Source organism: Pinus tabuliformis, chromosome 2_2, assembly GCF_031772625.1.
Source record: "Pinus tabuliformis cultivar Carrire ecotype Pingquan chromosome 2_2, CPIR1, whole genome shotgun sequence".
In the NCBI taxonomy this organism is placed as follows: Eukaryota; Viridiplantae; Streptophyta; class Pinopsida; order Pinales; family Pinaceae; genus Pinus; species Pinus tabuliformis.
In genome coordinates this window covers 740,734,685-740,806,773 of record NC_142300.1, presented here as the reverse complement: position 1 = coordinate 740,806,773, position 72,089 = coordinate 740,734,685, and the positions used below count along the sequence as shown (strand labels likewise).

Genomic DNA, 72,089 nt, shown 5'->3' with positions numbered 1-72,089 from the left:
TCTAAAATTAAAATAAATTCAGCATTATTTGACCAAATAACATAAATTGTTTCAGAGTTGACTTTTTGGACTTTCCGGTCCAAGAATATGATGGAAAAATTTAAGATGAAATCTTGATTTGTTTCATTTAAATTGATTTTTTTAACTTTATATATAGATTGAGCACCCTCAAAAATGAGAATTTAGATTATGCAAAATTTACCCATTAAATTTGTAATTTTAATAAATTTTTGGCGAATTTTAAAGAAATTAGACCGCAAAAACTTACAAAAACACTTTTAAAAAATCACACTAAAAACAACCAAAAACACTTTTAAAAAATCACACAAAAATAACTCGAATTACTTTGATAAAGTTGAACCATAACCATCATGCCTTGAATTCCTTAAAAAATGTTTTGAAATAGATAAATTTTTGTATTGCAATAATAAAGATTTTGAGTTTTTTGCTCTTTCAAAAAAAAATATTTCACATAGAAGTATTTTTGTAAGGTCGCACAATGACCATTATGCCTGAGAAATCCCCATCCATTCTCTCTTCAAAAAGGTTTTTTATTCTTATGCCAGTGGAGAGTCATAATAATAATTATTTTTTATAAATGGGAAAATCTATAATTTAGTTGTCAAATCAGGAATAAAAATATATTTTTTTGTAGGTGGGAAAATCTATAATAATTTTGTTAATAATAATTATTTTTTATAAATGGGAAAATCTATAATTTAGTTGTCAAATCAGGAATAAGAATATATTTTTTTTGTAGGTGGGAAAATCTATAATAATTTTGTTATAAAAATTGGTGGGAAAACCTATAATAACTCAGCATCACCATTATTCAAAGAAAACCACACTACAGGAAATAATCAACTCGTGATCAGTGAGGGGGTAAGCTAGTCAATGAGGGCATAGGCCAATAATAACTATTATTAACAACACATTTTGAAAAAAAACTAATAAAAAATTTATTTTATTATTAAACAAATCTTATAAAAATTTTATAATTATTAAAAATATATTACAATTTTTTAAGGACTAATTCTCATCAACTCCATTGTGGAACACGACACTGGAAAAAGTCAAAAGGAGTGTGGGAGGAAAGAGTATGCATTTGGAGTGTGGGAGGAAAGAGTGTGCATTTTTTATTCTTCAAGAAAACTGGAAACAGAAAATCATTTCATTTTAGAACGTGAGGCCTTCAAATAAAACAAGGAAAGCTATGCAGATATGCTCACAACTAGCTCTTGGGATAATCTATTTAGCCAGCGGGCTTCACAGAAAAATGGCCAAATACATCAAGCAGATGAAGAAACCATCTGTGTCATAACATATCTTTACCCTTGTGGACATTAAAATAATTTCTTAAGAAAATATGTTGTTAGCTAGCTCTTTGGATAATCTATTTAGCTAGGGGTTTTTCGAGAAGCTAGGAGCATTCATTGTGAATCTTCATAGGAAAAAGCCTAAATACATCAAGCATGAAGAAGCAATATGTCCCATAACCAAGCTTTACCCTCTTAGACATTAAAATAATTTCTTAAGCAAATATGATGTTAGCTAGCTCTTTGGATAATCTATTTAGCTAGGGGTTTGTCGAGAAGCTGGGAGAATTTATTGTGAATCTTCAGAAAGAAAAAGCCTAAATACGTCAAGCATGAAGAAGCAATCTGTCTCATAACCAAATTGAGAGCATTTGTTGTGAAGTTTAAAAAAAAAAAGATGAAGAAACAATATATCCCATAATCTATCTTTAACTTAATAAATATTAAAATAAATCTTTTTAATGTAAATTAATATTTTTATAACATCAAATTTATTAAATGAATTTGATTTCCAACATTTTTCAAGATTAAAAGTGTCGGTTGAGACACCAAATATCACCCTAATATAATGTGAGATGATTTGAATGACTTAAATGGCAAACTCATTAAACATTCGAGCCAACCAAACGATATTTTTTTCATTTAAATCATTGTAAAAAAATTCGGAGTAAACGATAAATTTTGAATATCCAACCAATTTTTCGTAAGTTTGGGATGAGTTACCAAAAACCACTTCCAAACCTTTTTCAAGATTAGTAAGTTTTAGATGAGATACCAAAAACCACCATCACCATAATGTGCTTCCATGATTTTAATGCCCTAAATGACCGAGGTTAATTCATTTCAGTAAACAAAACAATATTACTTTTTTAATTAATTGTAATAAAAAAATTGGAAAAAACATAATTTGAAAAGGACTTATTATAAGTACATGCATAATTTATTAAAACTAGTTATACAATGGTGGAAAAAATGAATTAATTTATAAATATATATTTGATTTAGAGAAAAATAAAAAATAAATCATATTTTTATAATAATAATAATATTATATTAGAATTTTAAAACAGATTTATATAATTGTAATGAAAAATAAAAATATATTTTTATTTTTTTATAATTTATGTTTTCAAAAATTAAGAAAAATAATAAAATTTTAAAATTATATGTTATATTAAAATAAAAATATTCTTAAAAAAAAAATAAATGTACATCTTTGTTTCCTATATTTCATCTTGAATCATTATTCCAAACTATCTCAATTCCTATATTTCATCTTGAATCATTATTCCAAACTATCTCATTTACAAATTGAGATTAGAAGAAAAATGCCCAAATCTAATCAAATAAAATTGTAAATATTTATTTTTATAAATAAATTTGTTCACAATCCTCAATTTGAGTAACTCAATCACTAGAATATGTTAAATGACTCCATGAACCAAAAACCAAGAAACAAATACCGAATAAATCAAAGGAGTGAGATATAAATCAAAAAAATGTCCAATACCAAATAAATCAAAGGAGTGAGATATAAATCAAAAAAATGTCCAATAGATCCAAGGAGTATGGTATAAATCAACCATCCAAGGAGTATGGTATAAATCAACCACTAGAATATGTTAAATGACTCCATGAACCAAAAACCAAGAAACAAATACCAAATAAAATGTTAAATGACTCCATGAACCAAAAACCAATAAATCAAAGGAGTAAGATATAAATCAAAGAAATGTCCAATAGATCCAAGGAGTATGGTATAAATCAAAATCAAAGTAATGTAATATGTATAAATAACGATCAATATAAGTATTATCCACTAAAGAAAATATGAATAAGAGAACTATTAGAATAAAGAGAAATGAAAATTTATGAAAAGTCAATTTGTTAAAATTCCATACACAAAAAAATACAATTACATAGAATTATGAGAATAAAGGGAAGTGAAAATAAGGGAAGTAAAAATTTATAAAAACTCAGAGTTTGTTAAAATTTCAGAAATTAGAAAATTTCAAAGTGTAAACTAATATAATTTCGAACTATAAAGTAGAAATAAATTTTTTTTTTAATAGCTTAATTACATATAACAAAATTTATGTATTAGGTTATGAGAATATGAATGCATAATTACACATATAATTTAAACTAAACTATCAGAAATTAAAAAAAATCAAGTCTTTTTTATTAAAAAAAATATTAATTTTTTAATAATTTACATAATCAATTGTGATGAGTGAGACTTAGTTTAAGGAAATAAATTCATAATTATACATATAAACAAATTTTGTTAAAGCATAATTTCGTACATGACGAGGAGAAATATAAAAGATATCAAATTGATTCATGAATTTTTTTCTCAGTTATTTGATAACATAATTATGTCTATAATCAATAATAAGTAAATATATATAGGATGATTAATGTTTATAATAAAGCGTATATATATATCTATATATATATAACTAGCTACATGATACTTAGACATAAATGGAGGGAAAGGGATGTTAAGTGGTTTGACTAACCATTTTGAGGTCAAAGTATGAATTGGGTGCCCAAAAGGGATCATCAAAATAACAATGGTTTAAATGTGAAGTGTCTTAGTTAGCAAGGAGCCACCCAAAGGACTTCATAGAAGTTGGCCTTAAGCTCCAATATGCTACTAGGATGCATAGCTTCTAGCTTTTGCCTCATTGCAAATTTGGTTTGACATACATATAAAGAATGAGTATAATAAATCCATCTCATTTATATCATGGTTAAACATTTTAAATTCAAAAAGACGGTTTTTCTTTGATGTACAAAATTGCTCAACTAAAGGGAGTTGGACAGAAATGGGGTAAGGAAATCAAATTCTTAATTAATCTATTGATGTGGATTTGGTGTAGCATGAAGTGGGTTAAAAGCCAACCATATTAAAAATAATATTGTATGGATGTCTATGCATTGAGATGGAAGAACCATATATATATATATATATATATATATATATATATATATATATATATATATATCTATTGTAGTATACCTAGGGGGGATAATACAGGGTATGGAGGGAGGCACACAAGGGAATAATGTAATAATGTGATGGGCCATAGTTAATAAATAAAGTGGTTAACCCACATCATGTAAGGAACCACAAGTAGTTAAGAATAATGTGATAATCCTATTAAATTAAATGTATAGTATTGAGAGAACCATGGTAATTACTCATGGTATTGTATGTATGAAGCCTCTATAGAGGCTAGAGACTCCCCATTGAGAGCTATCAAGGATGGAGTAATGTGATAATCTCATTGTATTAAATGTATAGTATTGAGAGACACGTGGTATTGTATGTATGAAGCCTCTACAGAAGCTAGAGACTCCCATTGATAGATGTCAAGGATTATTGTATTGACAAGCATATGGCTTGTGGAGTGTTCTCATTCCTCAAGAGTAGTTGTATTGTTTTTATTAATAAAGAACTTAAGTGTTTATACTTTGTCCTTGTATTTCTCTTGGGATGATTTGCAGTTATTGGGTATATTTTCATTATCATATATTTGTCGGTTAGATCAAGTACATATATCCCTTCAAGAAATATATTTATTTGAAATGAGGAATACATATTTTTTGGCCTTTGAGGGAATCCTGTAAAGAAAGCATCAAAACCATTGTAAATATATACTTATTATGAGCTCAAAAATCACATGCAATAATTGAACACTCAATGGGGAGGATAACAACATTTCTTTCAACCATTCAAGCTATACACAATTAACCTATTGAAAAGTGTGAGCATGCATGCGCGCGCGCACACACACAGATATATTTATATATGTTTGTATGTGTGTGTGTGTGTGCATGCGGGCATGCGTATGTGCACATGTAATTTTAGAATCCATATGCATTTTATTTCCAATGTAAATTTTTTAATTTCCTTCCATATATATATATATATATATATATATATGGGGGTAGGGCGAGAGAAAATTTATTTTTAAAAAAATTACACTAGAAATAAAATATGTTTTTATTTTAAAATTACTTTGTACAAGTGAGAATCAATAGAAAAATAAAAAACAAAAATTTTTCTATATATAAATTCTACATAAAATTCTTTATAACTATGTAGAATTTTATAAATGCTAAATATGTGGGACCACGAAGGTGGTAGGTGTGTGAGGAATCCTTGATCTCAAAGGAAATCAACAAATTAAATATGGTTGGGTAGGAGAAAAAAAAATCAAGTTAAGGCTCTATCCTCATCTCAAGGGATTAAAATTCTAGATTCAACATACATTAAGAACCTTTTGATCATTGATGAGTCATATATAATTATGAGGCTTATGAGAAACTCTTTTATCCCTTGTAATGAAAAAATAACTAGGCTTATCCTAAGAATACAAATTCGAATCAATCTTTTTGATACTACAAATTATTTTCATGTCTTGAGAGAGCATAATGTCTAGACTAAGTACCTAGATAATGTGGCCTCTAGATAATGTGGCCTCTTATCTAGGTTGAGGAACATTTAAGTTAAAAAGGGGTTTGTCATTCTTCCCTATCCCATAAATAATTAGTATGAATAAATCAAAGTTTTTTGCACCATATATCAATATTCGCAAGGATAAATCAATGTTGGAAAGTGAATAGAAATTATGATCATTATCCATGTACCATCACACACATCCTCCTTAATGGCATGCCAACATTTTCAATTTTATTTTATTATGAAGTTTATTGCAAGTGGGATATTGGGGAACATTCTTAAAATTGATTCTATAGTTTGAGAGAGGTCCCTTTGGCTCAAGAGATTCTAGGTTCACCTCCCTTCAATCGATATGCACCATTCCTTATTGTAGCATCCAAGTATTGAAAACCTTTGTCTCACTTAGTGAAGCTAGTAAGTTTTGACACTTTTCGAAGAATTTTTTCAATTAATTCATAACATCATTCTAGTTTCTCTCTATTATGTGAATATGCATTAACATGAGTATTTTTTAGGGAAAATGATCCGAATCGGATCCGTAAACAATTGTCAAAGAACCGTGACTAAATCAAGTCGAAAAAATCTCGAATGAAATCCAAAACAGCAATCGAAAAAACCTTGAACCAGTGGCCATGGCAGTCAGCGTGGAACGATGAGGACCTCAGTCAAAGCGCGCTGACTGAGGCCCATGGAGGTTGCGCAAGGAGGTCAAAATAGCCCCCTGGGAGCCCCGAATAAGGAAAAGGAGCTGATTTTTGATGCGCGTTAGCGCTTAGCGCTAACGCGCATCACTGGGAAAACAGGGTTGAAAAGGAGGAGCCTAAGCACTCAGTCATGTTGCGAGCCAAAGGACCCTGGGCGGAGAAATTTAAAGCACCATCGTACGAAGGTGGGACCCAGAACCTAGAAACTGGCGATTTGATCGGGGCGCCCTTGAACGGTAAGCGGTTTTGGAGAACGCAGAGTGATCACATTCAGCGATCGATGCATGGCAGTGGAGGTGAGAGAAAAACCGTTGTGATCACGCGTTATTGGTCAAGCAAGTCAATTGCGCTCGACGTGTGAATGACGTTGGATCTGCATGAGCCAAGATCAGATGATTGAGATTGCATCCGATAGACAGAGAGGAACTAACAGGGAATTAAGCCATGATTTAAGGGGATTTGAGATCTGTTGACCGCCACGATGGAGAAAGGAATGAATCGATGAACATGTTGGTGTTGTTCCATTGGGGACGCGTGGCTACTTCTTGAGCATTCATGCTGAAGTTGAATAGAGAATTCCAAGCACACAGGCGACAGGTGAATCGACGCGGGCGGGAGAGGAAATGAACAGGCATGGAGGTCGAGTGGCTAAAGCCATGAATAGAGACAGCAAATAGGGATTCATAGAGAGAGAATAAAGAGTCCAAGAGACCAAGAGAGACAATGAATAGTGAACCCTGAGAGGAGGACTGAACACAGAGAGCAGTAAAGCCAAGCAGAGGAGACAAAGGGTCGAGCTGACCACAGGCAACATCAAGCACCAAAGAGCTTGAGGAATCAAGCCTTCCCATAGAGGAAAGTGTCTGGATTGAGCATCACAGTTGGATCTTTCCACTGTAGACTGAGGGTCACAGAGCTGGTAGGAAGAATAAGAGATTGTGTACTCCAAGTGGTTTAGGGAATCCAGGAACCACCTTGCCAAGCAAAATCTGCTTCAGGAGAACTCATATTGAGTCCCTGCATTGTAATTTCTCTGCTGAAAGACATAATAAAACAAGGCCACCACTGAAGCTGGACTGGAGACGTCGCCTTGGAGAATAGGGTGAACTCCTTATTAAAAATTATTTTTGTCTTTGTGTTGCTTACTGTATTTCTCTGTTGTCTTTCCATTTATTTTCTATGTATTGGCAATCTGATCGATCCATTGTTTCAATAACACAAAACACACACACCAGCACATGGGTCTGTAATACCTTTTGTTTAATAAATCTTCACCGAGGTCACTCATAGAGTGATTATCAGATCAAGTGGTATCAGAGCTCTAGGCTGTAATGTTAGACAAGCTTGTGTTGGTTTAGCTGTGAATGATCACTACATCAAAGCTCAAATTAGGAGAAGGAGAGTTGGTGGAAACTAATCCTAAAATTGGGAGAGTCTATTCTCGAAAGACAATTTCAGAAGAAGATTCTGTAGGGCTAGACTCTCAATTCCTAGAAGTTTTCCTAGCTATAAAGTCTATGGTAGAGGAAATGTATAGGGACGTTAGAAAGCATAAGGGTGAAGATTCATCAGGCTCTAAGCAAGATAAAGAAGAAGATGAATCTCATTCCCATGACCACTCTAAAGGAAAGGGGAAAGAAGAAAGCTTCCCTACACCTCCTAGTAGTCCTGTTCATAATAAGAAGGCATATTTGATTAAGTTATATGTTAAATTTGATTTTTGTGTATATGATGGAGAGCTAAATGCTGAAAATTTGGACAACTGGATAAGACAAATTGATGTGTATTGCATAGTACAAAAAATAGACTCAAACAAGAGAAAGATTCAGCTGGCAAGCCTTCGTCTAGGGGGAACTGCCTTGGTTTGGTGGGAAGGCAGAACCCAAGCCGATATGAGGAAGCATGGTAAGACCATCTCTATCTAGATTAAATTTGTTACTGCAATCAAAAAGCAGTTCTATCCATAGGCCTACATGCAACAAGCCATGATAAGTTGGCAAACGCTTCGGCAGTTGAAGGGGCAAAGTGTACAAGGGTATACTCAAGAGTTCAGAAAGAGAGCATTGATGTTGGGTATTTCATTAGACTCACCAGAAACTCTTTTGAAGTACATTGGTGGTCTACACAACTACATGAGGCATACCATCCTCATGTTTAATCCCACTAGTATAGATGAGGTATCTGTACAATCTACTCATCTAGAAGCTAGAGGAAAGAATGGAAATCCAGAAGTTGGGGGACCATCCCAACCCACTGTAAGCAAGAGCAAGGAGAAAGGAAAGCAGAAGTGGAAATCAAGGAAGGATAACACTACACAAAAAGGCAAAGCCTGCTGCACTCACGCTAAAAAGGAGGGGCATGATGATGAGCACTGTTGGATTCTGCATCTAGAGCTGAGACCTAAGAAGTCTAAGGGCAAGAAGAAGAAGACTGCTGCAGCTATTCAGAAGGATTTGGGGTCAAATTCAGGAGATGAAACAATCGTTGCAGCCACAGGTATAAAAGGTAAGAATTCTGAAGCATCTACTAGTAATTTTGTTCAATCTGTTATTGATGAAGAACATGAGAGAAAAAGGCATGAACCTTTCCATATTCGAGTTGTTTCCAAAAATCAAAAGATTGATACCTTGTTTGATAGTGGCTCACAAGTAAATCTGATTTCTGAAGCAATTGTAAAGGAATTGGGATTAGCAACTACACCTCATAAGGAACCATACCCATTGGGATGGTTGAATGATAAAGCACAACTACAAGTGACTAGATAGTGCAAACTCAAGTTTTCTTTTGGGTCATCATTTGTAGATGAGGTTGAGTTAGATATAATTCCTTTGGATATATGTGGAATTGTTTTAGGAAATCTTTACTTTTATGATAGAAAGGCTATTTTCTATAGAGCCGAGAACAAGTATCTACTTGTTAAAGATGGAATCGAATAATTTGTAAGAGCTCATAAGCTCAAGAATAATTATACTCTCATAAACTCAGGACAGATGAAAAGAATCATAAATCCATGCAAAAATTTCTTACTAATGGTTGTAAAGGAAAAGAAAACTGATAAAACCAATGTATTTGAGGGCTATAATTCTGATCAGCAAGCTGATGTAGAAAAGATTGTTTCAGAGTATGATGTCTTGTTTTAAGAACCTCAAGGTCTGCCACCCAAAAAGGGAATAGTACATGATATTATTTTGCAGCAAGATGTTCCTTTCCCTAACATTGGGATGTACAGGTTATCTACTTTAGAGAATGCTAAAATGAAGAAGCAGTTGCAGGAGTTGCTTGAGAAAGGGTTCAACAGGCCTAGCACATCACCGTGTGGGTCACCAATCGTTTTGGTGAGAAATAAATATGGCTCATGGAGAATTTGCATTAATTATCGAGCACTGAATAAAATAATGATAAAAAATCGTTATCCCCTTCCTCGCATAGATTATCTTTTAGATCAATTGAAAGAAGTTGTTTATTTCACCAAGCTGGATTTGTATAGTGGATACCATCAAGTCAGAGTTGTAGAGCAAGATGCATGGAAGACTTATTGTTGGGAAAAGTATCCAATTCGGAATGCCCCTTTCCCACTCTAAGAGGTGATAGTGCCTTAGCAACAAACAAGGAAAGCTATCTGAGTGTTCTTCTTTATGAGATGCAAATAGAGAAAGAAGGATGTAACTAACCAGTGTCTTCCGCTAGTTTGTCGATCCAATCACTCTCTCTTTCGTTCGCTTCCCGCTGCCTGCTCTTTCACTGGTCTAGCTTCACACGGTTCCTGCAAGATCACAAGAGCAGAAGACTACACGAAAGATATAGATTCACATTCATAACTAGTTTAGGATCAGATATAAACTAAATATGCAAATATAACAAAACATCATTGAAATACAAGCATATAGGAGAAACTCAAGTAGCTTTATTGATATGATAACAAGGTTCAAGAGGAGATACAACCAAATGAGTCCCGATCCAGCATCTACCTCCCAGCAAAAGAATCCCTTCCTCTCCTCCAACAAAGCATAAATCACCCAATGTACTAATCTCAATCTCAAACCAACAACAATTCTCTGCAAAGTACAAAATTCCAGCCTCCTGAACCTCTGGGTGAGAGATCCATATATAGATGTGAGCAGAGAGGATGAGTCATCTCATGTTTTGACTTCTGGCTTCTCTCTGTCAGTTCTTGCTTCCACTTGGAGGTTGAGAACCTCTTACTCATCACTAGTCGAATTCATTGAGGCAAGTGTCATTGAGGAAGATTATGGAAGCTTCCAGGGTCTTTCCACCTCATTGAATGGACTTGCCATTTGTCATTTCCCGCTCAGTGGACCCTGGTAGTGCTTCTACCTGCGTTGCAGTGCAACTAGCCAATGTAACCTCTGCATTTCAGCGCAGACAGCTAGTGGAGCCTCTGAATTGATCCTGAATTGACTGTTTCTGAGTGGTTTTTGGTGGAGAACTTCTGGGAGAAGCTGTGATTGGTTGACCTTGTTCCTTTAGGGGTAGGAACAACTCATTTAGGGACTTTAGATCCCTTGGATTATGGACATTTCATGCTCAATGCTGTAAGGCACAAAAATGTCTATAACAGTTGCCCCCTAAAGTATGAGGTCGTTTATCAGGTGAAATGCTTTATTAGGAAGATCCGAAGTCCTTCTAATGCTGGGAGGAGACCTGTAATAAGATACGATACAATAAATTATTTTTCATTCTGCTTTCATGATCTAGCTGAGGCGGGCATTCCCATGCTCAGCTTTATAAATTCATTTTTCTGTACATAGAACAGACAATCGTCTGATGTTAGACTGATGATTTTGATGAAATCATCATCCTTTTTGGTAGGATCATTATCTGCTGCAATGATGTACATGTCAATGTCTTTATCTTTCCTGAATATATATCGCAGCCCGGATGGATGAAACTAGATCCGGGGTCTTCAATCTCGTTCGATCTTCACTCTAAGTACAAGTCGATCCATGTGAGAAATGTTCTGAAGTCGAACATGGAAAGACATCGCTTGATTACCAGTCAATGATGTAAATTGTTAACAAGCGCGAGAGGAATCACCGATAATGATAATGACCCTCAAGGTACTACAGTAAAATTCACGTGGTGTGAATAAAGGACTTGGCGTCGAACACCATGCAAAATCTCCCGGTCGAAGGTCATTGATGTATACCTGTCGCTGGAAGTGAGAAACTTGCCATTGAGGCATGCAAGCTTCAAAGTACTGAAGGGTGTGTTCCTAGATCAACTTCTTGGATAATGAGCTGATGTCGACAAGAAGCGATCCGTCAAAGGAGGGCCTTGATGTATCCCACATCAGTAACATGGAACGAAGCAAATGATTTTGATGGAGGTGAAAATGATCTGATGATATATGGTTCAGGGTGGCGGTCATGAAAGGATGAAGGATAATGTATGGTAGTGGATGGGACACGGTTGACTTCTCTGGATGACTTCTCTTGAACATATCAGCGACACTTGTGTGATGGATTGGTAGCATTTACCCCAAAGATGGATGGTACGGCGAGACCATGGTGATGTGACCGGTGAATGAAACAACCCAACCTGACTCAGGTACGGAGTGGAAGTGTCATGTTCAAGAGCGACTTGCTACCAATAAAAGTTCTTTGAGTTTCTTCCCAATTTTTCCCCAGTCATTTCGGACCAGTACCTCTTTATTTTTGTCAAGATTGAGGAGGATAACATATGCTTGTTCTATAATTTGCCCTTCGGGCAAACCCATCGCTATGTTTTAACGAGCCTAGCGATAGTGAAACTTGTTCTCGTCTAAAGACAAGTTTGTCGCTATTAATGCTTTTTAACGACTCTAACGACAAAGATAACTTGGTCCTTTTCAATTTTAGAGAGTCTGAAAAGGTACATAAAGGTAACTCCAGAGTTCCTTTTTCGTCATCTAATACCTTAAGTCCGAAAAAGTATAAAAAAATACAGAAGGGATGAGTTTTCGATAGTTTTAACGAGCCAAACAAAACAAGCGCTCGATCTTTTTGTGCAATAATCCCTCAGGTCCAAAAAGATTAAAATCTAGAGGAGGGATAGCACTTCCGGTCGTTTTAACGAGCTGGAAGGCCAAAACTCGGCAATCTTTTCATATTTTACGAGTCAGATGAAAAGAGCTTAAAGAAGACTCGTCTTTTGAGGAACGAGTGATGAAACGGGTTAGCAGCTGATTCCAGGTAAGCTTTGGAATTTTCCAATCACGGCAGTGTCACAAGGATGGCTAAGTGAAATCACTCTTCACAGTTGTTCCTCAAAATGGGTAAACAATCAAATGGAGGTGAATGATCGGCCAATGGAAAAGTGGAGGTGATGGTGCAAACACGACCAAGGCTTTAATGGCTGATGATTTTACATTCGCAGTGGTTATTTACCGGGTAGTTCATTTTTTAACGAGCTTAAACACGGGTTGAAACACTTGCTCGATCTTATGTTTATTTTTTAACGAGCATGAACTATGTGCTAAAACTGCTCGATAACATAGTCTAATTTTGATTTTTTACCATAAATAGCTTTGCCCTTTTCAAAGATAGTACTGTACCTTCAATTGCTGCATCAAACTAGTTAGAAATGAATAACATTTGCTTGAAAATGAGATTAAAACCCTAATATTTCACTTTGAACTACGTAAAAAGCAATTAAAAAGTGTTTTTACCTCTCATTTTACCATTTCATTTGAACTTGGTTTGTTGGAGCTTTGGAGGTGCCTCTTCCCCCTTGATTTTCATCAGCTGATTTCGGGAGATCCTGTGGACGATTCTCGGCATCGTCTGGACCAGGTAGGAGCTAAACTTGAGCTCTTTCATTTCATGGTTTCCTTTCTACATTCTATGCTTGATTTCCTGTTTTCCTGAGCCCCTGGGGTTTGATGGGGTCGCTTTGCCATCAGCACACCTGGTTCACTCGAAACCTGCGTTGAATGTCAAGCTGTATGAAGGTAGTTTTACCTTCAACGTAGGTGGAACACTGGGCAGGTGCGCTGGGTGCAGAAAAAGAGTTTTATTGCACAGTTTTTGATGAAACTTTTTCCTGTTTCTCATCAAATCCAGGATCTAACTCCTCTCATGTTTGTTTTTCAGAGATTATTGGAGCAAAATGACCCTTACATGGTGAGAACGAGAACATGAAGAAGAGGACATGATTGCCCTACATGATCCTGTCACGGTGAACGCGCTGCGGAACTGTGGTCTGCTGAAGTTCTTCCGTATCTCTAGCATGAGACAGCAGATCTCCCTACTGCAGTATATGCTCGACGCTTGGGATCCTATCAACCAAGTATTCCAGATTAGGGGCAAATCTATCCCCTTGACCGCAGTAGACATTTACTTCTTGACTGGCTTGTCAAGGTGGGGTGCCCCCATTTCTTTGTCAGGTTCGGCCCGAGGGAGCGACTCCGTGAGAGATTATGTCCGCCAGTATTGCAGGGAAGGATCTCAGCCGAGTAAAGATGGCAAGATCGTTATCCGTGAGGTTGCTGACAGGTCCCTCAGGTCCATTCTGTATACTATTGGTAGGATGGCCGGTAGTGCGTCTCTTCACGTCGCCAACAGATCCTATGTGCAGCATGCCTTGGAGTGCCTCCAACCGAAAATATTCAACTGGTGCGATGCAGTACTTCTTCAGATGAAAAGTCAGTTGACCAAGGTAAAGGACGGGAAGTTGAAGAACTTTGGATTTGGTTCTATTTTGACTGCCTTTGCTTTGGAGAAGATACCACTGATGCAGCCACAGTACATTGCACTCGACTTGCCTTCTCCTACTGAACCACGCATGCAGAGATGGGTTGATCACATGTCTAGGCATGCCGGTCAATCTCAGATTTCTTTCTCTGATACCTTCTTCAGGTGGTTCAAGCGTCAGGAGATGGTCTATTCCGAGTATCCATATGTTGGCATGGATTTCCGGGGCGATCCGGATTTGGTACTGCCGGATGGCGAGCAGTGGGGCGCTATTGGTAAAATCTTCGACCATATCACTGTTTACTGTTTTTATTTATAATGTCCTTGTGCTTTATTCTATCAAGACTTTAATCAAACTCCTGTGTGCATGCAGATGTTGGTCTTGTTCGTCCATCAGTTCATCCGAGGGCGCCAGCCACTGCCCCAGCAGGGGAGACTGCTGGGAGGGTTATTCTTCGTGACCTTGATGTGGCCGAGACCCTCACAGTTGTGCAGGAGCAGGTTGATAGCCTTACTCTCGGCATTCCAGACGTGAGGATTGACGAGTTACCTCTACAGTTGCAGCGGCATACTACTGGTGTGCCTAGACGATGGACTCGTCTCTTACGCATGATCGCACAAGCCGTGACGTGCTATCATGAGCATCACTAGACTAGGGTGCCCCCTAGCATTTTTGAGTTTTTGGGTCATGCGACCGATTTTGTCTTGGTTACAGAACACTATATGTAAACCATAAACAGCTTATATATATATATATTTTGATTTTCGGGGTTTTATTCTGGTTGAGTTATATGACCCATATGTACAACATTGATGATGTGTTTCTTTTTATAAATGTCGCAAATGTCTATCTAACACATAGTTTGCTAATGAGTCGGTTAATGTGTTTAAGTTTCTGGAAATATGTTGGTATTGAATTAAATCAAACTGTCTTTCCAAAATCTTAACCCTTAAGAACACGCAATAAATAGCTGGGTTGCGGACAAAATATATACCATTGAGTTCTAGTATTACGAGTTGTGAGTCTAGCCTGACGATTAGTCAACGTATACCATGGGTGATGGCATAAGAGAGTAGTTCTATCAACGCGCTATATTCAACGATGTTATTCGTTGATTGACCAATACATACACCTCTGAAACTTACTAACTCGTCGCTTGGATAAAAAATGGCCCAGGCTGCGAAGGACAGGTTCCGCGAACTACGACTCGCTCCGTCGGCATATCCAACACATGTCTCCAAAAGGTTCGACATCTGCAATAAATGTAAAAAGGTGGATTATTCGACCAAAACAACCACTTTAGCGAAAAAAAATACAACAAAAGCACATTGGTTACTATTTAAGCATAGTAACGCTTAAGGTACAACCCATTGCGAGGTTGTGCCAGTGGAATTTCGTCATAATCCATTAACTCGTAGGCTCCTTTTGCTAACACTCGTTTAAAAATATAGGGATCCATCCATAAAGAATTAAATTTAACTGCTCCCAATTTATCGGATTCTTGGTCGTAAAGCAAGACCAAGTCACCTTCTAAGAAGACACGGGGTCGGACATTTCTGTCGAACTGCGCCTTGACTCGTTTCTGATGGGCTTCGTTAGCCAAAGCGACATCACGACGGGTTTCATCCAATTGGATTAATTCCAAGAAATGGGCCTCTTCTTCTGAAGTTCCGGGGAGGAGATCGATTGCGAGTTTAAGAGACGAAATTTCGCACTGGACTGGTAAGACTGCTTCCAGGCCATATACCAGTTGGAAAGGTGTGAACCCGGTCGCATTCCTTACTGATGTTTGGTAATCCCACAAGGCTGAGTACAGGATTAGGTGCCACCTTCTTTTGTGAACTCCGATCATCCTTTGCAACATACGCTTCAGGACCTTGTTGATCGCTTCAACTTGTCCGTTGGCTTGCGGATAATACGGGGTAGAGCTGTCGTGAGATAGCCCTAGCTTGGCAGCTAATTCAACCATCATGTGATTGCAAAAATGCGATCCATGATCTGTAACTATAGCCTGTGGTACGCCGAACCTAGCGACTACATGATTGAAAAAGAAAAGGACAGTTGTTTCACCAGTGTTATCTAATGTAGGCATCGCCTCGACCCATTTGGTAAAATAGTCAACGGCGACTATAATATACCCATGCCCCCTGGTCGAGGTGGGGTTACATGTCATGAAATTGATGCCCCATTTGGCGAAAGGCCCAACAACAACTATTGGCTGTAAAGGTGCGGGTGGTCTTCTAGTTTTGCTATCAAAAATTTGACAAGCATGGCAACTTCTGACTGCGGTTATGCAATCTTTGAACATGGTTGGCCAGAGGTATCCTGCTCATAAGATATTTTGTGTTGTTGCATATCCAGATTGATTCCCCCCACAGGCGCCTGAATGACACTCATTCAGGGCTTTTTCGGCCTCCTCATGGGTGAGGCACCTCCTCAGAACTGTATCGATACCACGACGGTAAAGCGTATCACCGACGATCATGTAGTCTTTTGCTTGGTATCGTATACATTTCTATTCAGAGTGAGAGGTGTTAGGCCTGAACTTTTGGGTTTGGAGATAAATTATTATATCTCCATACCACTCATTTCTTGTAGATATCAGAAACAAATTCTCGTCCACGATTGATTCTTCGGATGTTTCATCATTGGACGACGATGGGAGATTGCTCAATAATTCTGTGAAAACTAGAGCTTTCTTTGATTTGGATTTTACAAATTCCAGATCAAACTCTTGAAGGATTGCTATCCATTTTGAATATTTGCCCCCCAGCAACTGTCGCGACAATATATAAGTCATGGGGTTGCAATCTGACAGAATGGTAGTTTTCCGAAAGAAGACATAATGTCGAAACCTTTGAATCGCTTGAATAGCTACAAGCGCTAGTTTTTCAATGTAAGAATATTTGCTTTCTGTATCATTTAAGTTTCTACTTAAATAATATATAGGGTGTTCAATTCCGTCGACCTCTTGAACTAAAACCATTGCGATGGTCGTATCTGTTGCAGCCAGATACAGGTTAAAATCTCTTTGATAATCGAGGGCGTACATTAATGATGCTTTTATTAAGGAATCCTTTAAAGCATCAAAGGAAGCTTGCGCAACCTGATCCCAAACGAAGGGTACCTCCTTTTTCAAAAGACGTGTATAACCTTTAGCAAGTTATGCGTAATTCGGAATGAACCTCCTCAGAAAGTTTGCTTTCCCTTGGAGTTTCTGAATCTGAAGCAAATTTGAAGGTGGAGGCAAATTGATGATTGCCTGAACCTTGCAAGGGTTGAGACGAATCCCATCCTTGGAGACTACAAGGCCAAGTAAACGACCAGAACTGACGCAAAATACACATTTGTGTCGATTGAGTCTTATCTTGTAGTGTCGGCAACGTAGAAATATCGCTCTTAAATGCCGCGGATGATCAGTCCGCTTTCGCGAATGAGCCGGAAGGTCGTCGAGGTATGGTTGAACGATGTTCTTGATGTCATGGAAGGCATAATTCATTGCCCTCTGAAACGTCGCCCCTGCACTCTTTAAACCAAAGGGTAATTTTCGATACACGAATGTGCCCCACAGACAAATGAATGCAGTCTTGGACTGGTCTTGTGGGCAGATATTTATTTGATTATACCCGGAAAATCCATCCATGAATGAAAAGATTTCACATCCAGCGCATTCATCAATTATCTGGTCGATGAAGGGTGTAGGGTAGTTGTCTTTCGGACAAGCTTGGTTTACATCCCTATAATCGACACACACTCTGATTGTCCCTTGTTTCTTCATAACAGGGACTATATTCGATAGCCAATCGGTTAGAGGATTCAGGTAGATGAAACCAACATGGAGAAGTTTTTCAACTTCTGCCTTAATGGCAACAGCTTTCTTGGGGTGCACCTGCCTGAGTCGTTGTCTTACCGGTTTAACATCTGGATACATCTTAATTTTGTGTTCAACGATACTCGAGTCAATGCCTGGCATTTCATCATATGACCAAGCAAAGACATCTCTGAACTCGTGAAAAAAGAGCGTTATATATTTCCAGTTCTGAAGGAGAACAACCTTTGCCGACATAAATATTCTCTACAACATTCGTTTTAGTCGATATATTTATGGCTATAGTCTCTTCAATATTGGATAAGTTTCGCTCGGAATCCACCGTATTTACAGTATTTGATAGGAATTCAAAAACTGAAGGGTGATAAAGGTCATGTTGAGTATCTTCTTCATAATCTGGAAGAAGGGAACGATAGTGGCAATCATTCCATGGTGCCCCCTCAATCAACATTGATTGTAGAATTCCTTCGTCGGTTCCATGGACTTTCGACCAAGGATCTAAAGGGGTACCATATTCTCTAGACCTATCCACCCAAACGCTTGATGAGCGTTGATTTGGGTTCACCTCCCATGCTCGAAACATTGATTGCTACAATATCTCTATTGAGCTTGGGGGCAAAACCATTGCATGATCCATGTTGATATCGTCTTCTGAGATCTTCGTGGAAGATATCATATTGCAGGTACCTATCGAAGCTACTTCCGCCAAATCAATTGGAGGCAGAAGAGCGAAAGTTCCCATTAATATAGGATCTTTCAGTAGGCCTCTTCCGATATTCTGAAGCGAATGGGGGCTTCCATGGATCATGGGAATGCTTCCTGTAACTTGTGAACCATTGGGAAGGAAGTTTTGTTGGCCGACGATCGTAATCCCCCCTTGAAAGGGGAATGCGATCTTCCTAAAATAGGTCGACACAACAGCTGCCATGGCATAGATCCATGGTCTTCCTAGTAGGATGTTGTAATCAAGATTCCCATCGATGACTTCAACATCTATTTCTATTGTTTTTCCACCTAGTTCAACCTTCAAGTTATTTAGGATACCATATGGGGTATATGTCCTCCCGTCAAATGCCTTTAATGTCGTCGAAGATCGCGACAAGGTTGGAGATCCTAAAGTTTTCCAGCAACTCATCGACATAATACATGTAGATGCCCCCTCATCAATAATCGTTCGGTGAACAGTCTTGTTGAGGGCTTTCACTTGAATAAGGAAAGCTAGTTGAGCTGGTAACTGAGGATCATATCCTTTGTGGTCAAACGATACAAGATTGGAATCCTTAGGATCAACTCCACCAATGGCCGATAACAAAGCCTGCCTTTGGAATGGACAATTTTTTAGTACTTCAAGAGTCGACATAGCAGATGGCGATTGGGCCAAATCTTCCACTATGTTATAATGTTGCGCCGCTCTAGCGCGGGGATTAAATGTCGACTTGTGTACTACTCCCTTTGGCAGTTTTATTGTTAATTCAGGAATGATGGGTGGTACAACTTCTGTCGAAGTTGTTGTCAAACTACTTGGTTGATCTTTACCTTTGTCATTCGACAGCTGCGGATTCTCGTAATCTTTGTTCCTTGTCGAAATCAAAGCATCATTTTGTTGCTTGGAAATTGACAACATTAGCACTTGTGACGGGGAAGCATTTCCACTATCAACTAGATTCGTGTCTGGATTTGGAAACGGATCAGTCAACACAGCTGAGGTTTTCAAACTTTTAAAGAATTTCTTAAGCTCAGCTCTGTATGGACAATCGGTTGTCCAATGATCCTCATCACATATAAAACATGGACTTTTTGGTTTCCTATTTCCAGGAGGTTTTGAAGAAGTTTTTTCAGGAGATGATTCATCCTTTTTCTTCTTCTTCCCTTTGTTTTGCTTCTTCTTGCTTCTTGGTTGTTTGGTTTCTTTACCTTTATCTGCTGATACGGCATTTACTTCCGAAGCAAGAATTTCGTCTTTTGCATTTTGATCTGAAATCTTATGGGCTTTCTTGGACGAAGCCTTTGTCGATTCCGCGTTTGTCGTGCCAATCACACCATCGCCGGCATGAGAGTCATTATTTGATTTAGGAGGAGGAGGAATTGAAAATTCCAGTATAGGGGCGTCAGGTATTTTGTCGTAGAGCGTGCCAGACTGAGTATAGACCAAGTCTAGATATTGCACACGAGCAATAACTTGCTCTTCTGTTACGACTCCCCCCTTCGCCACATCTTCCGTTATGGCAGGAAGTAACAACTTGATAAACCATTCAGCTAATAGCTGATCGGGAACGTACGTTTTCACCATCCTACGACGACGACGCCACTCATGTATATGATCAGATATGTGAGTGGTCATCATCTGTTTGAAGTTAGTTAAGATTTCAGTCCCTGTTTCATACCTTATCGGTAATTGAAAATGGGTTAAGAAAGTCGTGGCTAAGGTGCTGAAATTGTCGAACGAAGCTCTAGGTAATTCAATATACCATTTTGCCGCTGGACCCGTTAACGTCCTCTGAAAAAGGTGAAGCCTTATCGAATCATCGTTTAGGGTGTTTGATGAACACCACATATGAAATTTCATCACGTGATTTGATGGATCTTCACCTGGATTTCCATTAAATTTAGGAATGTCGGATGGAAGTTTGTGAGGAATCGCTGGCCACCAAGGGGCGTAAGCAATTGGATCGTTTGTTAACTGGTGTAAATCAGGTAACTCTAAAGTTGCCACGAATGGTAACTGTTGATTCAGGTTAGGTGAAGCATACCCAGGGTACGATGGAATTGCCTGAGCAGTTAGCCTTTTCATACCAGCATAATGTAATTGATGCTGGTATGACTGATACGGTTGGTGGACTTGACCATTGTAAAGTGGTTGATTTTGACCGTTTTGAATGTACGGTTGTCCACTGTTCACAAAGATCTGCTGCTCAGATACTTGGTACACTTGTTGGAATTGTGGTTGTTGGTATTGCACCAGCCACGGTTGTGAAGCCATGTTCTGTTGTGCTATACTAACCGTCAGACCAAGATGTGGGGTAATTGTACCCGTTTGGATCTGTGTCGCCCCACCAGTTGGCGATTGTGGGTGAGTCACAGGGTCAAGGGGCTGTTGCATTACAACCTGAGAAATCTGAGGTTGACATACAACAGGCATCATTTGAACTTGTGACACTGTTATAATAGCTGTTGTTGTCGGGATGTTCGACATAGGTACACATTGTTGCATAGAATACACAACTCTTGGTTGTTGGGGTAGTATAGGTACCCAACCACTTGTCGTAACTCCAGTATAACCTGAATATTGTTGAGAACTCCCGTATGGATATCCTCTCGGAGGGGGTAATGAAAGGGCATACTGCCCCCCATACGGTGGTAATCCAGAACTCAAAGGGATTGTTTTCCCTTGGGGACTGGATGGCCCAAATTGACCTCCAAATGGATCAATTTGTCGAGTCTCAACATAGGAGATGCCGGATATTATTCCGGAGGAACAAACAGGAATGGACCACACTGTCGAAATATTCCCTGGATGGACTCCTTCTAACGGTTGTGAGCTAGTCGGGACAGATGGTACGCCGGAAAACATTGTCGGAGTGACGGCAGGGAGTTTTGTTGTCGCTGTGTCATTCGACACAGTCCTAGATGTTGATGGTTGTTCAGACATTTTGAGTCTATCCAATAGATTGCCTAGCGATTCTACAGGAACTTCCACTGGTGGTAGACTAACTTCTGATGTCGAAGGAAATAGAGTGACCCCGATTCCAAAATGTGTTGGAGTACTTGCTTGCGGATCTTCTACAATTTCCTCTATCGCAATCAAACCAGGTGGAAGGGGAAGACCGTCAGGTCCGTAAAATATTTCTGGTGCCGAAGAAGGGATTGAATCGACAGTGATAGATGTTTGAGGAGCAAGACTCTCTGAACCGGTTGCAGATGGAACTGGTTCGGTAACGCAAGTATTTGCTCTCAGACTAGGATCAGTATCACTGTCCCTCTGTGGCTGTTGAACTTCTTCTATAGAGGCAGGGTTTCCAAAAATGTTTGGAGTAACCGGAATCTCGGATGTCGTTGAAACACTTGTTCTAACTTTAATAGGAGATTTCGAACCGGTTAAACGAGTTCGCTTTGCCCGTACAGTTTTCGATTCCGGAGACAAAGACGGTTGACTCGTAAGCCTCCACGAATGACGGGGTTTCAATTGACTTTCTTCCACGATTGTGGATTACTCGATCAACCAAAATACAAAAGGGGAAAGTGTGTTTCCGAATTAAATGAATTTTTTAGACGCTTTATACACAACTTGCTTTTTCACTTTTAAAGAGTCGAGAAAAAGCTAAAGATGACTCTAGTCTCCTTCGATGTTTTAACGAGCCCGAAGCGACAAATGCTCGGATGGACATTTTCTGTTATAGAGTCTGAAAAAGGGCAAAAGGAACTGCTCTAGAGTTCTAGGCAGAGGGTGTGCCAAACTTTTCGCAAAACCGCAGAATACTTTTTAGGGTACGGGCGGTCAATCTTCCTGAATGCTGTGTTCAGTGCATTACGATCAATAGGGTGGCCGACATGGCTTCCTATGGATAAAGGTTATATTCCTATAGGGGTCTCCCAAGATATACGCGACGGTACGTGGGAGCACAATCCATACTGGCACTTATCGTCTCTCAGGAGGAATCACTCAACCATCAGTGAGGCGACCAGTGACCAGGTTTTACGACGCCGGAACACGTCTCTAGCCTAGACCTCTATGTTGTGCGTTATGTTACAAAGCGTTGTTAAGTTCATTCAATTTATTTTAGGTTGATCTTTCTTAGAAGTTTGCCTTTTTGGATCACCACGAGATGTATGATACCATTCCTTAATGCAGTCTAAAGATGATAAGCAAGCTTTTATATCTTTTCAACAATGAAAATCCTAGCTACAAGGGGAAAAGAAAGACACCATCTTTTCTCAAAGAGCATAGAGCACACAGTAATGCACTTTTCCCTAAATCAACATACAAACTATCAAAATGCAAATGCACATATGCATGTATTTGTTTTCGCTTTCTTAATATTGATGCCTAAAAAGAAAGATGTTATATAAATTTGAATTCGATTTCAAGTGAAAACACAAACAAGTTCCTTTTTCGAAATCAAAAAGACGATTACGACACTTTATGATTTACTTGTTTCGACACTTTTAAATGCATAAATTCAAACCAAAAGACAAAAGTAAAAGCTAAATCAACTGTGAACAGCAAACAAACTCACTCCTAAGATCAAAACGACACTTACGACAGGTCTAGATCTAGGGGCGACAGTATGACTAGTTTACTTCTGTAATGGGAAACTGCAAATGATGTAACAAATACACAAAGAACAAATACAGTTTCTTTATATAACTGAGGTAGAATTGAGGCAAAGAAAAGGGGTTTCAGATAGGTACACTGACTGATAACAGGCTGCAAAAACAGAGATGAAACTGAGCAAAAGGAAGCAGGGAACCACAACTGCACAAGGCAAAGATTGATCAGCGCACTCCTAACACAGAGGTTTTGACATTCAGCGCAGGTAGCCTTCACGGGACCTGCGTTGAAATGCAGAACCTCTTCACAGAGTCTGTGCTGAAGCAGAAACGAGAGTTGTTTCTGGGTTCTAGGTTACGGTTTGCAGTTTGATCTACAGTTTTTGGCCCGATAAAAGCTATCAATTAGGTACAATTAGGAGGATGATTTATAGGAGGACTAAGATCTACCACAAAGGGTTGTTAGAGCACTTGTGGATCAGCTTTTCAGATCATAAACAGGCCCAGTGAGAGGACTAGAGTAGTTGATCTCTACTTTGCATTTGTAAATAGCAAATGCAGTTCGATTCGGCACTCTTGAGTTTATGAAATGAATAGCAATAGAAACACAAATAAACTAACAAGATACTCTCCCCAGCGGAGTCTCCAATTTTTTTTTGGGAAAAGTATCCAATTCGGAATGCCCCTATCCCACTCTAAGAGGTGATAGTGCCTTAGCAACAAACAAGGAAAGCTATCTGAGTGTTCTTCTTTATGAGATGCAAATAGAGAAAGAAGGATGTAACTAACGGGTGTCTTCTGCTAGTTTGTCGATCCAATCACTCTCTCTTTCGTTCGCTTCTTGCTGCCTGCTCTTTCACTGGTCCAGCTTCACACGGTTCCTACAAGATCACAAGAGCAGAAGACTACACGAAAGATATAGATTCACATTCATAACTAGTTTAGGATCAGATATAAACTAAATATGCAAATATAACAAAACATCATTGAAATACAAGCATATAGGAGAAACTCAAGTAGCTTTATTGATATGGTAACAAGGTTCAAGAGGAGATACAACCAAATGACTCCCGATCCAGCATCTACCTCCCAGCAAAATGATTCCTTCCTCTCCTCCAACAAAGCATAAATCACCCAATGTACTAATCTCAATCTCAAACCAACAACAATTCTCTGCAAAGTACAAAATTCCAGCCTCCTGAACCTCTGGTTGAGATATCCATATATAGATGTGAGCAGAGAGGATGAGTCAGCTCATGTTTTGACTTCTGGCTTCTCTCTGTCAGTTCTTGCTTCCACTTGGAGGTTGAGAACCTCTTACTCATCACTAGTTGAATTCATTGAGGCAAGTGTCATTGAGGAAGATTTTGGAAGCTTCCAGGGTCTTTCCACCTCGTTGAATGGACTTGCCATTTGTCATTTCCTGCTCAGCGCACCCTGGTAGTGCTTCTACCTGCGTTGCAGTGCAACTGGCCAGTGTAACCTCTGCATTTCAGCGCAGACAGCGAGTGGAGCCTCTGAATTGATCCTGAATTGACTGTTTCTGAGTGGTTTTTGGTGGAGAACTTCTGGGAGAAGCTGTGATTGGTTGACCTTGTTCCTTTAGGGGTAGGAACAACTCATTTAGGGACTTTGGATCCCTTGGATTATGGACATTTCATGCTCAATGTTGTAAGGCACAAAATGTCTATAACAAGACTGCTTTCAAAACAAAGCAAGGATTGTATGAATGGCTAGTTATGCCTTTTGGCTTGAACAATGCCCCTGCTACTTTCATGAGATTAATGAATGATGTACTTAGACCTTTCTTGATGATTTTGATATTGTGTATCTTGATCAAATTCTGATTTTTAGTAAAACGTGGGAAGAACATTTAAAGCATGTTAAGCAGACATTAGATGTTTTGAAAAGAAAAAAAATTTATGCTAAACTCTCCAAATGTGAATTTGGAAAAACCTCTCTAAATTATTTGGGTCATATAGTAGTGGGAGGTGAATTAAAAATAGATCCCTCTAAAGTGGCAGTCACTGTAAACTGGCCTAAACCCAAGTCTGCACAGAAGTGAGAAGCTTCTTAGGAGTAGCACAGTATTGGAGGAAGTTCATTTCAAATTTTTCCTCAATTGCAGCTCCCTAACATGCTTTGATAGGATTGAACAAGATGTTTCAGTCGGGAGGAAAACAGCAGAAAGCCTTCGACACCTTGAAAGAAAAAATTAGTACAATACCCGTACTAGCACTGCCAGATCTACAAAGACCATTTCAGATCCAAACTGATGCCAGTGACTATGCCATGGGAGCAGTGTTGACACAGCATGGTAAACCCATATGTTATCATTCTAAGACTTTTAATCCTGCAGTAATTAACTATCCTACATATGATAAAGAATTGTATACATTAGTTTAGAGTGTGAGAAATTGGAAACATTACTTAATGGGCAAAGAAACAATAATACATACTGATCATCAGCCACTTCAATATCTACACTCCCAAACTAAGTTGCAACAATCAAGACATTACAAACGGATGGGTTTTCTACAACAGTTTCATTTAGTCATCAGATATAAAAAGGGCATACATAACAAGGTTGCAGACATGTTATCTAGACCCATTATAAATGCATCCACCATACAAGCATAATTCTATGCTGCATGAAAGCTACATAGAACAGTATGCTCAGGATATGGACTTTAAAGATGTATATGCAACTTTGATTCAAGGCAAAAGCGTAGAAGAATTGGACTATCATGTAAAGGACCGACTCGTATACCATTGTGGGAAACTCTGCACTACACAAACTGAGAGAGCAAAGATAATTAGGGAAGCACACACTTCTCTGATATCAGGTCACTTTGGGGTAAGTAAAACAGTTGCACAGGTGCAAAGGTTCTGTTATTGGCTAAGGATGAGTGAGATAGTTTCTAGATATGTAAAGGGGTGTGCTATGTGTGTTAAAAGCAAACCCAACAACAGAAAACTAGGCTTGTACACTACATTGCCAGTTCCTTCTCAACCTTGGGAAAGCATTTCCATGGATTTTGTTGGAGGACTGCCTAAATCTAGGAAAGGTCACGATTACCTATATGTTATTGTGGATAGGTTCAGCAAAATGTGTATTTTGATACCCTCTAGTAAACAGATTACAGCTGAACAAACTGCAAAATTATTCTTTGAACATGTATGGGTTCATTTTGGATTACCCATTTCTATTATATTTGATCAAGACACCTGATTTGTGGGAAAGTTTTGGTCCAGTTTGTGGGAAATAATGGACACCAAATTAAAGAAAAGCACAGCTTTTCATCCACAAACAGATGGCCAGATAGAAGTAGTTAACAAGACAGTGATCCAATTACTGAGAGGATATTGCAGCAAACACCCTAAGCTTTGGGATGAACACTTGTGTTATGCGTAGCATGCTTACAATAGAGCCAAACACTCTTCTACCTAGGGATCTCCTTTTGAGACCTATTTTGGTTTCATACCAAGGTCTCCCTTGGATTTTGTCTTTGGTAAAGATACCATGGTCGATGGACACAGTGATGTGGACAAAGCAACTAGGTTCATTGAACAGATCTAGGAGATCCACCAGGTAGTACAGGAATAGCTGGAAAAGAGTCAGGCCAAGTACAAGGCTAGGCATGATAAGCATCGGATGGAGCATAGTTTTCAAGTTGGAGAGCAAGTCTGGCTGTATATCAGCAAGGACAAGATGCAAAGTGAAGGTAAGAAGCTAAAACCTATCAGGTATGGACCCTTTAGGATACTTGAGAAGATTGGTGAAAATGCTTTTCGCCTTGATCTGCCAGTTTACATGCACATCTACTCAGTTATGAATGCAAATTGCTTGAGGTTGTTTGAACCTTCAATGGTTGAGGACCCTGAAGAGCAGAGTCAATTGCCTTCTGTTGATGACTTAATACCTGAATATCTTAATGAGTTGCAGGAAGACACAGTGTTGGACAGGAAGGTAAGGACGATGCATAGTGGATAGGTGGAATACCTTAGAATTGGGCTTAAAGGTTCAAAGCTGAGCAGTGCGAAGTGGATTGAGATTGGACAAGTGAGACAACAGTTTCCTCACTTAGTCGATGCTTGAATAAAACCAAATTTTGGTGGTCCAAAAGCTTTTCAATTGGGAGGCCGTGACTCGAATTGGATCTGTAAACGGTTGTCAAAGAACCTTGACTAAATCAAGTCGAACAAATCTCGAATGAAATCCAAAACAGCAATCAAAAGCACCCTGAACCAGTGGCCATGGCAGTCGGTGTGGAACGACGAGGACCTCGGTCAAATCGCGCTGACTGAGGCCCATGGAGACTGCACAGGAGGTCAAAAAAGCCCCTAGGAGCCCCGGATCGGGAAAAGGAGCTGATTTTCAATGCGCGTTAGCTCTTAGCACTATTGCACATCACTGGGAAAACAGGGCCGAAAAGGAGGAGCCTAAGCACTCGGTCATTTTGGGAGCCAGAGGACCATGGGCGAAGAAACGTAAAGTGCCATCATATGAAGATGGGACCCACAACCTGGAAACTGGCGGTTTGATCGGGGTGCCCTTAAATGGTAAGTGGTTTTGGAGAAAGCGGAGTGATCAAGCTCAGTGATCGATGCGTGGCAGGGGAGGTAAGAGAAAAACTGTTGTGATCACGTGTTATTGGTCAAGCAAGTCAACTAGGCTTGATGTGTGAATGACGTTGGATCTGGAGGAGCCCAGATTGGATGGATGAGATTGCGTCTGATAGATAGAGTGGAACTAACAGGGAATTAAGCCGCAATTTAAGGGGATTTGAGATCTGTTGACTACCATGATGGAGAAAAGAATGAATCGACAAACAGGCTGGTGTTGTTCTGATGGGGACGTGTGGCTACTTCTTGAGTGTTCATGCTAACGCTAAACATGGAATTCCAAGCACGCAGGAGACAGGCGAATCGACACAGGCGGGAGAGGAAACGAACAGGCATGGAGGTTGAGTGGCTAAATCCATGAACATAGACAATGAACAGGGATTCAGAGAGAGAGAACGAAGAGTCCAAGTGACCAAGAGAGACAGTGAATAGTGAAACCTGAGAAGAGGACTGAACACAAAGATCAGTAAAGCCAAGCAGAGGAGACAGAGGGCCGAGCTAACCACAGGCAACATTGAGCACCAGAGAGCTTGAGGAATCAAGCCTTCCCATAGAGGAAACTGTCCGGATTGAGCATCACAGTTGGATCTTTCCACTGTAGACCGAGGGTCACAGAGCTGGTAGGAAGAACAAGAGTCTGTGTACTCCAAGTGGCTTGGGGAATCCAAGAACCACCCTGCCAAGCAAAATCTGCTTCAGGAGAACTCATATTGAGTCCCTGCATTGTAATTTCTCTGCTGAAAGACACAATAAAACAAGGGCACCACTAAAGCTGGACCGGAGACGTAGCCCTGGAGAATAGGGTGAACTCCTTATTAAAAATTGTTTGTGTCTTTGTGCTGCTTACTGTATTTCTCTGTTGTCTTTCCATTTTTTTCTCTGTATTGGCAATCTGATCGATCCGTTGTTTCAATAACACAGAACACACACACCAGCACATGGGTTTGTAATACCTTTTGTTTAATAAATCTTCACTAAGGTCACTCATAGGTTGATTATCAGATCAAAAAATCCAGTGGAATAGGATTTGGTCAAAATTTATTTGCATTATGTTCTTTGTGGTCAATTCATGCTTTTTTGCTCTATGTTTTTAGTTCAATGAAGAGTTTTCCATGGATGGATTGAAGAATGGATATAATAGCCCTGGTGAAAATTTCATGTAATAAAAGTTAAAAATAATAACCACAATTGATGGGACACTTGTTCCAAGCTGAGCGTTGAGCAAGACATTTTAGGGGTGTTTATGGCTAAGGAAATTGGCAAAGGAAATGGCTAAAGCTCTGGAAGGGCAAAATCACATTTTTGGCACATTTATTTATGAAAATAATGGAAAATAGGAGAAAAGGAAGCTGAAAGGTCATAGGTTGCATGTGAGGAGGACAATGAAGGAAAATAATGGAAAATGAAGAAAATAGAGGCCTCATTCATAAAAAGGCTTCTAAGGATCTGTTGGTAACCTTTTGTCAATTTACCTCTGGATCTCTCTCATTTTTCTCTCTCTCACTCACTCTAGGACACTTAGAGTGTCTTGGAGAAATTTTGACATTGGAACAAGAAAGAAAAAGAAGGCAAGAGGAAGCAAAGATCAAGCAAGGAAGGGCGGGATCAAGCAGCTACGATAGGCTTCATTGAAGGTATCAACTTCCATGTGTATTTTACTTGCTAGATTTGGCATGCATGGTAGTGAATTTGGTTCTTTTCTATCATGGCATGGGTTTTTTCAGCTATAACAATGTTTCTACACTAGCCTTGCCATTTCCGAATAGCCATGGTGTGATGGGGTTCTCATTTTTTCGTTGAGTTGGATTGTCGGATGGATTCAAAGATGAGTGGGGTGGATCTTTGAATGATAGAGCACATAGCCTAGTGGTCCTTGAACCAGACTATAGATCATGGTAAATCCATTATCCTAGTGACCCCTAAGCCACACTGTGGGCTACATAAAGCTAGAATTATGTTGCCTTGGCAGGCCTAGGAATCCTTGTCAATGAATTACAGGATATACAATAAAGCCAAGTTTTTTTCTCTTCTTTGTGCATAGTAATACTGGGTTTGGGATATGTAGTAAAGCTTGGAGAGTGGGTCACAGTTTAGGCCCTAGTGATCTGGGTTTGGATTGCGATAAATCCTGAGAGGCTAGGAGAGAGAAAATTTCCTCACAGTGTAGCTGGAGAAATTCGGTGGCATCCATGCTTGTTTGTCCTAGTGATTAGGTGTAGATCACAGTAAATGTAGTTATGATGTGTTTATTTTGTTGGCCTAGTTATCCAGGATTGATTACAACAAAACCTGGTTTTTGATGATGAGGGTGAGGTGGTATAGCCTTGGTATGCCATGGTTGGTTCTATTGGTTTGAGTCCCACATTCATGCTTGGAATATGGCATGGGGATGATTGGATTAAGAGAGACTTGGCTTAGCCATTCTATGGTCAAGTGGAATGTGGTAGTCCCATCTCCGGTTGGTTCATTGCATTCATTAATGAGAAATTCATTCCCTTGATTTTCATGTGTAAATGTACTAATGTGTATATGGATTTTGATGGTTGATAGGTTTATGATATTTCAATTCCTATTGTGTTGGATATATGTATGTTTTATGAAAGAAGCTATGTATGGCTCTCAACATGTTTTTACTTGTACATGAATGGATAATGCATCTATGACGTAATAGATGATAATGTAACAATTGACATGAGGGAACAATGGTTCATAGCGATTCTCAAATAAGTATGAGATCCCTACACTTAATTATGTTATTTACACCTGTCAGTTACATGTTGATGATATGTTTGATGAATTTTTTGTCATGGCTAGTAGGGGTCTAGTTATGGTATTATTCAGCTCATTTCTTTTGCATCATTTTTTCCCTGTACTTTCACTGATTCTAAGCTATCACTCCATTCTAAGAAGTGGCCTCAGCTCTCAGCCTGAAAAAAATGGCTTAAATCTTGGGGTCCCTGGCACAAAACTGGCAAATTTGATCTCTGGTTGATGGTTGGAAAGCCTTGTGAGAGTGACTTTTGGTTGCTGATCGTTCCCTTTCCCATAGAATGAGAGCAACAATTGCCTAAGAGATTGAGAACATCAGTGGGACCTAGGAAAATGATGTTTGAGTGACTGAAATATCTCTTGAGGATTTTGGAGCCGATATTGGATGGTTGTCTATGATGTTTCTGTTGATTCCACTTCCTTAAGGTCACATAGGAGGTCAAATCTGATCATAGTAGCCTCTCATCTCATGTTTACCCTGGATGGCTAGTGACTTGGGTAGATGTGGGAGGAGGGTGTTACAGAGTGGCAACAGAACATGGTTCACCCCTCAGACTGGATGGGTGGTGTGTGCTGGTCATGCATGCATGTTAGTTGCATGTGTGTCCACTTGCATTCCATGTGCTTGTTACATTTTCTTGATGATTGATTATGGTTGTAGTATTGTTGTCACGGAAAAATTGATGTTGATTTTGTGGAATGCATTTGTCATGAGTATATTACTAGTTGTATATTGTTATATGTCGCTTACATGTTGATTTATGGCTCCTACTTACATCCTTGTATATTAGGTTGAATTCCTGTGGGTTTGATTACATCTATCAATCTTGAAATTAATCACAATAATTTATCGCTTATGCTCGACTACATGTGTTTGTGTGTAGGTGTAGTTGATTGGGGATTTATTATGCATGTTGTTGGTTGCATGTGGAAATGTGTATAATGGATTAATGGATTTTGTCATCCATGAGATCATAGCATGCATTGTTGATATAACCTTGCATTGATGACTGGACCCTAACTAGATTGATGTTTATATCTTAATACATTTATTTGGGAAAATGTATATATGTTGTTATGTTTATGCTATACATGTATCATGTTGATTTTTTGACCTTACAGAAAAGGTAACCTCCCCAAGATATACTAAGGTACACTGATTTATTGTGATTTGGTTTATCTGACATATTATGCATTGCAGGAAAGATATTAAATGGCTACCAAGATGGTTGACTAGGAAAAATCTCCCTATGAATCTGAAGAGAAGTATGGTATTGGGAACTCTTCCGATTGGGAAGTTACATTGAGAAGTTTGAAGGATGAGATAAGGAATTGTAAGGAAGATAATGATCGGATCATATTGGCATAAAAGAAGCAAGCAGAGGTTAATGTTATACTTGTTTAGAGTTTGTCAGACTTGCAGTGACAAGGGCCACTTCGGATCAACCATGGACATGGGTATGGAACTAATGGGACATATGGAAGTAGGTCTCCTGGTAGAAATAGGTCGGATAGATATAACACAGTGAGAGATGGCAGGTTGATGGACACTCCAGATAGGAGGGTGATGAGTACAGGTACGATTCTAATTCTAGTTTTGATAGACATCATCATCGTCATCATTATCATCCTTATAGGAGGAATGATAGGGGAAACTTTCTCGATGAATTCAAGAAAGAAAAAACACCTACTTTTGATGGAGATGTGAAGAGGTGAGAATATTCAGAGGCGTGGATACTTGAGATGAACAGATAACATGAAGGCCAGAGAAGTGATCATCAACTTGAAAGGTAAAGTAGACATTTTGTGGGAAGATGCTAAGTGGGCTAGAGAGATTAGGGAAGATGATTTGAGTTGGAGAGAGGTCAAGAGGATTTTTGGGAAGAAGTAATTGTCAAAGTGGTACTGCAACAGTAAGGCTAAAGAATTATATGATCTAAATATGGGGCCAATGATAGATGAATAGTACACGACCAATTTTATGGAGCTATTGAGGTATGTACTATATCTTACTGATGAGAAGGCTAAATTTCAACAAATTTTCAGTGGTTTTCCATTAGTGTTTAGAGATCATATTGAGTATGATGAGCCTCAGTCACCTGAGGAAGTTATTGGGAAATTGAAGCATTTCTATAAACAATCAAAGCGTAAGAATGAATCCCAGCAAGAATGGAAGGGAAAAGACAAAGTTAAAGATAAATGGTAGCCTAAGAGGATAAGTCCTCAACATGCAGATGAAAAAGAGAATGTAGCACCGCAAAAGAAGTTTAATGCATCTAGAGATGGACATGAGTCGCAACAATAGCATAGAGGTATGGGTACTGGTTGGTTGGAGTGTTGGACATGTGGCAAGGAACACCCTAAGAGAGATTGTCCGGAGAATCAATGGGTGATAAGCCTCAAATATATAATGCACAGGAGGTGTGGAATGTTTGGGATGTTAGTTAGAGTATTCCATGTATCTATGTGGCAGTGGAAAATAGACAAGCAGAACACCAAACATCTATCATTGAGATGGACAATAAGATTTGTGATCAAGTTTTTTTTATTTTGGTTTAACCTGGATCTAATTATAGCTACGTTAGTCCTAACTTGGTGGATACATGTGGTTTGAGTAAGGAATTGCATGTATAATCTTGCTTAGTGAAGTTGGATATAGGTACAAAGAACTAAGTTCATCATTGGGTAAGAGCTTGCGCATTTTATTTTAATGGTATGCCCACTGTAGCTCGTTTGAATATATTACCATTGGGTTCATATAGTATGTTTTTGGGCATGGACTGGTTGTATCTTCATAGAACCAAGATAGATTGCTATGATAAGGCTATTGAGTGTGTAGATGACAATGGAGAACCAAGAGTCTTACAAGCTAAGAAGAAAGCCACATCAATTAGGATGGTGTGCTCTATGCAAGAAAAGCGTATCCGTAGAAAATGGTGTGCATTATTTACAGTGCACATCTCTAGTGATAAGCATAATGAGGTTGAGGATGCAGATGTGTTGAACAGCTACCTAGTTTTGTAGAAGTTTCACGATGTATTTCCCGAGGACATCACAAAGTTTCCACCTCACAAGGAGGTAGACTTTTCCATTGAGTTAGTTCTAGGTGTAGCTCTGGCATCAAAAGCACCTTACATGATTAGCACACCTGAACTGGTTGAGTTAAATTTGTAGTTGAAGGAAATTTTGGACAAGAGATACTTTAGGCCAAGTGTATCGCCTTGGGATGCACCAGTCTTGTTTGTGAATAAGAAAGATGGAACTCTCAGGTTATGAATCGACTACAGGAAATTGAACAAAGTTACTATCAAGAATAGGTACCTTTCCTGAAGATTGATAACTTGTTTGATTAGTAGAAGGGAGAAATAGTGTTCTCGAAGATTGACCTGAGATCTAGATACCATCAAGTAAGCATCAAAGAGGAGGACATTTACAAGACTTTGTTCAAGACCAAGTATGGGCATTATAAGTTTGTTCTTGTTCTATTTGGCTTAACTAATGCTCCAGATACATTCATGTGCTTGATGAATAGTTTGTTTCATCCATATTTGGACAATTTTGTTATTGTGTTCATTGATGATATAATGGTATATTCTAAAAATGAGGAAGATCATTTTGAGCATTTACTGGTAGTTTTGAGGTTGTTGAGAGATCATCAATTGTATGCTAATCTCATCAAGTGCAGTTTCTTTCAAACAAGGTTACATTATTTGCGGAATGTTGTCTCCAAGGAGGGAATTGCAGTAGATCTAGAAAAGATAAGGGCCATCATGGAGTGTGTATCTCCTAAGAGTGTGGATGAGGTGAGAACTTTCTTGGGTCTAGAAAGATATTATAGAAGGTTCAATAGGAACTTCTCACAAAATTCTTATCCTATCACATCATTGCAAAGGAAAGGTCATATGTTCGTATGGAAAGAGGAGTGCAAGGCTAGCTTTGAATATCTTAAGTAGTTGTTGACACATGCACAAGTGCTACATATTAAAAATTTGGACAAAGAGTTTGTGGTATGCACAGATGCTTGCAAGAGAGGGTTTGGTGGATTCCTTATGCAAGATGGACAAGTGGTATGCTATGAGTCTTGGAAACTAAACGAGCATGAGATGAACTACCCAAAACATGATCTTGAGTTAGCAGCAATCATAAATGCATTGAAGATGTGGAGGCACTGTCTTCTTGGCAAGAAGTTTGTATTGATGAGTAATCATATTGGGTATAGATATTTGTTTGATCAGTTGAATTTGAATGCCAAGCAAGCTAGATGGTTGGCCACGATCTGCGAGTTTGATTTTGAGATCACATACATCAAAGGTAAAGAGAACAAGGTGGTAGATTCTCTTGTAGATAGGTACATGTACATCGCTTGGCAACTATGAGCTCCTATGGGATAGACTTATAGCATAGCATCCTACAAGTAGGTCAACAGGATGTTAGATATATGGATATTGTGCACAAGTTGTAGTAGGGTATAGGTACAGGTATAGGTCTAGGTACATGTGAAGGTACAGGTATAGGTGTAGGTGTACAGGTATGGATTATTATCTTACATTGGATGGATTGGTTAGGTTCTGAGATAGGATATATGTACTAGATAACATTGAGGTCAAGAAGGTGATATTGAGGGAGTTTCATGTGAAGCCTTATTCAATTCACCCAGGTTATCAGAAGGCACTAACAGTGGTGAAGAGATTTTACTATTGGCTAAATTTGAAGAGAGATTTAGCAGAGTCTGTGGCGAAGTATTTTGACTATTAATGAATGAAAGAAATGTGTAAACATCTAGGTGGACTGCTACAACTGATTTTGATTCCATAATGGAAATGGGATGTTATTTCCATGGATTTCATCATAGGGTTTCCAAATAGAGTGAAAAATCGTGATTCCATCATGGTCATTGTGGACAGGTAACAAATGTTGCACACTCCATTCCAGTAAAGTCTACATTCTCAGCTAGTGATGTGGCATAGCTATTCATCAGAGATGTGGTTATATTGCATGGCATTCCAAATAATATTGTGTTAGATAGGGATGCGAAGTTCACATGCAGGTTTTGGAAAAAGTTATTTGTAGTTTTGGGCACAGAGTTGGCTTTTAGCACAACATATCATCCATAGACAAATGGACAGATGGAGAGGGTCAAAATGATATTGGAGGACATGTTGAGGATGTATCTGATGCATTAGTAGTGGAAGTGGGAAGAGTATCTACCTTTGATATAATTTGCATACAACAATGGTTATCATGATTCATTGAGGATGATTCCTTTTGAGGCATTGTATGGGCGAATATGTAACACTCTCATCAGTTGGAGTGACCGAGAAAGCAAGGTATTGATTGGATCAGATATGTTGGAATACATGGAATATGAAATGCAGGTGACCAAGAAGAATCTAAAGGTAACATAGGATAAGCATAAAAGTTATGATGATAGGAACATGTTTTTCAATGAGTTTCGGGTTAGGGAGCAGGTGCACTTGCACATCAAATTGAAAAGGAGCTCCTTATGGATTGGATTTTGTGCCTAGAAGGCACTACGGTTTTGCGGACCCTTTAGTATCACTGAGAGGATTGGACGAGTAGCCTATTAACTTGCACTGCCTCCAACAGGCCTCTAACAATGAAATTCGATGATGTTTTCCATGTATCTTTTCTTAACAAGTATGTTAAGGATGTTGATCATGTGACTGACTAATCTGCATTGCAGGTGGAACAAGATGGAGAATTCTAGTCAAAGCCTCAGTGTATATTGAGAAAAATATGGTCATGCTCCGGAACTGAGCAATCAAGTAAGTTAAAGTGCAATGCAAGCACTTCGGGACCAATGAAGCTACATGGGAGATGGCGGATTAGATGTGGGCTATGTATCCTGCCTTGTTTGCCTATTGAGGCAAAACAACTTCGATATGTTGGTTTGGTATATGGTTTGTATTGGTGTTTTGGTACGTGATTTGATATGGTGTTTTGTTATATACTTTAATATGGTGTTTTGGTATATGCTTTGATAGTGTTCTGATATATGTTTTGGTGACCACGATGGTGATAGTGTTTTGATATATGTTTTGATATATGATGTACATATGGCAACTGTATATTTGGAACCAAATCAGTTTGTATGGTATCAATGGCTTTGCTCTCATAAACAATTTATCACTTGGGAAATTTTTACGGAAGAATTGATAGCACATTATGAAGATACAAAAAGCAACACTTGTTTTATCCAATTGATAAGTCTCAAACAAAAGGGTTCAATAATGGAGCACATTGAGGAGTTCCAAAAATTGAACATAAGGGTAAAAGATATTCCATAGGAGCATAGGATTGATGTGTTCATAGAGTCTTTAAAGGATAATATCCAACATGATGTTCACCTTTGGGAACCTGATTCATTAGAGAAGGCATTCAGGTTAGCAAGAAAAATGGAAAGCAAAATTATGGCAACCAGGAAGCATACCACTCACAACTATAAAGACGGAAGTGTTGTTGCCCCTAGTCTTCCACAACCTATAAGGTTGACACCACAACAATTGGAACAAAAAAGAGCAAAAGGGCTTTGTTACAATTGTGATAGCAAATACACTAAAGGTCATAAGTGTGCTGAGAAGAAATTATTCTACATAGATTGTGAAGAGGAAGAAGAAAAGGAGCAAGAAAGGTCAAACGAAGAAGATATACTCTAGGAACAAAGCCTAGATGAAGAACAAATAAATCCGATCATATCTTGTAATGCATTGGCGGAAATTACCACTCCTCAAACCATCAAGATAGAAGGACAAATCAAGAAGAAAAAGGTAATAGTGTTGATTGATTCAGGAAGCACCCACAATTTTATTCATTGTAGGGTAGCAAAAGAATTGAATTTCTTCCTATATCCAGCACCAGAGTGTCAAGTGATGATTGCAAATAGAGGAACAATAAATTTCTCTGGAAGGTGCCATAATATCAAGCTATCCATGGGAGAATATGTATTGACTAGCCTAATGCTTTCCATTCCAATGGGAGGTGTTGATGTTGTACTAGGTGTCCAATGGCTACAATCCTTGGGTACAATAGCTTTTAATTTTCAAGAACTTTTCATCAAATTTTCTACTGAAGGAAAGGAAGTTGAATTAAGGGGTATTGCAGGGAAAGCAGGAAAGATAATCAACTCTAATGGTATGACAAAGCTTCTAAAAAAGGAGCAAAGAGGTGTAATTTCACAATTATGTTCGCTAGATGTTTCCATATCGGAATCATCTATTTCTCCATATCTCCAAAAAGTCCTAGACAATCATTCCAAGGTATTTGAGACTCCCAAACGTCTCCCACCTATGCGTGATCATGATCATGCTATCCATCTGATTCTAGGAAGTGTTCCTCCAAACATCAGGCCGTACAGATATCCCTATGTCCCAAAAAGTGAAATTGAATGTATGGTTGCAGAAATGCTAGAGGCTGGTATAATTCAACCAAGTCAAAGTTCTTTCTCTACTCCAGTAGTATTGGTGCACAAGAAGGATGGATCATGGCACATATGTCTGGATTATAGGGAGCTCAACAAGATCACTATTAAAGATAAGTTCCCCATTCCTGTCATTGATGAATTACTGGATGAATTGCATGGATCAATTTACTTCACCAAGTTGGTTCTTCTTTCGGGATATCATCAAATTAGAATGAAGATTGAACACATTCCGAAAATGGCATTTAGAACTCATGAGGGTCATTATGAATTTTTGGTCATGCCTTTTGGCCTTACCAATGCACCTTCAACATTTCAAGGTTTGATGAATTCAATTTTCAAACCATTCCTTAGAAAATGTGTGTTAGTATTTTTTGATGATATACTAATCTACAACAAGTCTTGGAAGGATCATGTTGAACATGTTGACAAGGTGCTACAACTATTGGAGGAGAAACAATTATATGCAAAAAGATCCAAATGTTTCTTTAGAGTCCAGGAGGTGGAATATTTGGGTCATATTGTATCTCATGAAGGCGTTAAGGTAGACCCTAGCAAAATTAAAGCCATTAAGGAATGGAAAATCCCCACATCCATAAAGCATCTGCGAGAATTTCTTGGGTTGACAGGGTATTATTTCAAATTTGTTAAGAATTATGGGAGAATAGCAGCACCTCTAACAACATTATTGAAGAAAGATGCATTTTCATGGACTCCGGAAGCAACAAAGGCCTTTGAACATCTTAAAGAGGCAATGTGCCAAGCACCGGTCTTAGCTACACCGGACTTCAAAAAAACCTTTATTGTGGAATGTGATGCTTCAGGAAATGGAATTGGTGCTGTTATAATGCAAGATGAAAGACCCATTTCTTTTGAAAGTCGTCCAATCAAGGGAAAGTTTTTAAGTAAAGCTATTTATGAGAAGGAAATGTTGGCAATACTCCATGCACTTAATAAATGGCGACCCTACCTAATGGGAAGACACTTCAAGGTAAAAACGGATCATGATAGCCTTAAATACTTTTTAGAACAAAGATTGTCCTCTGAAGAGCAACAAAAGTGGGTCACAAAGATGTTGGGTTATGACTTTGAAATCATCTACAAAAAATGGAAGCAAAATGTGGTGGAAGATGCACTCTCAAGAAAGGATGAGGATTTGGAAGCATTGTTGTGCGCGATTTCTATTATCCAACCAGATTGGATAAACGAAGCAAGGGAGGACTGGAAGAATGATGAAGAAGTGTGGGCACTTATTCGAAAGATACAACAAGATTCTAGTACGTATGATACATTTAACTGGAAAAATGATTCTTTATGGTACAAAGATCGCTTATACCTCTGTAAGAATTCCCAGCTAAAACAAAAGATTCTTATGGAATTGCACACTTCTCCCTTAGGAGGGCACTCAGGATTTTTAGAAACTTACCACAGGGTTAAGAAGGAATTTTTTTGGGATGGCCTTAAATCAGATATTCAAAAGTTTGTGGTAGAATGTTTGGTTTGCCAACAAAATAAAGTTGAAACCATTAAGACACCGGGTCTATTACAACCTTTATCCATTCCAAGCCAACGTTGGGAGGAGGTGTCAATGGATTTTATCATAGGTTTACCCAAGTCTAAGGGAAAGAGTGTAATCATGGTGGTAGTTGACATACTTACCAAGTATGCACACTTTTGTGCATTATCACATCCATTTAAAGCCAGTACAATTTCTACTGCATTTATGGAAACAGTTCAAAAGCTACATGGAAACCCAAAGATTATTGTAACTGACAGAGATCCCATTTTCACTGGAAATTTTTGGACAGAATTATTTTCTTGTCTTGGTACTCAGTTAGCTCATAGCTCATCTTATCATCCTCAATCTGATAGGCAAACTGAGATAGTAAACAAATGTTTGTAAGGATATCTTCGTTGCTTTGTATCTGATAAACAGACACAATGGGTCAAATGGTTGCCTCTGGCTGAATGGTGGTATAACAATTCCTTCCATACAGCAACAAAAATGACCCCATTTATGGCACTTTATGGGTATCAACCATCATCCATCACATCATATTTAAGAGAAAATTATAAGGTTCAGGCAGTGGAACATCACATCAAACATCAAAAACAAGTCCTCCAACTCTTAAAGGATAACCTCGTGTTGGCACAAAATAGAATGAAACAATAGGCAGATCAACATCGCAGTGAAAGAAATTTTGATGTAGGTGATTGGTTATTCCTACGGCTACAACCATACAAGCAAATGTCCCTAAAGAAAGCTAAGAAGGATAATAAATTATCACCAAAGTATTATGGTCCGTACAAGGTGTTACAAAAGATTGGTACTATGGCATACAAATTGGAGCTTCCTGCAGCTTCTCGATTGCACCCAGTTTTCCATGTTTCATGTTTAAAGAAGGTTATAGGCGACAAGCTCCCAGTTCAAACAATATTGCCAGAACTTGACGAGGAAGGAAAAATTATATTGGAACCAGAAGCAGTCACAGAAACAAGAACTCGACAGCTACGAAATTGATCAATTTCAGAGTATCTTATCAAGTGGAAGAACTTATCCGCCGAATATTCCACATGGGAGGATGAGAATTTTATGCAGAAGTATCCAAAACTACTCAAGCGTTGAGGACAACACTTTTTGAAGGAGAGGGGCATGTTGGGTCCCTATAATACTAGTGATTACCCCATTACTATTGCAGTTATACCCCTTATTTATATTGTTGTGCCCCTATTACCCCCATGTTGTTATTTATGTGCCCCATGGAATCCCTCTATTGTTATTTTTATGGCTTGATATTATTATTGTTAGGTCGGTTGGATTATATTGTGACTCCTTAGACTCCTATATATAGAAAGGAGGTTTAGTCATTTGAATCATTGAAGAATTGTTCATTTATGTAATGTAAAGGAGGTTGCCCCCTCGAAGAGGCTAAATTCTAAGGCGTTGATCTATCTTTTCTATCTTTTCTTGAGCTGGTTACATAACACATAATGAGCTATGTTATAAACCTGTAGTATGCGGTATGTTGTCATGATGTTTGTTTTGAGCAGACCCTTCATTTTAAATACTGCATCGAGCTATGTTATAAAGCTCATGTCTTATTTCAGCATTTTGTTGAGGTACATGAATGATTGAACACCGAGAATGATTTCCCCCAAGGGGGAGGGTTCTGTAACAACCCTAGTGAAAATTCCATTTCATAAAAGTTAAAAATAATAACCATTGTTGATGGGACACTTATTCCAAGCTAAATGTTGGGTGAGACATCCTAAGGGATATTCATTTGGTTGTTTATAGCTAAGGAAATTGGCAAAGGCAATGGCTAATCATTTTGAAAGGAAAAATGGTATTTTTGGCACATTTATTTATGAAAATAATGGAAATTAGAAGAAAAGGAAGGTGGAAGGTCACAAGTTGCATCTGAGGAGGAAAATGAAGAAAAATAATGAAAAATGAATAAAATAGAGGCCTCATTCATAAAAAAGTCTTATGAGGATTAGTTGGTAACCTTTTGTCAGTTTATCTTTGGATCTCTCTCAATATTCTATCTCTCTCTCTCTCCAACTCTTGGACACTTAGATTTTCTTAGAAAAAATTTGGCATTGGAATAAGAAAGGAAAAGGATGAAAGAGGAAGAAAATATCAAGCACGGAAAGGCAAGATCAAGCAGCTACAACAGGCTTCATTATAGGTATCAACATGCATGTGTATTTTCCTTTCTATATTTATTATGCATTGTGGTTCTTTTCTATCATGGCATGGGTTTCTCCAGGTGTAACAATGTTTTCAACCTAGCCTTACCATTTTTAGATAGCCATGGTGTGATGGGATCTGATGTTTTGGTTAAGCCATATTGCCAAATGGAATTGAAGCTAAGTGGGGTGGATCTCCTAATGATATAGCACATGACTTAGTGGTCCCTGAACTAGACTGTGGATCATGGTAAAGCCACTGACCTAGTGACCCCTGAGCCAGACTGTGGGTTGCAGAAAATCAAGGATTATGTTGCCTCAGTGGACCTAGGAATCCTTGTTAGTGAATGCTAGGATATATGATAAAGCCAAGAGGTGGTTTTCTCTTTTTTGGGCCTAGTAATTCTGGGTTTGGGATATGCAGTAAAGCCTAGAGAGTGGGTCTTGGTTTAGGGCCTAGTGATCCGCATTTAGATTGTGGTAAAGCCTGAGTGACTAGAAGACAGGAAAATTCCTCATGATGTAGGTGGAGAAATCTATGACCTCCATGCTTTCTTGGCCTAGTGATTGGGTGGAGATCATGGTAAATAGGGTTATGATGTGTTCATTGTGTTTTCCTAGTGATCCTAGATGGATTGCAGTAAAGCCTAGTTTCTATTGATGAGGGTGAGGTGGCTTAGCCTCGATGTGCCTTGGTTGGTTCTTTTGGTTTAGTTCCCACCTTCATGCTTGGAATATGGCATGGGGGTGACTGGCTAAAGAGAGACTTGGCTCAGCCAATCTATGATCAAGTGGAACGTCGTAGTTTGATCTTCGATTGGTTCATTGCATTCATTAATGAGAAATTCATTCCCTTGATTTTTATGTGTAAATGTTCTGATGTGTATATGGATTTTTATTGCTAATTTGTTTATGGTATTTATGTTCCTATCATGTTTGATATATGTATGTTTTATGGCAACAACTATATATGGCTCTCTGCATTTTTTCACTTGTACATGAATGGATAATTTATATATGACCTACTAGATAATAATGCAGAAAATGACATGGGGGAACAATAGTTCATAATGATTCTCAGATAAGCATGAGATCCCTACACTTAATTATGTTGTTTACACCTATAGGTTACATGTTGATGATATGTTTGACGAAATTTTTGTCATGGCTAGTAGGGCTCTGGTTATGGTCTTGTTCATCTCATGTATTTTGTGTCATTGTTTCCCTCTAATTTTATTGATTCTAAGCTATCACTACATTTTGGGCAGTGGCCTAGGCTTTGGGCCTAAAAAAGTGGCTTAATTCCTAGGGTCACTGTCACAGAACTAGTAACGCTGGTCTCTTGTCACTGGCACATAAACATGTGAGAGCGACTTTGGGTCTCTGGTTTCTCCCTTGCCCATAGCATGAGAGTGACTGTGGCCTAAGAGATCTATACCATCAATGGAACCTAGGGATAAGATATCTAAGTCACTAACATATCTCTTGAGGATACTGAAGCTGGTGTTGGATGGTTGTGTGATGTTTTGGTTGATTCTACTTCCTTACAGTCACATAGGAGGTTGAATCTAATCATAGTAGCCTCTTGTCCCATGTTTACTCTGGATGGCTAGTGACTTGGGTAGATGTGGGAGGAGGGTGTTACAATGGATTCAAGATTAATATATTTATTTTTTCCTCTTAAAACATGGTTTACTATGCAAAGTTAATTGGGAAATTGTCTACCTAAAACATCTTCAGAAGGGAAATTTGGCTCTATATTTGTTTTTTCTAGAAAATGAAAACTTGGGAAATCATTCCCACCTTGGTTTTTATCCATGCTATGAAATTTATCGCATACAAGGGATCTTGAAGATGCAATAGGATATTGCAATAGACTATCATACATCCATTTTCTCAATTACAAGTAAAGTGCATGGATAGGAGTTTCACAATAATGGGTATTGTGACACCCCTTTCATTACTCCAAATTTTGTAATGTAATTAAGAATATATAATTATTGGGTGCCAGCATTGATGCTATGATTTTAAAATCTATTATATGATGTAATTTTTATTTTTATTAATAAAAAATAAAATTTTGGAGCTAAAGAAAAGGAACAACCAATAGATTATGATGGCTTGGGAAGGGAGAAATTTCGACATAAGAGGAAAATTACACCTTGGGTGAATATATCTCATGGTTAGTCTTCACAAGAATTTGAAAGGTTATTAAGACGAATGGTTAAGGTGTGATTATTAGAATAAGAGGGAGGAAATATCAAGGGGTTATTATTCTTGGTTCTTAAGCTTCTATTTTTTCTCTCTTCTATTATTCTCTCATACATATCTCTCTCTCACTTAGAAAACTCGAGTTGGAAAAAGGATTGGTGATAGAACCCAGAAAGGTTCATACCCTTTCAATCGTTAATATTTATGAGTGACCGCTTATGTGACAGGAAATGAATGTGTTTCAATGTTTTTTCTTTGGAATAGAAGGCTCTAAGGAATAAGAATGACATTGGTTGTGTGTGGCTCATAGAACACCGAAGAGGGGAGGGACAAGGGACTAAAAAGATATGAAAAGGACTCGTTACGATATGTAGAAGTACAGATTCATTTTTTGAATGTTTATAAACCTAGTTAAAGATGGAAAAGTTGATCACTGTGTTTTCCTATGCATATGTGGACGAGAATGGTCATCTCTTCTCGTGTTAAAATTTCGTCTAAATATGAGAGTGTGAAATACCACTGAGTTAATTTCTCCTCAAGGAGTTAAGATATAGCATTGGAGTGGCTAGATATGAGAAACATTGTCGCAAATTTAATCCCATAGAGGGAGGAATGTGGCTCAGCCTAGGAGTGTGTGTGTGTGTGTGTTTGTCTAGTGGGGACCTGTTGGATAGTTTTCATTGCTTAGATGGCTAGTGGTGGCAAATGTGTTGCCATTGATGTCAATGGTCATGTTGGGAGATGTGTTGGGGAGGCATTGTCTAATAGTTAGCAAGAGTGTTGGTATTGATGTCAACTAGACTAGCATGGATGGTTGTGGTAGCAGATGTTGGCTTTGATGTCCACTAGCCTAGTTGTGATGGTAATTGGGCTAGCATTGATGTGCTCGATGTTTCAAGCTCAGGTAGAGTACCATGGTTGTTGCAATCTCTTTTAGAGAATCACCACAGTAGCATGCTTATTGGAGAAGCCATAAAATGATAACTATGATGGTTGGGAGTCCAAGGCTTTGAAGGAATTTATGCCTTATGAATTTATCTCATATGCTACTGCAAGTGGCATAGTTGGATAGTGCTCAAAAATATATTTCCAATGGTATGTGGAAGTCTGCAAATGGCCTCCTGGATCAGGAGTTATTTCTAGTCAAGTTTGAGGTGCCCAAAGTATAAGGAAAAGCTAAAAGGTGATTGGAGGAGTCTCGGCGCATAAGCCAAAGTTGATAGCGGTGCCAAACTAGGTGGAAAATTCTAGCAGAGTGGTGAAAAGGAGTTATGGGTGGACGTGGCATGGACAACGCAGCAGCAGGTATATTTTTTATTAGCTTATATGGATCCCACCTGGCAGAGTTACCCCGGTGCTATGGTAACGGTGCAAAAGTTAAAGCATATAGATGAATGGAACATATTGACGAGGAGTACCAGCAAAGCAAAAAGAAGCAATTTTATTGGCCAGTGGAGGTCCCACTTGATAGCTAGTTATGCAGCAAGAATTTGAGATGTCTCTACTTGGTTAACTAACATACTTTCTTGGTCTTCAACTTCAAAAAATAAAAAATGGTATCTTTCTCCCAAAAACCAACTACCTCAAGTACATTTTGGAGAAATATGGAATGGAATGCTACAATCCTATATGCACACCAATAGTAACACGATGAAATCTTAGTTCACATGATGATTCTCCTTCAATGAATCAAGTAGTATACATATCTATGATCATAAGATTTCTCTCCATTATAGGCATGAGACCATATATTATGAATGCAGTTTGGATTGTTGGATGATTTAAATCAAATCCTAAAGAAACTCATCTCCATGAAATCAAGATAATATTCAACTATTTACAAGGAACTCAAGGTTTTGGGATATGGTATCCCAAAGATGCATATTTTTCACTTCATTCTTATAGAGACGCAGATTGGGTAGGTAGTATTGAAGATCGAAAGAGTACTAGTGGAGGAGAATTGTATTTGGTACCTCTTTTGGTATCATGGTTTAGCAAAAAATAAATCTTCATTTCTTTATCTATGGCTGAGACAGAATATGTTGTTGTTGCATCTTATTGTACTCAACTTCTATGGATGATGAAAACATTACAAGACATCCAAATCAATTTTCCTCAACCTATATCTATTCTACGTGATAATAATAGTGCCATAAGTATTTCAAAAAATCATGGCATGCACTCAAAAACCAAGCATATTCCCATCAAATATCACTTTATGAGAGAATAGGTGCTTGAACAAAAGGTCAAATTGGAATATGTTCCTTCAAAGGAATAAGTTGAAAATATATTTAAAGATCAACTTCCATTTGATTCCTTTGAACATATTAGACAAAAACTAAGAGTGGTCTCCACCTCATCACTTGGTTAAGTATTCTGGCAAATATGTCATGTTCAAGGGGAGCTGAGACTATAAATTATTATTGTTTACTTTTTGTACGTAGATCTCGTGAAGGACAGTCATGTCTATATGCAAGTTTGGTTCTAGATAGTAGTATATGTTTCTCTATGATGAAGAAATAGTGGGACAATCTTAGGGAGAGGTTATGGTATATTTCAGTCAGTTGTTCTTTGGCCCTCTCGTTCTGGTATTGATTGGTTATAGTATGTTGGTATTGATTAGTTACAGTAAGTTTATTATATTATGTTGCTTTATGATGATGTCCTTGGTTCTCCTATATGTTGGTGATACATGATGATGATGCATGATCCTATATGGTATATGATGGTTGTTGAAGACTCTCATGGTCTTGCTTTGATTTTGGTCATAAATGTCATATTTGTATCTTGATGTAAAGGTCATGTAAAGACTCATGATGTAATCATTGTAATACTTATTCATGTTTGGACTATTGGAGTCAAGTCAATTATGTATGTAATCCCATTATTTTGGGAATTTGATGTAATGTTAATTCAAATATGCAGCCCCACTGTGTTGGGTGATTGATGTAAGCATGAGTTCTTGGTGATAGGAAAGGTCATATTTAGTTGAGTCATAGGGTCATGTACTTCCTTGAAAAACTTCCAGAATATTCAGCATATGCTCAAGGGGAGCTTGGTCAATGTTCATATTCAGCAGATCAGCCCTACAATGATCCTCTCTACAAAGGGAGCAAGAAGTCTTCATTCATCATTGGTTGACACTTTTCCCTTGATTTCAAAGGGGGAGTGTTAGTTCCTTATAGTACTAGTGATTCCCCCATTACTATTGTCATTATAGCCCCTTACTATTATTGTTGTGCCCCAGTTGTCCCCACATTGTTATTATTGTGCCCTGTTGAAGCCCAGTATTGTTATTGTTGTGCCCTTATATTATTATTGTTATGTCGACTTTGATTATATTGTGACCCCTTAGGCTCCTATATATAGAAAGGATATTCTTTCATTTGAATCATCCAAGAATTTTTCGTTTGTGTAATTTAAAAGAGGTTTCATCCTCGAAGAGGATGACTTTGAAGTTGTTTACCTATATTTTCTTCTATTTTTTCAGCTGGTTGCATAACATTTGGTATCAGAGCTTTAGATTCTAGGGTTTTGCTACTCCAAATAGGTCACCATGGAATTTTCGCTATAACTTTTGTTAAACGATGTTTTAGAATCTAAAACACAAACCCATTTGAGATGAAGTCTTGATAACCCTTGTGTCCAAATTTTAGAGATTCTATCGCTATATGTTCAGAGATATGATCCAAGGAGGTTAGGATTGTTACAGGATCCCAGATTACATCCCAAACAATTGACCTTCGAAAAATTGTCATAACTTTCTCTCTAAGAATTAGATTGAAATTTTGAAAGAGTTTATAGAAATAGGATGCACTGTAGTTTCCTCTATGTAACCTTTAGGTCCAAAGGTTGAAAAAGTTACACGTGGCACTTCTTACAGGTTTTCTATACTAAAACAATGTATAATCAGGTCATCTTGGGAGTTTTGCATAACTATTTCTTGTTGAATCCAATTTTGAAAAGACTGGTGGAGTTAGAAATAGGATGCAGAGGGATACCACAATTCGCAATTTCATACCTTTGCGATATGAAATTCCAGAGATACATCAATTTCAATATCACGTTCCTACAAAAAAAAAACCAAGGTGTGTAGTCTTTTTAAAAAATTGCATAAGTCTTGTTTGAAAAATTAGATTGAAGTGATTAAAAGGGAATAGTGAAGAAAATTATCATTATTTGATGCCCCAAAGAAAGGAAATGGAAACACTTATTAGGAAACCCAAAATCTCTACTATGACACATGAAGAAGAGGAACAAATGCAACATGATATATCAAAATTACGAAAGCAAGTAAAAAAAATGTCTCTCCCACAAAAAGTAACAAAAGCTAAGGCAGATGGTTGAAAGACAACATTGAAGATTAGAAGAAATAAATTGACGATTGGAAGGAAGGTTTGACAAAGTTGCTACAAGAATTTCTTCCTAATGATGAAAAGGTAGTAGACAAAACTCATAATGAGAACAAAAGAAATGTTAATCATGATTCGAAGAAGGACAACATTGAATATTTGAAGAACAATGCGGAAGGTTTGACAAAGTTGCTATAAGAAAGGCTTCCTAATGTTGAAAAGGTAGTAGAGGAAACTCATGATGAGAATAAAAGAAATTTTAATCATGATTTCATGGACTCTAACTTTAGAATAAAGACCCACCATGTTCCAAAGATCGATATGAGGAAGTTTGATGGCAGGGATCCCGTAACATGGATACTATAGATGGAACAATATTTCGACCTCAATAATGTGAAAAACACACAAAAGGTGTGCATTTCAACTTTATATTTGGAACCCAATCAGTTTGTATGGTATCGATGACTTTGCTCCTATACACAAATTGTCACTTCCTTAATTTTTTATGGATGAAATGATAGCGCATTATGAGGATAGAAAGAGCAACAACTTCTTTAGCCAATTGATAAATCTCAAAGAAAAGGGTTTAATGGCAGAGCACACTGAGGACTTCCAAAAAATGAATATAAGGGTAAATGCTATTCCAGATGAGCATAAAATTGATGTGTTCATGGGGACTTTAAAGGATAGCATCCAACATAAGGTCTTCCTTTGGGAACCTAACTCATTGGAGAAGACATTCAGGTTGGCAAGAAAAATTGAAAGCAAAATTGTGGCAACAAGGAAGCCTACCACTCACAGCTATAAATGTGGAAGTGTTGCTACCCCTAACCTTCCACAACCTACAAGGTTGAAACCACAACAATTGGAAGAAAAAATAGCAAAGGGGATTTTTTATAGTTATGATAAAAAATACACTAAAGGTCATCAGTGTGCTGAGAAGAAATTATTTTACATAGATTGTGAAGAGGAAGAAGAAAAGGAACAAGAAACGTAAAAATAAGAGGATATACATTAGGAATCAACCCTGAAGAAATAAGAAATGAATCCATCCATATCTTGTAATGCACTGCCAGGAATTGCTACTCCTAAAATTCTCAAGATAGAAGGACATATCAAGAACAAAAAGGTAATAGTGTTGATTGAATAATTTTATTCATTGTAAGATAGCCAAGGAATTGAATTTATCCTATATCTAGCACTAGAGTGTCAAGTGATGGTTGCAAATGGAGGAACCGTAAATAGCTCTTGAAAGTTCCATAATATCAAGCTATCCATGGTAGAATATGTATTTAATAGTTCTATGCTTTCTATTCCAATGGGTGGTGATGATGTTGTACTAGGAGTCTAATGGCTACAATCTCTGGGTACGATAGTTTTCAATTTTCAACAACTTTTCATGAAATTTTTTTGGGAAGGAAAGGAAATTGAATTAAGCAGTATCGCAGGGAAACTGAGAAAGATAATCAGCTCTAATGACATGAAAAATCTACTAAAGAAAGAACAATGGGGCGTAATTGCACATTTATGTTCACTAGAAGTTCCCCCATTGAAATCATTTATTTCTCCAGTTCTCCAGAAACTCTTGAACGATTATTCCAAGGTGTTTGATGCTCCCAAATTCCTCCCACCTATTCATGATCATGAACATGCCATTCGTTTGATTCCAGGAATTCTTCCTCCAAATATCATGCCTTGCAGATATCCCTATGCCCAAAAGAGACAAATTGAATGTATGGTGGCAGAAATGTTAGAGGTTGGTATAATTCAACCTAGTATAAGTTCTTTCTCTGCTCCAGTAGTATTGGTGCATAAGAAGGATGGATAATGGCACACGTGTTTGGATTATAGGGAGCTCAACAAGCTCACTATTAAACATATATTTCCCATTCCTATCATTGATGAATTTTTGGATGAATTACATGGAGAAATTTACTTCACCAAGTTGGATCTTCATTAAGGATATCATCAAATCAAAATGAAGATTGAAGACATTCTGAAAAAAACATTTATAATTCATCAAGGTCATTATGAATTTTTGGTCAAGCCTTTTGGCCTTATCAATGCACCTTCTACATTTCAAGGTTTGATGAATTATATTTTCAAACCCTTCCTTAGAATTTTGTTTTTGTATTTTTTGATGATATACTAATATACATCAATTCTTGGAAGGATTATGTTCAACATGTTGAGAGGGTGCTCAAACTATTGGAGGAGAAACAATTATATTCAAAAACCTCCAAATGTTTCTTTCAAGTACATGAGGTGGAATAGCTGGGTCATAGTGTATCTCATGAAGTGTTAAGGTAGACCCTAGAAAAATTAAAGCCATCAAGGAATGTAAAATCCCCACATCCATAAAGCCTCTACAAGGACTTCTCGGTTTGACAGGGTATTATCACAATTTTGTTAAAAATTATGAAAAAATAGCAGCATCTCTAACAACATTACTGAAAAAAGGTGCATTTTCTTGGACTCCAGAAGCATTGAAAGCCTTTGAATATCTTAAAGAGGTAATGTCCCAAGCACCGGTCTTTGCTACTCCAGACTTCACAAAAACATTTATTCTGGAATGTGATGCCTCACGAAATGGAATTACTGCTATTTTAATGCAAGAAGGAAAACCCATTACTTTTGAAGGTAGTCCAATCGAAGAAAATTATTTATACAAAGCTATTTACAAGAAGGAAATGTTGGAAATACTACATGCACTTAAGAAATGGTGACCTTACCTAATGGGAAGATAGTTCAAGGTAAAAACAGATCATGATAGCTTTAAATACTTTTAAAAAAAAAATATTATTTTTAGAAGAGCAACAAAAATAGGTCACAAAGATGTTGCATTATGACTTTGAAAACATATACAAAAAAGGGAAGCACAATGTTGTTGCAGATGCACTCTCAAGAAAGGATGAGGATGTGAAAGCATTTCATTGTGCCATATGTATCATTCAACTATGTTGGATAAACGAAGCAAGGGATGAATGGAAGAATGAAGAAGAGGTGTGGGTACTCATTCAAAAGTTGCAGCAAAATCCTAAAACCATTGATGGTACCGGTACCGTGCCAATAGTACTATTGGACGATAGCATTTACGCAAAAGAGAGAAATTTCAATCAAGTATGTTTATTTTGGCAAGGCCTCCCTTTACTACAAGCAAATTCGTTAAATCTAATTATTTTGGGGAGGCCTTCCCCTTATTGCATGTGATGTCAATCAATTCGATTAATTTGGCAATGGTTTTCCATTCAGAAAATATTTGAACAACGTTAACGCCCTGGACGATTGAAATTCCAGAACTTCATGCCCTACTCCTCTAACGGTGGCAAATGTCAAACCCTTGTAAATCACAATGTATCCGCCGACCTGCACCATTAATGCGAATACAAATGAAATCAATATTATCATCAGGATTTTATCGGTAAAATTAATGTAGCTGATTTGATTTTTTTACCTCATCGCCATTAACCCACGGGTACCATGGAGTCTGAATTGGAAGCTTGAGCTCATTGATGCAGAGTATTGTAGAGGTCACATGAACCCTAGAATTTGTGTCTCCATTGAAAATACGAAACAAAAAATCGTCGTTAATGAAATACTGGTATGATCACTAACAATAATGCATGCTCACTTACAAATCCAATACAGTACCGAATAATTACTTAAAATTAATTTTGTGGTTAAGTTATTTTTTTTTTATTCAATTTTTTATGTTTTGAGTAATAATATAATATTTTGACCTAATCAAATTACATAAAATTAAAAATTAAAAATAAAATAAAGCAAAAAACTCAAATTAAAAATGAAAATAAAATTGAAGTAAAATAATTTATTTATATTTTTGGTTACATATTTTCATAATTCATGGTTTATTCTTTGGTGTATATATACACAAACTACTACTTTGGATTTATATTTCAATCTTAATTATGGATCTACCAAGGCTAGAAAGGGATCAAATTTATTGAGGTGAAAATTGTAAAGATATTTGATTCCTTTTGAGCACTAGGTAGATATAGAATGCATCTTATAAATTCCGGAAAGGAATAAATCTATTAAGATTCAAACTTCTTTGAAAGTAAAAAGATATATAATACCTCTAGGAGCTTAGTAAATCCAAAATTATAGATGTATAATAAGTTTATTAGATCTAGAATTATAGATATCCTATTATAAGTGGAGAAAATAATCTTTTTCTAATTTGAATTTTTATACTATAATCATAAATAAAAAAAAGTATAATGTCCAACATTAATTATATTACATACTAAAATCTATATTTAACCTTTTTTCACATTTAACTAATACAATTATAAAATTATTATATAAATTAAAAATTAAAAAAAAATTATATACATTAAATATATAAATTAGATGCAAATTATCATTATAGACATTATTAATCAATAATAAATTATATAAATTGGATACAAATTATCATTACACAAATTATTAACGAGGTGTATCATCCACATTTTCTTATGTAACTGTGCTATTAATAAATTGGCAATTGTAATTAAAATTCTCTTATATCATACCTGAAAGCAAATTGTTTTATATCATACCTGAAAACAAGTATCCGCAACCCACTTGCAATTAGTTGACGATAAATTGGTAAGACAGTTGAAACAGAATCCGCCAAGGCAGAACATCACTGGTACGTAGTCACATGAAACTATGTTTCAGCATTAAAGTGATAAATTCAAGACGATTCGAAAATTAAATCTAGCACAGTAATTGATATCATTAACTAGGTTAGTCTAAAGACTGATACCTGCACGAGGTCCAGCTATAAGGTATGTTTGTTACATTTGCATGTATGTTCGGGCTATTAAGATACGCGTATATTTAGTTATACCTGCAAGGATCATATCCTGGAATTTCTGCTTCTTCTTGCTATTTACACATCAACCATAAGTACAGTCAGTCATTCAATCTTGAGTGGAAACGTTGCTGCATTTGCGATGTCAACAAGAAATAAATAAATATTAAGATGGCATGTATCATTTATGTAGATTTTATGTTAGATTTCTAAACTACTATTTATAAAAAGAATTTAAATTGCTTTTTAGTAGAAGTTTATTAAATTTTTAAATTATTTTAAAATTTATCATTTAAATAATCATGATAAGAATTGTGAATATTTAATATGTTAGATATTGTTTTTTGGGATTCAACTGTGTTAAGTAAGTCATTTCTATGAGAGGTAGTCGTAATTGACTTATTTCTCATGATTTTTGAATTGTCCACTTAGCACTCATTGCATCGGGTGATGCTCACAGGGTGAAGAAGTGGTTGTAGGGATCGAATAGTATTTTTTATTGTAAGTTTATTTGTAACTTAAGTTAATGTGTTTCGGATTAATCACATTTTTAGGATTTGGTCTAGGTAACTTATGTGGTTCATCCTCAAGATAAGGTGGAGAAAATCATACAATTTTCATGAATAAAGGAGTTGTCTATAGTTGGAGTTCAAATGTTGATTTGTGTTATTTAAACTAGTTTTTTCATTGTATATATGGATTCAGCACTATGAAAAACCCTTAGAGAACTTCTATTGTGTGAGATTTACCCACGAGAGAAATTAAACCAAATCCCCATGAAAAGATTCCAAAAAGTCGCACTAAATAAAACTCCATATCATTGTCCACCATCACCGGATGAATACTAGCAATTGAAAACTAGCAGTTGAGAACTAGAAATTTTCAACACTAGTTGAGGGCTAGTTCTCAACAACTAGTTTTCAACCCTCCACAATGATGCATCTTTACTATTTATTCATGAAGATTGTATGATTTTTTCTACCTTGTCCCGAGGATGAACCACATTAGTGGGTTCCAAACTTCTATCTAATCTTAAAAATGTCATTAATCCAAAAAACATTTATCTACATTATAAATCACAAAAGTCTCAAATCTAACTTTGTCTATAATTATTAAAATTTCAAAACATTCTAAAATCTATAATGAAATAAAAATAACTAACATTATCCATATCTACATTAATGACTAACATTATCCATATCTACATTTCTGTAATATGGTTCTTCTATTATATAACCACTTCATTCATGATCACTAAATTTTCCAAATGTGGCGGATTCTATAACAAAAATAACGATAATTGTGAATATCGAAGTTGGTGTAATAGATTGAGGTTATTTTACTATATATACTTCGTTTATAACTACTAAATTTCAAAATATTCTAGAATGCCACTTCATAATCACTAAATTTTCCAAATGTGGCAGATTCCATAACAAAAATAACGATAATTGTGAATATCGAAGTTGGTGTAATAGATTGAGGTTGTTTTACTATATATACTTCGTTTATAACTATTTTAGAATCTGCAATCTAGATTAAAATGCATTAGCATTGTGAAAAAATGCATTTTAAAAGCTTTGTAATAGGATGAGATTAAGGCCATGGTTTCTGATTGCCCTGGAATATATTTCGGATCTGTAGAAATGTTCTTTCAATTCGCCCTTACCTTTGCCTTTCTGGATGCATTCACTACGCACGTGGGAGCATAGATACTGTAAATATCGATATTTCCCATTTCAATATACACTTGATCTTCCAAAAGTGGGCACACACTTGCTCATAGGTTTCACTGGATATCAATGCATGATTCCGTGCGTACTGATATGTTCCGAGAAAATCTGTTTCACTATTCATTACGCCATTCCCCACCTGCATAAATTGAACGTCTTTACATAATATGATAATTTAGCACCATGGCATTCGATAGAGTTTGCAAGTTTTTACATAGGGATTGAACAAAGATATTCGTATATTGAATTCTCTTTGCATGCATTTTGATTCTCGGAAATCACAAGTCTGAGGTGAACTCACCATTATTCCTCTGAAATTAATGAACGATGCCTGGGACAACTCTTTGTGGTGTAAAATTGTTGAAGCCAACTCTGGAATGTAATATCCTAAAATCAATAATTAACGTTAGCACCTTCATGAAAAATTAATATATCCCTCTAAACTAGTGCATTATTTTAACTGTAACAATCCGCAATTGCCCTCATCAAAGTTTTACTAATAACCATTCGAAACAAAAAACTTGTGCATCATAGATTGTTATTACAAACGACACTACCTGCATAACTTTCCCCTGCTATGTAAAATGTCCGGAATTTATACTGTGGAAACCTGTTGAACCAGTTTACCAGGAAAGCATACTATTCTTCGGCTGGAATAGAACAAAAGCCCAGTTAAAAAGTTTCGATTTCGTGGCATCGCTTAAACGCGTATTTTTTTCTGGAAACCAAACAATTCGCATGTTACCCGTTAGTTTTCGCATAATCAGAGGTGGTGTTTGAGTACGAGAATACGACGCCTGCTGGGGACTCCAAAAACAATACGTTCGCCACTGTAACATTTCAATACACATGAAATGAGTGAGAAAACATTTGGAAGTTTTTATTGGTTTCTTCTCATTTGTAAGAGACTTTATTTGTTCCTTTTATATTTTTCAAATATGTTATTTTCCAAATTGCTTTGGATGCGAACTTCAAAAAAATTGAAGTGTACTCTTTTGTTTTAATGTTTTTAACCAGCAAGTCCATTTGACATATATATACACAATATTCCATTTTAACCAAAGTTGGAAACCTAGCTCTTCCTTTCCAACACTCCCCAGGAAAATTAGAGCATGCAAAGAGGAACATTTCCCCGAAGATGTTTCTCCTCAATGGAAAACTTAGATACTAATGACTTATCACTCTTTATGCATAGTTGACAACTACGAAAAATACATTCTCCATGCAATGCAATGTTGTATTTTTATTAATTAAGCTCATGACCTGCGTGTCGTCTATCTGTAAAGAGCGTCTGTATTTTTATGTAATAAATAATTATGTTTAATATTTATTTCATATGTAATCTACATTGGGGAGAGCTCACTAAATTGTTTAATGGTCTGAATCTATTTATAGAAAAATCAGTAAATAGAGTAAATACAGTTACACGTGAATATTTATTGAATTTCGATGATGAATTCAATGAAGAATTTGAATTTTTTAATTTTTTTTAGAATAGTTAAGTGAAAAATAGTTTGATAGGGATGGTTGTACCAGTAAAATTGATAACAATTTATAGACATATAAACATGTGTCCCAATTTTATAAAGATATTGAATGGCTAAAGTTGTAACAAAGCTTTATTCAAAAAAGAAAATCCAAGCTAAAATAGTCCTCAAAATGTCATAAGGATTAATGAATTTTGTTGTGAGATCTAAAAAATTCCAAGAAGAAAGCCACAATTTTGCTGCAAAAAGTTGCATCATTTGAAACCACAAATTTTTATTCAATAAAACTTCTCCTATTCTTGCAGATCTAAATTCCAAATTCTGGGTCCTAATTCGTTGAAGAGGTGGGAGTGGTCTTCTAATGAGGTTATTATGCTACAGCTCGGGATATTGTTCGGGGATGTTGTTCAGTAATTGACTTCTATAGGTCGCTTGTAGACTACACCTTTACCAGTGTTATGAGGCAACTTATGGAGTCTATACTGATAAGTTGTAAACCAGTTAAAGAATCACTGTTTATTTTGTTGTTTGTGGATGAATTCAATAAATTTATGTAATGTAAGCATTAAGAGAGGATGTCGGAGTTAATGCTTACATCTTATATTTGAGATATTGGTATGACATGGTTGAGAAATTCTCTCAACCTCTCTTTCTAAGTTAAGAATAAGTTAGATTATATTAAAATAATCTTTGAATGTAATGTGTGTGTTGAAACCATACACCTTTGTGTGAAATATATTAATGATTTTAGTTAGAAATAATTAATTCCTACTTGTCTATGGTTGTAATTGTCCATTTGAGGAGTTTGTTCCTACACAATAGGAATCTAGTTTCTCCTAGTTTAGTGTGTGGTTGAAAGAATCTCTCAACCACACCACTGTACATCTAAGATAGAATTCCTATCTTGAGACTATTGCTTGTATGAATATGTGTGTAAATTTCCTCATTAATGATATAGAATATATTTGAGTGTGTTTGCTATTTTATCTTGGTATCAAAGCTTCAGAGCCTGTAAGGGCCTCTGGCCCTTCCTGGGCATAGAGAAATAAATTACTGAGTGTGTATAGCTTTATTAATTTTTTTTTTGTTTGTCCATTAGAAAGCAGTTCTAGTTTGTGGATCTGCTCATGAAGTTTGGATATGTTTCTCGTGAGGAGTTTTGTAACGCCGGAGGTTGGAAATTACAACAATGTCATGGAGAGCTGCAGACGCGTCCTAGTGGTCGTGGAGAGCTACCGAGAAGTTGAGTTACGGTGCAACGTTGGTCTGTTGGTTTCATGTCCGATTGAGCACTGGATCCCGTAGTTGGTCATTGTTTAGGAACGCGCACAACAACTTGGTCAGTGGCAGCTTGAACCCCTATGAGTGCTGGTGCAACAAGGCCGAAGTGGTGCCTTGAATAGTTTCTGTGAGTGTGTTGAGCTGTGCAACTTTCCCCTTTGGATAGATTGCGTAAAGTGTAACTGGTGTTGCAGTCGAAAGGGTTGTTCGCTCGCTACATTTGGGGATATGCTGCCTTTGGAAAAGAGGTGTGAATCAGATTGGATTACACCTGCAAGTCTGTCCTAGCGTTTTTGAAGCGAGCCTGTGGAGAGCCCACCGTAAGGCACAAACCGAGTTTGCTAGGTGTTTACAGATGATTGGTTTTCTGGAGTATTTAAAGAGATTGATCGGGATCCTTGTTCGATTGGATCGACCGAAGAAGGAGAGTCAAATGCTGCCAGACTCTTCTGGTGAGTGCGGATGAGGAGACTCTTGTGAGTGCGAAGTGGAAGTGTGGAGGTTCCGTCTCTTTCATAGCCATCTGTTTAGCAGAAAATACCTCCTTCTGCCGCAAACGAGTTGCCGGACAAGCAAACTACCCGGCCCTCTCGGTCATTCAGGCTGTGGAACCAGAGCCTGAACAATGTGAGGCTAAGGAGAATCTTCGACGCCTTCGACAGTAACAGTGACGGGAAGATCTCTGTCGACGAGCTCGGTCGTGCCCTGGAGAACCTAGGGTTACCTATCCTGCTGCCTGATCTGGAACCGACGATTCACGGCTTCTTACGGGAGGGGGGCGACAGACTGGATTTCGATGGGTTCGCTGCCCTACACCATTCAGTAGGAGATCAGATCTGTGGCTACGATGCCCCAGCGACGGGGAAAGGAATGAATTTTCCATCCTTGCGAAGAGAGCACGGAGCCAGTGATATAGCAGTTGGGCATGTTGTTGGAGGTGGAAACACAGTCTCTGCTGCAGGCTCAGGCTCAGGATCATGTGGTTGGAGCAAATTGCCCCTGAAAATACTAGTATTTCTTATGATGGAGATCAAGCTGGTATGACGGTAGATAGCTCTTCTGGAAGATCGGTTGCTTTGAGTGCAGATTTGACATGGGGAGCCGCTCTTCCACTAGGTACTACTGTAAATCTTGTTGGAGATTCAAGGGATAGAACAAGGTGCTCCTCGGGTCCAGGGATTGGATCGAATGTTTACATGCCTCCTGCAGCAAGAGCATCATTAGTAAACAATGGGGCGGTGACGCCTGTTGCTGTTACTCAACAAGCGAAGAAATCTGTAGTGCTAAAGGGGAAGATTGGTAATTGGATCCACTTTATGCGGTTGCCCGTATTTGTTTGAGGTCGAGATCATGTGGCTGTCGACTTTGCCTAACTGTTTGCTATGACTTGTGGTTTCCTAAACTTTATCAACAGCTGCGCTTCCAACACAATGCACAGGTATTGTTAGTTCCTTCAGATTTTACAAAGGTGACTGGTCAAGCACATTGGGAGATTCTTCTTCGAGCACGTGCAAACGAAACACAATGTTATGTCATTGCTGTTGCGCAAGCTGGAAAGCATAATGAGAAAAGAGAAAGTTATGGTGATGCTATAATTATTGACCCATGGGGAACTATTGTTGCTCGTTGCTCATATCGTTTATCAACAGGTATAGCGGTCGCTGAGATTGATCCAGCTTTTTTAGATTTTATGAGGATGCACATGCCCATTTCTGAGCATCGTAGACCAGACATTTATGGCAAAATCTCATCGTCGACAACTCTAGAAACCATCTCCTTCCTATAGACATATTTTGGATTTAAATCTTTACTAACTGCTATTCAAGGTTGGAATTGATTGATGTTGTTCAAGTCATCACCCGGTGTGGGGCTTAGAATTCTTAGTTTGGGAAATGATCATCTTTGGGCGGAGATAGAGAAATTAAATTTGAAGAGTTTATGTTGTATTTTCTTGGAACCATGTTTAAATATTATTGAGCCTAGCTAACTCAATGTAGGTAAAGTTTTTTCGTTAGAATTCATGACTCTAACAAATGACAGGATAAGCATGGAGTTCCAAGAAGTTATTTGAACAGATAAGGATGCCCACGATGTAGGAGAAGATGAGGTAATGAAGCACCAACAATGTTTATGGTGGACAACAAAGTAGATGTTTGTTTTGAGTTAGTGTGGTTTGTGGAATAGACTCCCTAGCATGTTATAAGCAAGTTGGTTGTTATATGTACCCAGAAACTCCAAATGTTGAAGTATGGAATGTAAGCCTTGTAAAGGCATTTGAAAGTTCGTGGTGATCTTAAAACCACTTTGTAATGGTTTATGGTCAGCCTGAAACCATCTTTTGTCACTGTAATGTGATGGTTGGTGGTGAGCCAGAAACCATCTATAGAGTCTTAGTGGCTACAGGATTTGCCCGGTGGTGGCACATTTAAGTTCCAGATTTGCCCGGTGGTGGCAGATCGGACTTGCCTGGTGGTGGCATATTGAAGTTGGCAGATTTTCCCAGTGGTGATAGATTTGATTTGCTCGGTGGTGGCATATTGAAGTTGGCGGATTTGCCCGGTGGTGGTAGATCAGACTTGTCCGGTGGTGGCATATTGCCTGAGTGGCTAACGTGTACACAGAAGCTTTGTGCTCGTAGGAGCAAGTGGACTGCAGTAACACCTGACGCATAGCCTCAGATATTGGTGTGTCTGAGCATAAGAGGGTTGGTGCACTTCGATTGTTTTTTGGACATGAATATTTGGCTTAGAAAGGCATTGATCTCTCTTTGTTTTTGGAAGTTCTGCACATGCAATTCGCCCGATGGTGGTGGATTTGCAGGTACATAAATGCAGTGATAACGGTCTACAGAATCGTGTATGTGAATCACTATCATGACAAGTAGTCATTAAGGGGGGAGTTAGAAATAATCAATTCCTACTTGTCTATGGTTGTAATTCTCCATTTGAGGAGTTTGTTCCTACACAATAGGAATCTAGTTTCTCCTAGTTTAGTGTGTGGTTGAGAGAATCTCTCAACCACACCACTGTACGTCTAAGATAGAATTCCTATCTTGAGACTATTGCTTGTATAAATATGTGTGTAAATTTCCTCATTAATGATATAGAATATATTTGAGTGTGTGTGCTATTTTATCTATTTTAACCATTTTTAACATTGTGCATATATTTTTGGTGTGTAATGTTATCGGTAATATTTTGATGCTTGATTATATATTTTGGGATATTTTGAAATATGATGAATAAGAGTGGATTCAATTGTTTAATCATAATGTGAAGGTTATTTTTACATTCATTATTTTCATGGATTTTGTGGATTTTGAAATATTTTCAAATTTTTTGAAAATATGATGAATGAAAATAAGGTTAATTGTTTGACTTTATTATTGTCTGTCAAATTTCGAAAATATTTTAAAATTTACAATGAAATTTAATTTATTGTAAATTATTGGTCAAATTAAATTCATCACAACAAACTAAAACCTATTTATATTTTTCCATGGGCTTATTCTAACTAATAGGCTAAATAATTTTTTTGACCGGAATCTCACAATACAATTTCTAGCCAGATTGTGATTCCTTGTTCTTCAAAATGCATTTTTGAATGCATAAATATATTCAACACCTTAAAACACCCTAAAAAACTCTATCTTTACCAATTAAACAATTTAAAATTATGGTTTCTAAAAATCCATATCAGATTTTGAATGAAATTGACAAAAATTCTCAAAAAATACGTTTCATCTAGACTACACCTTTTTCCAAAAATTATAAAAATAAACTTATAAAAAATTTCAATAAAATCAAAATATTCAAATTCAAATTGTTACATATGTAAAGAATATCCCTGAATTATGTGGACAACCCTGAATACTATGGATAGTAGTGAGTTCAAATAATTACCCTAATTGTTGTCTATAGGATTCCAAAATATTTTCAGTCTAAAATTAAAATAAATTCAGCATTTTTTGACCGAATAAGGTAAAGTGTTTTGAAGTTGTGTTTAGTGTGACTTTTTGGACTTTCCAAGACGGAAAATTTTAAGATGAAACCTTGATTTGTTATATTTAAATTGGTCTTTTGACTGTATATATAGATTCAGCACCCTCAAAAACGGGAACTTAGATTGTGCAGGGGTTACTCATTAAACTTGTGATTTTAATAAATCTCTACGGGATTTTAGAGAAATTAAACGAGAAAAACCAACCAAAAAAACTTTTAAAAAATCACACTAAAGACAATTCCAATTACTTTGATAAAATTGAACCATAACCATTCAAAAACGGGAACTTAGATTGTGTAGGGGTTGCTCATTAAACTTGTGATTTTAATAAATCTCTGTCGGATTTTAGAGAAATTAAACGAAAAAACCCACCAAAAAAACCTTTTAAAAAATCACACTAAGGACAATTCGAATTACTTTAATAAAATTGAACAATAACCATTATTCCTTAAAAAATGTTCGGATTTCTCCTCTCTTAAGTTTTGAAATAAACCCTACTGGATAAATTTTTATATTACAATAATAAAAAATTTCGAGTTTTCGCTCTTCCAAAAAAAATTATTTCACAGAGAAGTATTTTCGTAAGTTCGCACAACGATCATTATGCCCGAGAAATCCCAATCCATTCTCTCTTCAAAAATATAAACTAGCATTTGCACCAGATGTTGCAAAGGAAACGCCGTAAGGCATAAATTGAAGAACACAAGTACAACAAAAGAATACTTTGATAAAGAATAAAAATATATTGAACGCTCAAATCAATGCACTAGGAAACTCCGTAAGGCATAAATTGAAGAACACAAGTACAACAAAAGAATACTTTGATAAAGAATAAAAATATATTGAACGCTCAAATCAATGCACCATTAACTCGAACCACTTAGTAGACATATCTATCATCATTAGGATTATACACAATGATCAAGAAATTTCCCATATACAAACAACACCTTCCACAACAACCTTTTGTCAGATCCACATTTTAAAAAATGCCTTGGAACGTGATTGGAATCTCCCATATTGCCTTTTTCATTATGTAGATAAATCTTCCATATTGCTATTTTCATCATGAATATTGTTAGTTCATTGTTGTAAAGTGTTAGTGTGCTAAATTCAATACTATAAGTTCGACAAGCGAAAAATATTCTGCAATTAGCATAATATGGATTTTTCTCTCGCCGTGTATTTTTCAGACAAAGAGCACAAGTAATAGATTAACATGTATTTTCCCTTCATTATTTTCATCACAGAGCCAAGAAATCTATGCCTTATCTATAAAGTAACAAAAACATTTTGGAATAAGTTTCATATTTCAAGCTAGTGTCTAACCTATAAAGTAACAAAAACTTTTTGAAATAATTTTAATATTTTAAGAAATTGACTAACCTAATTTAATAATTGAAAAATTCTCAAAGATGAATTATACTCCATAATAAGAGAGCCAACATTAGAGCCCATACTTTCACTAAAACCAAAAGAAACACAACCACTTGTTAAGAAGAAATTCAAGTAATAATAAAAAAACAAAAATAATAAACATTAGAGTATAAAATGGTATTTCTGTAGCAGTATCATTTGATACTTCTCGTCTAACTCTTTGGCTTTGCTTTAAGTATCTTTTCCTAAGGTATAACCTAAAATAAAACAAAAATAATAAACATAAAGTATAAAATGGTATTTCTGCAGCACTGCTTTAAATATCTTTTCTTAAAGTATAACCTTTTGATAGCATTGTTGTAACCACTTTTACTGCCTGATCAGCAAAATGGAACAAAAAATCTCAGTTGCTTATCAAGGACTTCAAACTGTCCAATAACAACAATGTTAATATCCTCAAAATCTCATAGACTAATTGAGAAAATCATTTTTCAGTCTAAGAAGTATGACTTTCTAAATTTTGATGTAATATCTAAATTTTACTTTTCTCCATTGGTAAAGTAGGTGGCCTTTTTAAGCTACTTCTATTCTACAAAACTACAAGAATAAGTAGAATTTGAAGGGTAGGATCTTCCTTCTTTGCAAATAGTATAGTAGAATTTAAAGGGTAGGATCTTCCTTCCTTGCAAATAGTTATTTACAGACAATTTGTAAAGCAAGATTACATTTAAGAATTTTCCTGAAGACATGGATGGACAACAGGTTGACAAGGTGCATCATGGGAAAGATGAAATATATGATCCAGAGTCAAGTGACTGTAATGTGTCTAACAGTGGTGGGTCTTCTGACGTGGTAGATAAAAATTCTGGAGGCTACAATCACACAGTGCAACCGAGACATGCAAGAGGGTGTTGATGTTAGTGCCTCTGATTTGGTATCTATAGGTGTTCTTGCTAGTTCAAATGGTCTGTTTACTCCTGTTTCATAGAATGAGCAAAAGCCTGAAGCAGAGGTCACTAAGAAGAAGCTCCCATGCTTAGTGAAAATACCAAGGCACTTGGACAACAAAATTAGAACTCACATTCCACTTGTGTAGCTACATTTGGATGAGAAAACCCAAATCAGGGACGTCATCAAAGCATCTATATAGATGAAGGGGGTAACATTCTTATATATCTTCACAAGTCTTTTAATTGAATATTATTTGTTGTTTTGAGCATCTAGTACATCTACTTTAGTCTTTTGAAAATTGTTTCTTCTTCTTACTCTGCTATATTTCATATGGGCTTTTGTGTAGTCCAACAAAGAACAAATGATAGAGAGGTTGAGAGCTGCAAGGTAGGAAGGTAGGGCATTTCGTGAGGCAATCAAGTCCATTGAGAAAAAATTTGGTGCCTTGAACTCTGATTTGAGGCAATTGCAAGATGAATGGAATGATGCAGATTTTGTTCGGCAAGAAGCCTATGAAGCATTGAAGGCTCTAAAAAAACAGGAGCATGAGCGGGTAAGAAAATCACACTCTTTTACATTAGCTGACTAAACTTTGTAAGATAGTGTTAACTACTGTCAAACTTTTTTTTCTACTCATTTTTATTGTTGTACAAAAGACAAATCAGATCAGAACAAAATTCCTCATTTGTATATTCTTTCTTTTGGTTATAATGAAAAATTATGTCCACGCTATATCGAAATGTATGAATTTTGAAAGTTCTGTTGTGGTGTTCTTTTACCTATTGAAATCAGGTTATATATTCAATGTATTTCTACCAGTTCTAACCAACGGATATCAAGATTTGAAACTGATAGGAATCTTGATGACAGGTGTAGGCATCTGAAGAATTAATGGTGATGGCTATTCTAATGGCCTCCAATAATATTTGAATAGTTGACATAGTTTTGGCTATTCTTGAAGCAATTAACAAATATCTCCATGTTTAGAGGTTTTTAGGTTTGGTTGGGTGGCCATTTATATAGGGAAATGGCTCAAGCTACCTGTCATGAGCATGGAATCTGTAGCAAAGGGCATTGCAACAATTTTATTTTCATTCAAATTGTCTTTTATGATAGGTTCCATCATTTATCATATAATACACTGTGCACATTTATCATATAATACACTGATTTATGTGCAAAATAAGAGTGGGAGAGTTTCTAGTCCTGAACATTGAAAACATGGTAGCCACTTATATCAAGGTCATTGGTAATATCTTGAGGTGCCAAATTTACTGTAAGGTTAACAGGTAGCTTGGTCATCTAGTACTGGCATACTCATTTATTTCTTTTTGGCAGTTAATAATTTAATGGCCTTTCAGTTTATGGTCATCCCCAAAACCATTAGATTAAAAGAGCAGATTGAGCCATTGGAAGTTATACTTCATCTCTCTGCATAATTACTAACACCCCTTCCGATTAAAGGGGGAGTTGATAGACACCTAATCCTTAACAATTTGGTAATTTGTAAATATTTAAAATAGGGGAAATCTGAACAGTTAGAATAGGAAGAGACATAGCACCTTGGAAGACAAAACCAAAGGTCATGAAATCTTGTATATATGAATGTTTGAGTAATGGAAAATCAATGTAACTTGGGGTTAATTTCTTTGTCCAACAGTTACAATAGAATTCTAACACTAACATGTGATTTCTAATTAAATAAATGTATATATGAATGGGGAAATTAAGAAATTCAAATAGTTCCTATATGAAATAGGAAATTCACATCCCATTATAATCTAGCAAGCAAAAGAAAAGGCTATACAATTTCAGGTAAGTGACACGAGTCGGTGACAAAACTATAGTATGTAAGGCTTAAGCAGATCTACCATTTCCAATTTCCACTCTTTGAGGAAGTTGCTTCTTCTTCATTGATTCTTACCTTGTAATCCCAAGCTGTTTGCTTTGAGCGAAAGCACTCGCTGTGTGCGCGGACTGCAAAGGACTCCTTCCCACTCGCAGAAGGAAACATTGGGTTTCCAAATAGTGCGCAATGATTGGGATGGATAACTGGTAGTCACCGCAGACATGAATCCGAGCAGAATAGAAGAAGAACAGAGGTGGCGTTCTAATGGAAGGAGAAGGAACGGAACATATCTCCATCTCCCGCTGCCCGTTGCAGTACAATAATCTCTGCAAGTATAACAGCGACGATTACAACAGCAATATCTGCAATCCTTCTTTGCGCCGAGGTCCCAGCATGGGAACTGACATCAAATCCCTAGAGCGGTGCTCGGTTGTTTCGAAAAATTTTAACAGTTTGTTGCCATAGGTGGAGGATGCCGTGGTGAAGGTGGAATGTGTGATATCTGGAGAGGAGAATAGGGGTTTGAGCCGTAGGAGCAGGGTATTTATATGTATTTTATGAAACTTGTGATTGGTATTTGTTACACTATAATTGTTATACATCATAATGTTGTTTCAAGGTTAACAAGACAAACTGGATAGAATCATCAATGGATTTGGCTCTACTTAAACATTTGCTAGAGCTCAAGGCCTTAGGTCTGAAAGGTGTTGTCTTCAGCCAATGGACTTCTTTTCTAGACCTGTTGCAGATACCTCTTAGAAGGTAGGGCATTTTTTCTGTTACTTAGTTATTTACTTTTATTTTTGTTATCTGTTTATTAGGTTATTATTTTATTACCTGATAAAGAGAAATATCATTTATGGTAGTTATGAATATATAATTTGGAAACACGATACGACACACAGACGAATAAATGCTGCATATTGTTTTACATTGAGCTCCCAACACTCTAATGCATATTGTTTTACATTGAGCTCCCAACACCTTATTTCATTCGTAATGTTAGGTTTATGGATAAAAATTTAATTGCATTAAAAAGGAGATCATGAGAGTTCAATCTAGTGACATTAGTTTTTGACTAGACTCCAAAGGTATTTTGTTACACGAAACAACCTTCTTGAGATGTATAAGTAGTCTTGGAGAGGTTTCTGCTAATGTGTTCTACACAACTTATATGTTGCCATAGCAAACTTGTTTGTGAATGCATATTTCTAGTAAATTTTGAAGCTTTTCTACCGAAGTTGGCCTATATTTGTACTTGCATTAAACATATGATAGTTATTAAATTTTACAGAATAAACTAAACTAGTCAAAACCCCATTAAAGAACCACAACCTCATTGAATTAGTCAAGGTCTGTTTCAAATTTGAAATCACACATATTCCATTAGCATCTATCTTGTTCCAACCATGAAATGACAAAGAGTGAATGAATGGCTACTTTGCTAAATATAGGATTGGGTAGCAAACCCAATGCCTCTACAACGACTTAGGTTGCCGCATGCTCAATAGCCTTGCACTTCCTGAAATCTAACCGAGAAGAAACATATATGATCCCATTGAGAATAAGATATGGACTGAATTTGGGGTCATGGGCATGCCCTTCTTGTGTAGTCTCGTAAACAGGTTGAACGTCAGAATGGCAGCAAGTTTCAGCGGTTGGAGAAGTGATGACCCAAATTTAAATCCGGGCAGCACATTCTCCATGTTGGCACTGTTGTTTACGCATATAAGAAGCTAGATGCAAGTCCTCGAGGACTTTGATAGAACAGACAATTCTCAGTTGCAGCTCTAGACAAAGGTAGCACTGATTGCAAGCATATGTTGCATGGAGATTCATACTTTCTTCCATCCAAAAATCGGGACATTTGATGTTAAATGCCCAAAAAATATCAGCAAACAGTTTTTCAAACACTGTAGGCACACAGTTTGCAAAATTTTCCCCAGTCTAATTCTTCTAAGTTTTGGTCAATTTTGCTCAAAATTCGGTAGATATTTGTTACAATTACATATTTGAGTTGTGTAACCTGCATAATGCAGGTGTTCCAAGATTGTTCCAAGACTCATTACTGAGAAAAGAACCAGGTGCTCGAAGCTTCACGCAACCAAATTAGAGGGTGTATTTACCTTATCTCAGCAGTGATAATGTTATCCACTACCATGATATTGCAGGACTCCCAACCACCTTGCATATTAAATTGATACTTAATTATAATCCTTTTCTGTGTTTAGAAGTTTGAGAGCACACAGTTGGGACGGAATGTCTCCTCTCAAATTGTTATAGGGCATGGACAAGTTCTGTAGACTTCGGCACCCACCAAGAGTGGGCGAAATAGAACCTTCGAGTTGATTCCAAGACAGGAGAAGCATCTTTAAGCGAAAAAGACTTCCCAATTGATAGGGAATGTAGCCTTGAAAACTGTTATTTCGAAGGTCGAGCATTCTAAGAAACGATAGATTAGCGAGAAGAGGAGGGATTGTACCTTGTAATCCCAAGCTGTTTACTTTGAGCGAAAGCACTCGCTGTGTGCGCGGACTGCAAAGGACTCCTTCCCACTCGCAGAAGGAAACATTGGGTTTCCAAATAGTGCGCAATGATTGGGATGGATAACTGGTAGTCACCGCAGACATGAATCCGAGCAGAATAGGAGAAGAACAGAGGTGGTGTTCTAATGGAAGGAGAAGGAACGGAACATATCTCCATCTCCCGCTTCCCGTTGCAGTACAATAATCTCTGCAAGTATAACAGCGACGAAAGGTCAGAAAATCACACACATTAGTTGAAATTTCTGCATCTATTCATAGGAGAAATAGGAAGTATATGCTAATTCAAACTTTGAAAAGAAACGACTATGACAGAATATTAAATCGCAAGTCACGGTGCATAATAATTTGTCACCACCAATAGACTCATTACTGAGAAAAGAACCAGGTGGTCGAAGCCACACTCAGATTTTGTTAAAATGGAGTGTTGATCATGAACAGACGTCGCTCCACCATGGAAATCCAGATGCCGAGACTCATTCGAGAACGACGATGGACCGATGTGTCAGCTGGGCAACCGACAGAGTTGCGTAACGGTAATGAACTGCGAAGAGTCTAATGGCCTGCCGTTTCATGGCCCATTGTCATCCTCCCTCTCTGTGTTTTCCAGCTGGTGGAAAAAATAATATTTTTCTATGGAAAAAATAGATTAAATCAACGGCAGAAAACAACCCAATCATCTAACATACAGAATCAATGGTTCAGAATGGCACACTTCACATTTTAGGGATGTCTTTCTCAGAGGGAACGCCTTACGGCGTAAAAATTGGAGAGTCATAATAATTATTACTTTCCATAGCTGGGAAAATCTATAATTTAGCTATCAAATCAAGAATAAGGATATATTTTTTTAGGTGGGAAAATGTATAATAATTCAGTTGTAAAAGTTGGTGAGAAAATTTATAATTTAGTTGTTGAATAAGGAATAAGGATATATTCTTTTTGTAGGTGGCAAAATTTATAATAATTCAATTGTAAAAGTTGTGAAGCGTGAATGCAGGCTTACTCATCATCATTATTCAAGGAAAACCACACCATCATAAATAATCCGCTGGTCAGTGAGGGGTAGGCCAGTAATAACTATTATTAAGAAAACATTTTGAAAAAAAACTAATAAAAATATTATTATTAAACAAATGTTATAAATAAATTATAATTATTAAAAATATATTACAATTTTTTAAGGACTAATTCTCGTCAACTCTTTTGTGAAACATGACGCTGGAAAAGGCCAATAGAAGTGTCTGAGGAAAGAGTGTGCATCTTTTATTATTCCAGAAAAGTGGAAACAAAAAAGCATTTCATTTTTAGAATGTGAGGTCTTCAAAGTCAACATGGAAAGTTATGCGGATATGCTCGCAACTAGCTCTTGGGATAATCTATTTAGCGAGGGGGTTCACAAAAAAATGGCTAAATACATCAATCAGATGAAGAAGGCATCGGTCTCATAAGCTATCTTTACCCTAGTGGACATTAAAACATTTTCATAAGGTCTCATAAGCTATCTTTACCCTAGTGGACATTAAATAATTTCTTAATCAAAGTTATGCAGATATGCTGATAGCTAGCTCTTTAGATAATCTATTTAGCTAGGGGTTTTTCTAGAAACTAGGAGCATTTACTGTGAATCTTCATAGAAAAAGGAGTTGTCTATAATGAGACTTTTTGGAGATTCCGGTGACGGAATCCGGCCGAAGAAATTGAGGTTAAATCTTGATTTGTTGCAGTTAAAATGATTTTTTAACTGCATATTTGGATTCAACACCTGAAAAACCCTGGGACACTTTGATTGTGCAGAAACTAGCTATCAAACTTGCAAATCCAATAAATTGCGGCCGGATTTTGACCAGAAAAACCCACCGGAAAAGCTTCCAAAAAGTCTCATTAAATACATCAAGCATAAAGAAACAATCTGTCCAATAAGCAAGAAAAACCCACCGGAAAAGCTTCCAAAAAGTCTCATTAAATACATCAAGCATAAAGAAACAATCTGTCCAATAAGCAAGTTGGGAGCATTTATCGTGAAGTTTCACCCAAAAAAACTTAAATACTTCAAAAAGATAAAAAAAACAATCTATATCATAAATTATCTTTAACTTAATAAATATTAAAATAATTTCTTTCAACATAAATTAATATTTTTTTATAACATCAAATTTATTAGATTCATCGGATTTCCAGCATTTTTGCAAGATTAAAGTGTTGGATGAGACCCCAAATATCACCGCAATGTAATGTGAGATGATTTGAATGACTTAAATGGCACAGACTCATTCCAACCTAGCCAACCAAACAATAATTTTTTTTAGGTAAATCATTATAAAAAAATTCGGAGAAAAAGGTAAATTTTGAATATCCAACCAATTTTTCGTAAGTTTTGGATGAGTTACCAGAAACCACTTCCAACCCTTTAACAAAAAAATCGGAGAAAACGGTAAATTTTGAATATCCAACCAATTTTTCGCAAGTTATAGATGTGTTACCAAAAACCACTTCCAACCCTTTTTTCAAAATTAGTAAGTTTTAGATGAGATACCAAAAACCACCCTAATGTGCTTCCATGATTTTAAAGGCCTAAATGGCCGAGGTTAATTCATTCCAATAAACAAAACAATATTAAATTTTTTAGGGAAAAAATATAATTTGAAAAGGGCTTCTTATAAGTACATCCATAATTGATTAAAATTAGTTATAAAATATTCGAAAAAATTGAATTAATCTAGAAAATTTAAAAAAATATATTATACTTTTATAATAATAAATATCAAATAAAAATTAAAAATATATTTTTATTTTTGTAATTTTATATTTTTGAAAATTTAAAAAAAAATAAAAAAATAAAAATAAAAATTATATGTTATATTGAAATGAAAATATTCCCAGGAAATGGATAAGTATACCTCTTTTTTTCTCATATTTCATCTTGAATCATTATTCCAAACTATCTCATTTACAAATTGAGATAAGAAAAAATATCCCCAAATCTAATAGATTAAAATTGTAAATAACAATCCCTTCGTTTGAATAACTCAACCAGTAGACTATGTTAAATGACTCCATGAAAAAAAAAGAAACAAACACCACATAGATCAAAGGAGTAAGATATAAATCAAAGAAATGTCCAATAGATCCAAGGAGTAGGGTATAAATCAAAGTAATGTAATATATAAACAACGATCTATATCTTTAAAAAAAATTATGAAAAGTCATAGTTCGTTAAAATTTCATAGGCAAAAAATATAATTTCATAGAATTATTAGAATAAAGAGAAGTGAAAATAAGGGAAATGAAAATTTATGAAAACTCGAGTTGGTTGAAATTTCAGAGATTTGGAAATTTCAAAGTGTAAATTAAAAAATTAATTTTTTAATAGTTTAATTATATATATAATATAAAGTAAAAATATCATTTTTTACTGAATTATATCTAATAAAATTTATGTATTAAGTTATGAGAATATAAATGCATAATTATACATATAATTTAAACTAAACTATAAGGAATGAAAAAATAATCCAGTCATTTTATTAAAAAAAAATATCAATTTTTTAATAAATTAATATGGTATATAATCAAGTGTAATCACATATATAAGGAATGACGAGTGACATATATAAAGAATGATGAGTGAGACTTCTTTTTATTAAAGAATTAAATTTACACTTACATATATAA

At 36.8% G+C, this 72,089-nt stretch overlaps 1 protein-coding gene across 1 annotated transcript; it reads right to left on the bottom strand.

Annotated features, from left to right (window-relative positions):
• Nucleotides 1–51,594: 51,594 nt before the first annotated feature.
• LOC149194789 (putative serine carboxypeptidase-like 23) lies at nucleotides 51,595–55,957 on the bottom strand. The gene is made up of 7 exons (XM_089407796.1): nucleotides 55,939–55,957; nucleotides 55,670–55,754; nucleotides 55,482–55,534; nucleotides 55,226–55,311; nucleotides 54,968–55,063; nucleotides 51,824–51,967; nucleotides 51,595–51,735 (listed from the first exon to the last, which is right to left on the bottom strand). The coding sequence occupies exons 1-7, from the start codon at nucleotides 55,955–55,957 to the stop codon at nucleotides 51,595–51,597; spliced, it is 624 nt and encodes a 207-aa protein (XP_089263922.1).
• Between the last annotated feature and the right edge of the window lie 16,132 nt (nucleotides 55,958–72,089).

Bases quoted from the DNA above. Each gene is read 5' to 3' on its own strand.
- LOC149194789 (XM_089407796.1), bottom strand. The intron at 55,312-55,481 runs GTAGTGTCGTTT...TATTGATTTTAG, and splicing joins AGCAGGGGAAAGTTATGCAG to GATATTACATTCCAGAGTTG. The intron at 51,968-54,967 runs GTGTGTGCCCAC...TGATCATACCAG, and splicing joins CCAGTGAAACCTATGAGCAA to TATTTCATTAACGACGATTT.